This window comes from Miscanthus floridulus, chromosome 9, assembly GCF_019320115.1.
Source record: "Miscanthus floridulus cultivar M001 chromosome 9, ASM1932011v1, whole genome shotgun sequence".
NCBI classification, from domain to species: Eukaryota; Viridiplantae; Streptophyta; class Magnoliopsida; order Poales; family Poaceae; genus Miscanthus; species Miscanthus floridulus.
The window spans coordinates 142,822,178-142,894,266 of NC_089588.1; the positions used below are offsets into that span (position 1 = coordinate 142,822,178).

The following is a 72,089-nucleotide window of genomic DNA, read 5'->3' on the forward strand; positions in this document are numbered from 1 at the left end:
TATAGTTCATGAAACTATGAGTCATATGTGAATTTATGAACAATGTTTACTAATACTTTGTCACATGAAGAAGTGACCAAAATAAAAGTTGTAGATAGTGAGGAGTTCAACAACTTTTATGTTCATGACTTTTTTTTTGTTTTCTATATTGTTTTGACTACAATTGTTTATATATATATTTCTTCATATATAGAATAATACAAAATATTATATTTGTGCATATACACAATTGTTTTTATATTACTTTGTGTTTTTATGATATAAAAAATATAGAATTTATAATTTAAAAAATAGAAACTATTTGTAGGGGCAGTTGGATCAGGAACCGCCCCTAGAAATGTATTTCTAGGGGTGGCTGGATCAGGAACCGCCCCTAGAAATTGGAGGGAGTATTAATAGGACGGTGCACGGGAGTGATGTCGTCTGGGCGCTGTCTTCTTCCACCGACGACGCCGTCAGGTTGCCCGCGCGCCTAGGGTTTCCGCCGCCGCCCCCGTCGCCGGTCCCGCGCCCGCGCCCGCCCACACCCGGCCCCCGGCGTCCTGCACCCGGCCCCCGGCGCCCGCCCCTACGCCCCTAGGGTTTCCGCCACCGGCCACGCCGCCGGTCCCGCACCCGACCCCAGGCACCCGGCCCCTGGCCCCAGCGACGGAACTCAGAGACGGTGCTCCTGCCTTCCTTGGTCGCCCCTGCCAAAACCTTCCTCTGTCGGGGCTGCACGGGGTCAACAGCAGCTTGAGATCCAGTGACTGATCTCTTCGTTCCTCGGTGAGTAAACCCCAGTCGCTCTACGTTTCGTGCGGCGAGATCTCACCATCATTTCTCTATCGTGGCTGCTGGTTTCATTAATATTACTGTCTGCGTCTGTACAGTTAGTTTCGTGCTGTGTTTGTTTTGCTGCGGCCTGCCGATGCTGTGATCACTGTTCGATTATCCTCCTCTATGGCTCGCTGTGTCGATCCCAGTTGGCTCCCTGATGCCTTGAAAATCTCAGTTGACCCCGTAGGACTTGGTAATCCCAGTCGACGGGTCTTATATTCATATATGTTAATAACTAAAAAAAGAAACTATGCCTCTGGGTTTTGCAAACCAGACCTTTGGGAGTCACTTCTCTTAAGTTGATTTTTAGGAGAAATTGATTAAGTTAATCTTGTGGAAAATTTGGTAATTGAGTTGTGAGATGAAAGACATCAGAACCACGACAACTTGCTATTGTATTACTGCATGATTTTACTTAGGAACTTTGTATCCTTTATGCTGTCGGAGGCTCGTAGCTCCCAAGTTTTGCTTGCTGGACTTGTGGGTTTCAGTGTGAATAGCTGAAGCATTCTTTGACATTACATTACTGCTGAACAAAACTCTCAGCTTTTGGATTGTGGAATGCAAATGGAAAACAAATTGGATAAAATTACATCTGTTCTACCGTTAGATATTTCTTCCACCGTTAGCCTTACTGATTATTCGATAAAAAACTTCAACACTAGCTGCTTCAGATCAGAACTTGCTCTGCTAACTCATTATTTGTATGTCGCCGAGGATAACACCTCTTGTGCAGTTTAGAGTTCGGTTAAGTCGTGTTGAGAGTCGAGTTAAACTCTATGCTCCAATTGTAAGCTGGTATCACCAGCCTCGGATCTTGGGCTTTCGTTAAGCTTTAAATAACGCTGAGTGGCAGTGTCAAAAATTTAGGTATCGGGATATCAATTTGTCAACGGATTAGAAATTAAGAATGCAGTTTCTAGGATTTTTTTACATGGTGCTGGTGATGAACATGAAATTTCTAGCAGCAAGTACACATGTTATTTCTTATTTGCATTTTGTTCTATGTTTTGTGTTTGGTTTTGATTGGGCTCCATGGCACTTACACTGCATACTTTCAACTGTCTTGATGCTTACTACTTTTAGCACATGCCACTCTGTAACTGTCTTGATGCTTACTACTTTTAGCACATGCCAGTGGTTGTCACTGTCTTGATGCTTACTAGCAGTGGTTGTCACTGTCTTGATGCTTACTAGCAGTGGTCGTCAATATCAAATCCTTAGTACTACTGCTACTAATACTTAACTACTACTTAAGCTGTCCTTCCTACTAGTCTGTACTCTTACTCTTACTCTTACTACTACTTCACTACTCTTACTCGTACTACTCTCTAAACTACTACTACTGCTCTACTCCTACTCCAATACTAACTGCTGGTGCTACTCTATACTACTACTACTGCTGCTGCTACTCTATACTACTACTACTCTCTATACTACTACTACTGCTCTACTCCTACTCCTATACTAACTGCTGCTGCTTTTTTACTACTACTACTACTACTACTACTACTCTACTCTACTACTTTTACTACTACTCCTCTACTCTACTCTACTATCTCTACTACTCTCAACTTTTCTATACTATTACTACTACATAACTACTGCCACTACTCTATACTACTACTACTCTATACTACTTAACTGCTGCTGCTACTCTATACTACTACTTAACTAATACTTAAGTTGTCCTTGCTACTACTTTATACTCTTACTCTTACTACTACTTCACTACTCTTACACTACTACTCTTACTACTACTCCACTGCTCTTACTACTCCTACTCCTCCTCCTCTTACTACTCCTACTACTCGTCTTACTACTTGCTACTCCTAAGTGGCTGCTGTTGCTTTTTTGCCAAATCTCCCAGGACTCGCCTAGGACTTGTTGTCCTGTCTTTTGCCATTAGCTATTGCACTATGTTTGCTAAGTAGCTATTGGTTTTTTTTGCCAAATCTCCCCTCTCTTCTTCTTTGTTTTGCCGATGATGAAATTGTCCAAGTCCATACATGATGAGGACATCGCCATGCTGGACACACCGACGCCATGGTCTTTCCCAAGTTGCAATTCGTTTCCAACTCAGCTGCCACGTCACCCTCGGATTCAGCAGACACGTCGTCACTGTTTCGGTCATAACTTCCTCATACGACGTCGAAACGGGCCGTTCTTGGATGCGTTGGAAAGGGGACGACGACGCCGTCGTTTTGGATCTGGTCCCAGCTCCAGAAGGTCCGTGGATCATTCTGTGTGACCACGACAAGGTGCTGCGTCACCTGTTTGGGCCAACTTGGCCATGTATCGTGTCGGGCCTTAAGCCCAAGTTGTGGGCGCCCAACCCCTGGCCGTCCCCAACCCTAGGTCGAGTCTTAGACTATAAACACAGCCGCCGCCGCTGCTACACAATTGGGTTTTGTTTAGAGTTTAGTTTTCCATCGAGAAACTGAATCGTTCATTGTAACTGTGGTGACAAATCCTTTTACAGTGATCCAGGGCCCCCGTTCTTGATCTCCTCCACTATGTCGATTAGTCCTTTGGAACCGAGTTCTTGAACCCTCTATTGATATTCGCGTCATTCATATTTGCAATTTCAGATTGCGTGTTTTACCTTCTTGCTTGTGCTCTTCGATTCACTTGCAGGAAAAGCCTTCTTGGCGAGGTCAATCAAGTTGTGCTTGGTTGATAACCAACGGAGCGGTGGTGTAACGGTTGCAGGGTTCGAATCGTGTCTGATTTGAAGCCGGATCGCCAACGTCGAGATCTCCACAAATCGAACTTACCGGCTACCTCTCGGAAGATCGGGCCTGTACTTATCAATTGGTATCAGAGATTTCAGGTTTACCGCGAGGTATAATCTCGTTTGCCTTAGATTCATATTTGTTCATTACCTAGAGTCCACAAAAAGCCCAAAAATATTTCAATTTCCGCTGTCCTATCGCCCTTTGTGCCTTTGCAATTTCGTTTCAGATTCGTGTTGTTGAGTTTGTGTCCGTGGTCGAGTCTTGTTGCTGGTTTAGGATTGTGTTCGTGGTCGTAGTTCAATCGCCCGTTGCTGTGATTTTGTTTTCCGCCGCTATCCCATCCACCGTTCCCACACAACAAGTCGAAGCCACCACATTACTCGACTTGCCCCGCTAGCCGCCTTGTGTAACTTCTCGCCGCCGCGCAAACCCTAGATAGGTTGCCAGCCGCTCTTATTTTGCCTGCATCGCAGCCCTCCTTACATCATCAGGCGCATACCTACTGCTGTGATCGGTGTTAGAGTTTAGGGACGCTTTGCCCTAACTGCCGCCGCCGTGTTGTGCCTCCCGGAAAACATACCTTGAGATACCTTCGGTAAAACAGGCATAACTTTTCGCTCGTTTATCAGAAAAATCTGAAATTTTTTGAGCAACTTTTCGCCCTGTTTGGTTTCGTCAAAATTGCCAAAAAAATTCAGGAAAATAAAGAAAAAAAATTGTCAAAGTTTTTGCACGCTTTTCAGAGAACGTGCTGAATTTCTGTAGACCACATCCCACCTCAGTTGTAGGTGCCAATTTTTGTGGTTGCATCTTTTGTGATCCTTGTTCAGAGAAAAGTATAAAAAAATAGTAAGAAAAAAAAATTTTGTTTCCTACTAGTGCCTTTTGGAAAAATCCGGGGAAAAATTCAGGAAAAAGGCGAAATCCGGGCTATTTGCTTGTTCCGTGAGTTCTTTCGATCGTCCTTTGTTTTCACCTTGTTGCGCTACGTCTCGTCACGTCTTAGCCAGCACCTGTGATCCAGATTGAACAATCATTACTCTGCACTCGTTAATTGCTAATCCTTGCTGTCATATTGTGTGCCTACCCATAGCTCCACATATTCTTCTGTCAGCACAGGTTCATCTTGCAACTGTTACCCACGCTCGACAACAGATTGCTTCGCCACTTTGGTTTTGCTCCTGTTTGGCGTTGGTAAGAATACAGGCAAGACGGTGGTAAGCCGCTTGTGATTTTGCATTCCACTTTCACCACCATCACCACCACTTGTTTCCTTTTAGTTGATAGGGATAATACTTTGGTGTTGTCTTTTTCTATCTTCTAACCATGGCAGGAACTCCGACGGACTTCAATGAGTGCGTGTCCAAGGCGAGCTTGCAACGTTCATGACTGAACAACGCAATCTTATGACCGAGCTGACGCGCAACGTGAACAATCTGGTCACCCGCATTGAACAGATTGAGCAACGTCCTCCGCCTTATCGTGCTGATGATGAAGATGCGGATGCTTTTGGTGATGAAGATGCGTATGCTGACGGTGGTGCCCGTCGCCGCCTCAACTTCAATCGTCGCGGCATGGGAGGTAATAATCATGGTAATAATGATCCTTTTGCTAAAATTAAATTTAGTCTACCTCCTTTTGCTGGTAATGTTGATCCAGAGGCATATTTAGATTGGGAGCTTGCTGTTCAACAAAAATTTGATTCTCATAATGTTCCTCCTGAGCATAGAGTTAGACTTGCTACTAGTGAGTTTACTAATTTTGCTTTGTTCTGGTGGAGTGATCTTTGCAATGCTAATAATGCTGCTGCTGTGCCTCAAACTTGGAATGTTTTAAAGCAACGTATGAAATCTCGTTTTGTTCCTCCTTATTACCAACGTGATTTACGCTTGAAACTACAAACTTTAAAACAAGGTGATAAAGGAGTGGAAGCATACTATCAAGAATTGCTTATTGGCTTAGCACGTTGTGGTATAAATGAAGATGATGATGATGCTAGTGCTAGATTTTTTGGTGGTTTAAACCATGATATACAGAACATACTTGATTACAAAGAATGGCGCAATTTTTCCCAATTGTATCATCTTGCTATTAAGGCAGAACGAGAAGTACAGGGACGCAAACAACACCAGCCTTTCAGGTCTCACAATGGGAGGAATTTTCAGCAGCGTTCCGAGCCGGAGACGCCCAAGCTTCCTGTTGCACCACAGCCATCTACACCTCCATTTCCTTCCGGGGTAAGTAAATTGTCTAATGTGCAGTTTCCACAGCTGAAGAAAGGTGGAACTCCGGGTGCTTCTACTAGCTCCTCCTCGTCCAGCTCTAAAATCATTTGCCACCGATGCAAAGGCATGGGACATGTCATGAAGGAGTGCCCCAGTCGTCGCGCTTTCATTGCTACCGAGGATGGATATGTAAGTGCTAGTGATGTTGAAGATGATTTAGCCCTTGCTGCTAACATTGATGCAGATCCCACCGAGGACGATCAAGACAAGGAGACCATCACCATTGACTCCGTGGCTGCTGCCGCGGACTACCCTAGCCTTCTTGTGCAGCGTGTGTTGAGTACACGTGTGGGACATGAAGAAGAGATGAAGATCCAACGCCACAATTTGTTCCACATGTATCTCATTGTGCAGGGTTGTCGTGTTCTCACTATCATTGATAGCGGGAGTTGCAACAACTTGGTGAGTTCAGATTTGGTTGACAAGCTTGGGTTGACCACACGACAACATTCGTATCCATATAAACTTCAATGGTTCAATAATAGTGGTAAGACTAAGGTAACTAAATCAGCACGCATTAGCTTTTTCACAGGCTCTTATCATGATACTGCTGATTTTGATGTTGTCCCTATGCAAGCTTGTTCCATTTTGTTAGGTCGCCCATGGGAATTTGATAATGATGCTTTACACCATGGTAGAACTAATACATACACTATCATACATAAGGACAAGAAAATTACATTGCTGCCTTTGTCTCCTACGGATATTATTAAACATGCTAATGAGATCAAAAATAAACCTCCAACAAACATTGCTAAAAATAATGGGATTAAGTTAAAAGGAGGTGCTTTTCTTGCTACAACTCCTTCTGCTGCTGAGTTATGTGATAATCCTGATGCACCATGTTATACTATGTTTTGTCAACCTTTTATGTCTGGTGCATTGCCTGCTGTCACTAATCTTTTGCAGGAGTTCGCTGATGATGGGATGGAGTCGAGGACGACTCCAATTCTACAAGGAGGGGATGATGAGGACATCACCAAGATGGAGTCGAGGACGACTCCAATTCAAGAAGGGGAGGATGATGAGGACATCGCCATGCTGGACACACCGACGCCATGGTCTTTCCCAAGTTGCAATTCGTTTCCAACTCAGCTGCCACGTCACCCTCGGATTCAGCAGACACGTCGTCACTGTTTCGGTCATAACTTCCTCATACGACGTCGAAACGGGCCGTTCTTGGATGCGTTGGAAAGGGGACGACGACGCCGTCGTTTTGGATCTGGTCCCAGCTCCAGAAGGTCCGTGGATCATTCTGTGTGACCACGACAAGGTGCTGCGTCACCTGTTTGGGCCAACTTGGCCATGTATCGTGTCGGGCCTTAAGCCCAAGTTGTGGGCGCCCAACCCCTGGCCGTCCCCAACCCTAGGTCGAGTCTTAGACTATAAACACAGCCGCCGCCGCTGCTACACAATTGGGTTTTGTTTAGAGTTTAGTTTTCCATCGAGAAACTGAATCGTTCATTGTAACTGTGGTGACAAATCCTTTTACAGTGATCCAGGGCCCCCGTTCTTGATCTCCTCCACTGTGTCGATTAGTCCTTTGGAACCGAGTTCTTGAACCCTCTATTGATATTCGCGTCATTCATATTTGCAATTTCAGATTGCGTGTTTTACCTTCTTGCTTGTGCTCTTCGATTCGCTTGCAGGAAAAGCCTTCTTGGCGAGGTCAATCAAGTTGTGCTTGGTTGATAACCAACGGAGCGGTGGTGTAACGGTTGCAGGGTTCGAATCGTGTCTGATTTGAAGCCGGATCGCCAACGTTGAGATCTCCACAAATCGAACTTACCGGCTACCTCTCAGAAGATCGGGCCTGTACTTATCAATACATTATATGGAATATGAGCTGATGATCAAGAACTTGTGAGGAACTTGGCATCATTAGCAGCCGCCCCTACATTACCTTCTCCTCTCTTCTCTGTTATGATGCTTTGATGCTCCAAGTTCAAGATTAGATGATGATTGACATGTTTCTGAGGCCTCTACTACTGCTACTACTAGTTTTTTTGATATATTGTTGTTTTATAGGATTACTTTGGTTTATAGCCCTTTTTTATTTTTTATACCTTCTCGCGTACCTAAAGCACACTTTCTTGCATCTTTTAGAACAAAGCGTGAAATAATATCGCGGACAACAGACAGTGCAGCTCGATGCCCCGAGCATGATGAGCAGCCAACCCTTGAGGAGCAAGCACTAGAGGATTAGCTTACTCAGGAATAGTTCGATAACGAGGCAGAAAAGGATCTAGAAGTGATGCTTACTCAGGAGGAGTGTGACGAGGAGGAAGGCCCCGAAGGAGAGGCTGCTGAAGGCGAAGAAGAAGAGGATGATGAGTCAGAAGAGGGATATGAAAGTCCCGAGGATCCTTTCCCACCTGAAGCAAGAAGGAGGCCAACGGAGAAAGATTTGGACAAGGATTTTGACCCGAACGAGGAGGTAGGGAAGAAGCCTTAGCTTGTAAATTTTGCTAAAGCTTTGGCTGTGTTACCTCAGCTAACACTTTGACCTGTCCTATATACAGGTCCCTCCTAAAACTCAGAAAAGACGACGTCGACGTCCGTGACATCTCGCTGGAGAAGACGGAGTAGAGGAAAGGAGAGCAGAGGCAACAACCACAGAGACGGATCACGATGCCTCTGCTCCACAAACTCAAGACACAACCACGACTACCAAGCCTAAGAGGAAATGAGGGGATAGAAAAGGAAATCTATATCCAGATAAGGCTTGCTATGTGATAATAGAGGTCGGGCCAGCAGGGGAGATCCTTGAGCCAAAGGAATTAAGAGGACGATTTCGTAATGCGACCAGGGCCCTAGTAAGAGATAAATTGAACCCAGCAATCCCTAAATGGAAAGAGGTACCAGAGAACATAAAGAATGCACTATTTGATAGGCAGCTGAAGGTCAATTTTAGATTTCCAGAGGGTAAACACGAATTGGTAAAAAAATGCTATCAAGATGATGGGAGAGTCATTCCGACGTTGGAGGTCGGAGCTCAACATGAAGTATATCCAAAAGGGGTTAACTTTCTTCAACGAGTTCGGCAAAATAACTCCTAGTCAATGGGAGGAGCTTGTGGCTTAGAAGACTTCACCAGAGGCATTGGAGCTCAGTGCCCGTAACACCGAGCTGGCGAAGAGGAACAAACACCACCATCATCTAGGCCCTGGTGGCTACTATGCCAAGGAAGAGTAGTTTAGGAAGATGGATGAAGAGGCCACAACTGCTGGGAATATTGATGTGATGAACTTGAAGGTATGCTCAAGGAACTGGATATATGCGAGGAGTACAGAACCATCCGACAGTAATCTTAAGTTTGATAAGCCGGAGACCCAAGAGACGGTATCAAGGATACTGAAATATGCTAAAGACGAAGAGACGGGCTCATTCAATCCTTCGAGAGAGAGGGACGAGCTTAGCCTTGGCTTGGGAAACAAGGAGCACACAGGCCGCAACAGGGGGCTAGGGAAAAGGATGACCTGGAAGCAAAGATTCGAAGAGGACATGCACATGTATAAGAAACATGGCCGAGACTGGGAGACTAGTCTTGAGCTCCAAGTGAAGGCTCTAGTTGCGAAGGCACTGGAGGAGCAAGGACTGTCTATGGAGCCACGGATATTAGTGACGTCGCTGGGAGAAGGTTCCACTGCAGCCAAGGTTGTGGCTGGCCCGACCTCCGTTATCACATAGCATGCCTTATCTGGATATAGATTTCCTTTTCTATCCCCTCGTTTCCTCTTAGTCTTGGTAGTCGTGGTTGTGTCTTGAGTTTTTGGAGCAGAGGCATCGTGATCCATCTCTGTGGTTGTTGCCTCTGCTCTCCTTTCCTCTACTCCGTCGTGTCCAGCGAGATATCGCGGACATCGACGTCGTCTTTTCTAAGTTTTAGGAGGGACCTGTATATAGGACAGGTCAAAGTGTTAGCAGAGGTAACAAAGCCAAAGCTTTAGCAAAATTTACAAGCTAAGGCTTCTTCCCTACCTCCTCGTTCGGGTCAAAATCCTTGTCCAAATCTTCCTCCGTTGGCCTCCTTCTTGCTTCAGGTGGGAAAGGATCCTCGGGACTTTCATATCCCTCTTTTGACTCATCATCCTCTTCTTCTTCGCCTTCAGCAGCCTCTCCTTCGGGGCCTTCGTCCTCGTCACACTGCTCCTGTGTAAGCATCACTTGTAGATCCTTTTCTACCTCGTTATCGAACTGTTCCTGAGTAAGCTAGTCCTCTAGTGCTTGCTCCTCAAGGGTTGGCTGCTCGTCAGGCTCAGGGCATCGGGCTGCACTGTGTGGTGTCCGCGACATTATTTCGCGCTTTGTTCTAATAGATGCAAGAAAGTGTGCTTTAGGGACGCGAGAAGGTATAAGAAATCAAAAAGGTCTATAAACCAAAGTAGTCCTATAAAACAACAATATATAAAAAAACAAGTAGTAGCAGTAGTAGAGGCCTCAGAAACATGTCAATCATCATCTGATCTTGAACTTGGAGCATCAAGGCATCATAACAGAGAAGAGAGGAGAAAGTAATGTAGAGGCGGCTGCTAATGATGCCAAGTTCCTCACAAGTTCTTGATCATCAGCTCATATTCCATATAATGTATGGACTTGGACAATTTCATCATCGGCAAAACAAAGGAGAGGAGAGGAGACGGGAGATTTGGCAAAAAAAGCAACAGCTGCTTAGCAAACATAGAGAGGAAAATGTGTAAAAAAAAGCAGCAGCTGCTTCCCAAATATAGAGGATAGGAAAAATAACCAAAAAACAGTTGACCGCTGCCACATGGTTGGAAGACCCCTATAGATCAAAATCTGGTAACTTAGTAGAGGAGTAGAGTAGAGGAGGAGTAGAGAAGTGTAGCAGCCAGTAGTTAAGAGTAGCAGCCAGTAGCGAGGGGAGAGAGTAGAGTAGTAGCCAGCTAGTAGGAGTAGGAGTAGCTAGCAGTAGCAAGTAGAGTAGTAGTAGTTCAGTAGAGTAGAGTAGTAGTAGTAGTAGTTCAGTATAGTAGTAGTAGTATATACAAACAGTTGTATCCAAAATAATCAGCTATAAGCACCAGTTCATTAAGAATTACAAGATAAAAATAGTGTCATCCTGGGAAAACATAGGTATTTGGGAAAAATGAAGTGGAGTAAGTTCATTAAGAATTACAAGATATGTTTCAGCACACAAGTTTCTGTTTTGAGTTAAGACCACAACATAGTACCTTCTGAAAGTAATATCAGCACAAGGTAGATACTATATGTTGGAGTACCTTTATTTTTGGTCTGCTAGATAAGTCACTGCCAGTAGAGATAGACATACAGGTCTGTGGCTATAGCTAGATGTAGTGATGTCATAATGTCTCTAAGTTCTATCTATATAAAAATGGCTGGATGTAATTATGTCATAATGTCTCCAAGTTGTATCTATATAAAAATGACAGTGCAAAAAGAAGTCATTAAATAAGTAGGACTCCTAATATGTTTGTACATGGTTGCAGACCTAGTATATTCAATTCATACAAACTTACACATACTGACATACCTGTATATGGAGACTTCACAAGCCAAACCATATCACTAGTGATAGAACTGCATGGTCTATAGCTAGATTAATGCCATAAATGTCTTTATAAAGGGCTAAAAATATATAGTCCAAAAAACTATATACTTCTTTTTGAACAGAAAAAGATATGCTTAAAACTAAACTAAAACATTTGTATTTCATCTACAATTTATTTTTGCTAATGCTAGAGATACATGTATGGTCTGCTATAGCTAGATCGGCATCAATGCAAAAAAAGAAATGAGTCATATTTTATCTATAATTCATTACTGATGCTATAGATAGACATACATGGTCTGCTATAGCCAGACTGATATCAAGGTATCTTCAAGTGCTACAAAAAAGAAAGTGTAAAGAAAGGAATTTTATATATTAGTAGGACTTCTTAGAAAAAGATTCACAAACCAATCTACTACATCATGTGCTATATTTTCCATCTGTGTCAACATGACTAAAGGGGAACTGATAACTGGTGGAGCAGCCATCCTCTAATTCCTCGATGTTAAAGGGGATTCCCCAATAACCAGTTTTAGGGATTTGAGGAAAGGAGAGTTGTTGGAGATGTTCAACATGACTAAAACAGCATACAGGCAATGTCTTAGATCATCCACATGTCCTAAAAGACCTCAACAATCAATTAACTTCATCTATGCCAATGCTCATATACATATTAAGAGTTTAATTCTACTGATGAGCTGCTATCTCACACCCAACAATCCATGTGTGGTTAGATACAGTTATTTATTCTAAAGGACACAGTCCACCCTCTTTGCCACCAGAAGTTTTTTCACTTATGATGAAATTCAGGCATGTCAACATAACAGAAAAATAGCTAGGAGCACAGATAATTTAGGTAAGGCTTCAGTTGCTGACCATGGTTGAGGTTTTGCAGAGGCATCCTGTAGAGATCCTCCCTATAGGTTTCACAACTATGATAAACCTTTTTTATAGAATTTTTATCATGTGAACCAAATCACAAAGAAACTAGCATGGACAACCAATTAATCCTCCACAAGTCATCAAGAAAATAAAAAAGTAGCCATTTATCTACTAGCGCCACTGCTAGCTGTTTGCCACTTTGGTAACAAGTTTGATCCGACTAATGTCAAGACACGTGCTACTAGTTGATACTAATAAGGTGTCAAATATGGCCAGGCGCAGCTAATAAGGAGTTTGGGTCAATGCCACCGAATGCATATATTGGTTAAATTTTAGCTTTCCAACATAAATGAAAATTACCCAACAAAACAAAGACTAAACCCATCAAACTTTGCTATAGGAGATGATTAAGGACATTGAAGGGGGCCATCAGTGTACAAAATATACAGAAAATGGATCTACAGCACGTCATCACCGATGCTAGGTTAAACCAGCGATGGATTCAAGCCACAATGACCGTACAAAATCGCTGTGCCGGTGGCATAGATTGCTGTTCCCAAAATACACTAGTAATAACATTGTTAATGCATAAATGCTAGAATGACCACCAGAAATGAGAAGCTAAGAATCACTGCCATTGGGAAATGGAACCTAGCTACCAGAGTTTGTAGAGCAACCAGAGTTCGTAGAGCAACCAGAGATCGTACTTCATAGAGCAAGCAGAGTTCGTAGAGCAAGCAGAGATCTGACACTTACCGGTCCAAATGGACGATGTGCACTGGTGTGCGGGGGCGGGACGTCGGGGGTCGGCGTGCGGGGGCGGGCGCCAGGGGCCGGGCGCAGGACGTCGGGGGTCGGCGCGCGGGGGCTGGTGTGGGCGGGCGCAGGACCGACGGCGGAAACCCTAGGCGCGCGGGGGCAGGCGCCGGGGTCCGGGTGTGAGACGTCGAGCGCCGGGGGCTGGTGTAGGTGGGCGCGGGACCAACGGCGGAAACCCTAGGCACGCGGGGCAGCCTGACGACGTTGGAGGAAGAAGACAACGCCCAAACGATGACTCCCGTGCACTTCTTCCTATTTATACTCGGTATTATTTGTAGAGGCGGTTCCTGATCCAGCCACCCACAAATGCATTTTTAGGGATGGTTCCTGAACCAACCGCCCCTACAAATATTTTCTGTTTTTTTAATTATAAATTCTATATTTTTTATATCATAAAAACACATAGTAATATAAAAAAATTGTGTATATGCACAAATATAATATTTTGTATTATTATATATATGAAGAAATATATATATAAACAATTATAGTCAAAACAATATAGAAAACAAGAAAACAATAATTAAAAATTTAAATTTTAAAACTTCGACTACAATTTTATTACATTAAATGAAATAAAATGAAAATGTTATAAACATAAAAGTTGTATAACTCATCAACATGTACAATTTTTATTTCGGTCATCTTGTCATGTGACTTTGTTCGAACGATTCAAATTTTGAAATTCAAACAATTTCAACTTGAAACAATATTTTGAAAGAGTAAATGATTTCAGATGAAAAACTCATAAATATCAAAGTTGTAGAACTCATCAATATGTACAACTTTATTTTGATCATATTTTTATTTGACCAAATTTGAACAGTTAAAATTTTGAATTTCACTAGATGGCAACTTCAAACAAGATTTTGAAACCTTAAATGATTTCAACAATAAAAGTCGTGAACATAAAAGTTGTTGAAATCCTCACTATCTACAACTTTTATTTTGGTCACTTCTTCATGTGACAAAGTATTAGTAAACATTGTTCATAAATTCACATATGACTCATAGTTTCATGAACTATACGAGAAACATGTTTACTATCACTTTGTCAGATGAAGAAATGATCAAAATAAAAGTTATAGATTTTGATGAGTTATACAACTTTGGTATTCATCACTTTTTTAGCTGAAATCATTTAATGGTTGAAAATCTCGTTCGAACTTATCATTTTTTTAAATTTGAAAATTTGAAGTGCTCAAACTTTGTCAAATGAAAAGAATGACCAAATCAACACACTAACTTGATAGGGCAAGATTTTAGAAAATTTTAGGAAAAAAATCATCACATTTGGAGTTAGTATGAGGGAGAAAGACTAGTTACATAAATATATAGTCTCACACGCATGCATAAATGAAGTCTTACAAACACGCACTTACACAAACACTACACGTTCAACAACTAGCTAGCCCGTTGTAACGACTTTCCCCTTGACACCTTTTCGTTCCCATGGCATTATGTCTTTGGGGAGGTTCTTTACCACAACACTGATCTTTTTAGGAAAGTCTGTGAATAGCGACATCTCATCGTAGTTATTGTAAGCTTCAACATCGTCCACGCCATCAACTCCAATAATGTGCTGTTTTCCGGAGGCAAAACCACGTGCTTTGTCTTCTTCTTCGGGGGGAGGTTACTTTGTGGGTCAGACATATAGAAAACTTGTGCGACACGTGAAGCGAGCACCCAAGGGTCATCTTGGTAGCCTAGATTCTCGAGGTCCAGGACTCTCAATCCGATCTCATTCAGTTGGCGTTGTTTGATCCAACGACATCGAAACAGGGCCACCGTTATATCCCTTCCATAGTCAAATTCCCATATCTCTTCAATGATGCCAAAGTATTGGATCTGTCACCCCAATCCATCGATAGCCTCTATTCGAACGCCACTGTTTTGGTTCACATATTTACTATCCTTTGCGTGGGTATAGTATGTATACCCATTGATGTAATAAGCATTCCAAGATGTCACTTGTCTCGATGGCCCCTCCGCTAACCTACTGATGGTAATAGAGTCTATGGTTTCTCTAGGCGGTATGTTTTGGTCCTTCAACCATGTAGTTAGTCGTTGCTTGTGTTGTTTCATGACCCAATCATCCGAACGACTATTTCTCTCTGCCATAATGATAGCCAAGTGTTCATCAATGTACGGTTGCATCAGTTGTGTACTCTGCAAGACACTGTAATGCGCCCGACTCACCTCTTTGTAATCATGGTCGATGAACACTTTGCTACCACTAGTGCCCTTCCCAGCCAGCCTACCCTTGTGTCGAGAATCGGGTTTACCAATCCCTTTCTGTACTTTTAGGTACTCTTGACAGCACTCGACGACTTCTTCAGTACTGTAACCCTCTATCATGGAGCCCTCTAGGTATGCTCGATTATGCACGTATCGACTTAGAACCGACATGAACCGCTCGTAGGACCACATTTCATGCAAGTAGCAAGGGCCCAACGCCTGTATCTGATGAACCATGTGAATCATGAGATGTGGCATTATATCAAAAAAAGCAGGAGGTAAACACATCTCTAGTTGGTTTTGTGTCTCCACTACAAATTCATGTAGGTCACTCAGCTCTTGCTTGCCAATCGTCTTCTGTGAGATCTTTGAAAAGAAGTAGCATATGCGGGTGATGGCCATTTTCAAGAACTCTGGCTTTATAGCCCTGATTGCAATAGGTAGAAACAATGTCAGCATCACATGGTAATCATGAGCCTTGTAGTGTGTCATTAACAAGTCCTTCATCGACACTAGCTTCTTCACATTTGCTGAAAACCTAGTCGGGACTTTGATCCCCCTCAGGAAAGTGCATATAGCTCTCTTCTTGTCTGGTGTTAGGTTGAAGCACGCCGCAGGCAGAGTGTATTTTCCATTAGCCTCAGGTACCGGGTGAAGCTGTGGCATCACGTTTAGCTGCACCATGTCTTTCCGTGCTTTCAAACCATCCTTTGACTTGCCTGTGTCCATCAAGGTAGCAATGAGACTCTCAAAGACATTCTTCTGCACGTGCATAGCATCATTGGCATGGGGGACCTCCAAGTCTGGCCAATAAGGCAGATACTAAAAGAAGATCGATTGTTTCTTGAAAGGTACTCCTTCGACAGGAGGTGTGCTTCTATCTCAGTTCGTCCCGTCCGGATTCTTCTTTCCATAGATGACGCATATGTTTTCCCCCATTCTGTACACGTGTTCTCCGTTATGACGTCTCTCCAGAGGGGGTTCAATCTCTGGGGCCTTGTCATAAAATCTAAAGAATAATTTGCTGCGGTACTTATGACTTGTCTTTAAGAAGCGTCGGTTCCTTAGGTAAACTATCTTCTTGGGTGCATCCAGGTACACCCATGTAGTACCATCCAAGCAAACCAAGCATCCCATCTTCCCTTTGATCTGTCCAGACAAAGCAAACAACGCGGGGTAATCATTGGTAGTAACAAATATTATTTCTCTACATATGAAGTCCTCCTTTTGGAACGCATCGTACATCTGATCCCCATGCCTCCATAGCCTCTCCATTTCTTGCATCAAAGGCTCGAGGAACACATCTATATCAATGCGTGGTTGTTTAGGTACAGAAATAAGAATAGTGAGGAGAAGGTACTTTCTCTTCTGACACAACCATGTTGGGATGTTGTACATGGTCAAGATCACTGGCCATGTGCTATGGTCACTCATCCTCTCATTGAAGGGATTCATTCCATCGGTGCTCAAGCCAAACCGTGCATTCCTTAGGTCATCGCTGAATTCTTTGTGCTTCTCATCAAACCTTTGCCACTGACTACAATCAGCCGGGTGTGCAATCTTATCATCATCCACCTTGCGCTCATCATCCCACCATGTCATGAGTGCGGCTTCTTTAGGGTTTATGAAGATACGTCTCAAGCGGTCGGTCACTGGCAGGTACCACGTTACCAAGGCAGGAATTCTTCTGTGCTTTGCATCATTGCCTAATGGAGTGTCCTCTGGGGCTGAGATTCTTGTACCACATTTTTTGTACCCTTCTTATTCCTCTTTTCCCTATGGAGGCTTCGTCCCCACCGTAAAGGTCATTGTTCTTGTACCAGCTGGCCCCACACCGGGGACATTTATCCAGTGACTTGAACGTTTCGCCACGAAAAAGTATACAGTGGTTGGGGAATGCATGGATTTTCAACCCCCATTGTCAATGGACTTATGACCTTCTTCGCTTGGTATGTGTTGGTGGGAACTGAGTTTAGTTGTGGCAACACCCATGACAGGAGATGCAATAGATCATTGAAACTACAGTCTGACTAGCCGTACTTAGCCTTTAGGATGAGCAGCTCAAGCACAAAACATAGCAATGTCCAATATGTCGGACAACCCTTTTCAACACCATACACAGTCTCCTTCGATGCTTTTATCATCCTTTCCAAATTTTCTAGACCTTTCGGGCTATTTAGTAAAATCTCTGGTCCAAGGGCTGGAATCATGTCCTCCAAATCATCTTCATCCCTGACACGTGCTCCACAATCATTATTGGCACCACCTTCGTCGTTACCATCCCAACCAACAGCATCACCACCTTGTTCATTGCCAAACTCGAAATCTATTCATGCATCAAGCTCTGCTGAATATTGGGACAAGGATTGTATGGTTTCGTCATCGTATTCCTCCTCATCCTCATCGTTAACAATAACCGTTTCACCATGATGAATCCACACTGTGTAGTCCTCAACAAATCCTCGCATAATCAAATGTGATCTGATGATAGTCACATCTGTCCATGCCATACGGTTCTTGCAATCTTTACATGGGCAAATAATTGTATCCTTGTTCTCTTTCAATGTCGGTGCATGCTTCTTTGCGGCTTCAATAAATTTATCCACCTCTTCACGGAAACCTGCCTTGAACCTTAACGAACCATACATCCAAGAGTTCCTGTACTCCATCTTTTACAACAACAACAAAACAAACATTAAAGGACTACTTATTCAGATATATATAAAAATGAAACAAATTAATAATTACTTGAGAATAATTGTATATACTTCAGATATATATGAATATAAATCTAATATAATTACATGAAGCATACAAACACACCATGGTAAAGGAAAATTAATTAATGGCCCATTTATCCATAAATAATTAAAATACATATTTATTGATTACAATAAACAATTTCAAAGACAACAATTAGCAACAATTATACTTTACCCAATATCTTTCATACAAACCCTAGTCCAATTTCATCAAACATAAATTTACAAAAACGAAATTAATAAAAAAAACCAAACCCTAGATCTAGATCCACATGCACATAAAACATCCATAAAACTAACTAATTGTTCACTAAAATCAAGAAACATGGACCAAAAAAGGGTATAATCTTGTTCCCCTCCCTAATTTACCCTAGTACATTTAAAACTTGGGTCTAATTTGCTTCATAAGTAGCTCAAGCACCATAGAAGAGAGAGAAAGATAAAACTCTAATTACTCACTAACCAACCATTAAAACTTCAAAAAAAAAATATGGAATAGCATTTTCTTACCTTCTACAACCTCTCCACCAAAGGATTTGAGACCAAAACCTTCCCCCCTTAGTAGAGCAATTTTTGGAGGTGTCCAAGGCCTCCCCACCTTTCTTTCACGGGTTGGAGTGAGTGACCGAGGAGGAAGAAGGTGCTGCATTTGTTTTATATGGGGGGCATTTGTAGGGGCGACTGGTGATTGAGCCGCCCCTACAAATCGAAGCTATAAATACGGGGCCATTTGTAGGGGCGTCTCAATCACCAGCCGCCCCTACAAATAGCATTTTCAGGGGCGGCTGGTGATTGAGCCGCCCCTACAAATCAGACCCCATTTGTAGGGGCGGCTCGTAACACCAGCCGCCCCTGCTGTTCCATTTGTAGGGGCGGCTGGTGTCTGGGCACCCGAGCACGCGACTGTAGGGGCGGCTCCATCACCAGCCGCCCCTAAAAAAAATCGAACCGTTGCTAAAAAATCGTTTTTTACGTAGTGGTAGGCACAGGAAACTTGGGCCTCTTGCAACCCCCTCGAATTCCTAAGAAAGTTGATAAAACAATTATCAACCAACAAACTGTATTATGTTTTGATTTCGAAAACATGCACTAGCTCATCATATTGCATTTAGTTTTATTTGGACTGTTTTAGTATCCTTCTTCTAATTGAACTTTAAACTACTAGGCCAATGCTGAACCGTAGCACGGCTGAGCGTACACCATCAGATAGGATAGTACTTATTCCGTGGGTGTTTTCATATCTACTTTCCTTTAATTGGGCCCTACACAACCAATAAATACCACGTATCAGTACAACAGTACATTGCATTTGAAGTACCTACTAATATATCACAGAATTTTAGATGCTGTGCAAGCAGTGTCTACATATAACCAAACTAATAAATTGTGCAGCCTAGCCAGCGATGTAGAAGTAGAACAACGAGTAGGGGCCCATAACTTGTTTGTCTATGTTTACGGACAGATCAAATGTGACTCGAGCGAGAGCGCACTAATCTTTCTACGGGCTATCCTAGGAGAATTAATGGGCAAATGCCACGAACTCATTAATTTGAGATCAAACACTACGGAAAACAGGGGGGCATCCATGTTGGGGTATTTGGTGTAAGAAATAGACCTGCTCCCGGTGACGTCCTAGATCTGGCCCTTGGTGGCTAGCAGAGGCTTGTCGATCGGGTCAGACCCGTCATATACTGTTTGAGCTCCTCTTCATCTATTTCGCCTAGCTAGAGTGGCTCTACCTCCGGGCATGGGTTCTGCCTTCCCCACAGAAAATTTATTATTAATCCTTTCATAATCAATATTTTAATAATTGTCTCAACAGCAAAGATTAAGCAAATATAGCCCATTTGCTCGTGCCAGCACCACTCTGTCGTGTCACATGCACTGGCGCATCAAGGGCAGCCACGCTGGCATTCATCGTTGACCAGAGCTGGCGTGGCGGATGGTGGGGCCCAGCCCTGTCGTGCCATCGACTCTGGCGCGACAGGGCCATCTAGGGTTTCACGGCCTGGCCCTTTTTCTTCTCTCTTTTTCCCTCTCCCTTCTCTTCCTGACGCGCGCCGCCTATGAGAGTTGGGCGCCGCCGCTGGCAGTCCACCTGCCCATGCCACCGTAGCTCTGCCGGCGAGTTGAGTGGCTTCCTTCGGCGACCCTCCTTCTCTGTCTCCCTTCCTTCTCCAAGCGTACGGTGGCAGGGAGAGGCGGGCGCCGCAGCCGCCTCCTCCCCGGCTGCCTGTGGTGCCACCGCCGGCCGTCGCTTCGCCCGTCAGCGGGTAGTGGAGCGCCCTACTTTGTGGACCCTCCTATACCGCCAGGTTGAACTCCCTCTCCTTGATTTGTTGATTTCTTGGTTCATTACTTCCATGTCCAGGGTTAGGAAATTTGGGATATTGTGAATGGTTTTAGCGTTCGTTGTTAGTATTTGATGCGTACATTAGGTTTAGGATATACTCTGCCTGTCGATTCGATGTAAAGCACGTGTTGCATGGAGCTAGGTAGTTGATGCATTAACGATTTAGATAGGTTCGTTTGTTGCCTTTGTTGACATCACTGTGAAGTTAGTGATATGGTACTGTAGGAGTGAATGCACACAATTTCTTTTCGAAATGTGTAGTTCTTGTTGGTGTTGATGTGTTCGTTCGTATTTTGTAGATGGATCAGTTAGTGCGATTGTTTTATGGTGGTAAAGTTGAAGGAAATGGGGAGTTCGAAAGCATGCACGAACAAACTCAGTTCTTGAGTACACCTCCTAGCTTTGATGGTTTGGTTAGCCAATGCCAGGAGAAATTTGGGTGGCCTCTAAGATTGAGAGGTCGATTTGATTGTGGGAAGTAATGGGCACACTAATTTTTAATGGCTTTGTCATGTGATGAAGAATGGAAGAATTACAATAAAGTTGTAAAGACTAGTAGTGTTAGGTGCTTGGAAGTTGTTGTGGAGAAGGGGTGTAGCCCATTTGTCGTAGCTGTGGATGATAATGTGGATGTGGAGCCCGTAGAGAACCTTACCCAAGATGAAGCGTTACAGCCGGTTGTCGTTAGAGAACTTGATAGGTCATTTGAGTTCGATACCTTGAATGATGAGTTCGATGTAGAAACGTTTGCCGAGGACAATGGCAACGGAGATGGAACATATGATATTGATGATATACAGAGGATGACAAAGTTGATGTTACCTCAGCGGACGAAGATGACTTTACTTTAGGGCCAAGAACTTTTCTTGTAGGCATCGTCGGGCAAGGACCAAAAGAAAGTGTCATGATGCTCTTCATCCTCGTCCTCATCATTGTCATCATCGTCGTCCTCCTCCATGGGTGCTAGGATATGTCTATCGTTTGGTGGTGGATCGTCAACTATAGAAACCAAATAATGTCTCATTTGCATCAATGGTAAAAACATGCACAAGTCGAAACAATTCAAAACGAATTACTCACATAAACGACACCTCAATGGCCTAATGGCTAGTGTCTTAGTGGCCTCGTCCTCTTGCCTCCTCCTAATAAAGGACTCCTCCCTTGCATCCTCCTCCTCCTCCATGTGGTCGTACCTCTCCTTGTGTTGTTACCCGAAGGTCATCATCTCCATTTCATTAAAGTACCAAGAAAGACTTTTACCAGTATGCCGAGGAAAGTCATCATAAATCCTATTACGGGTCTTCCATGATGGCGTCGACACCTTATACTTCCTCCTCACCTCTACCTGCAACTGTTGTAGATGCCAATGCTTCCTGTCTTTTTAAAGAGGTGAACGTATCTTCAGCCTCTCTACTAAGGCTCCACGGCCGGGGAAGTCCTCCCAATTGCATGTCCTCCTCGCCAAAGCAAACACAAACGAATGAAACAAAACAAACTCATGGCTGTTGTTGCTTTAATAACTTCAACGATCCAGTCAACTCACCTAGAGCTCAGTCGTCCCTCCATAAGCTTTGTCGGAGTAGTACCCGTAGCCTAGCTCAGACGGAACAACTCCTTCATGAGCCTTGATGTGACAGTTGCACTTACGCTCCGGCATCTTTGTGCAAGGCCATGGCTTAATGTCTGCTTCAAACTCTACAAATTCATTCTCAGAAGGCCAGTGCGATTTGGGTCCATAATTGTACTCCTCAAAGTCACAAGATGGGAACCCTCTCTGCAAAAACTAAATGTTCCAAGTGTAATGTTGTATGTGCAAAACGCATAGAAGCTTTGAAACAGATTGATTGCATGACCATGGCAATCCACACCAGTAGAAGGGAGAGTAAATGCTCCACGTTGGCTGGGATAAGTAAGAATCGTTGACACTCCACAGTGGCATCTAGGAGGATTTGCTAGACAGTACAAACTGGCACCAATCTTCTCTTCCTTTGTCATTTCCAGAGGGTTCGGTGGCGGCAGAAGACAACAAACAAACTCAGGATATGGCCAGCTCTTCCAGGGGTTGTAAGGAAACAACCTAATCAGTGGATCGAACATTTCATGGCCATCGATCCACCTATAGAAGTTGCATCCCTTTAGATAGGCATCAAGTGTTGGGGGACGATGCTTAAGTTGACACACGTTGAAACCACGCCCAGCTGACTTCGAATGCCTTAACAGCTTCACAAAGGCCAGTAACCCACAGTCATACAATGGTGTTGGCAGTGCTGGTAGGAAAGGACCGAAGGCACCATGATCCTTTGGATAGTGCAAGTGCTGCTTTTATATTGAACCACCATTGAACCTGCCAAATTCATCAAGGACAACTGCTACAAAGGAATTCCACAATTTGTATTTACCTATCATCGTGCAAACACATCAATTGAAACCCTAGAAACAAATTTAATCCCTCTAAATCATAACCATACATACACACTAAAACCATGCATGCAGTGAATACAAACTAACTTCAAATAACAACCTAAAAACTAACATTACTTTCAACAGTCCAACACAGACATTTGTCCAAAACACAAGAAGTCAAACTCTAGAACAGTGCAACAAAAACCTGTCCAAACAGTACAACAGTCTACCAAGTAACAATGTAGTCAGAATATATTACACGTCATTAGCCAAACAAACTTTCAGTTAACCAAACAAAAGCCAGTATTGCACACACAATAGTCTAAACCATAGCAGTCTACAACCATCAACTCAACACATAAACATAATACAGTGAGGGAGTCATACCTCCTGCACGAGATCCTTGCAAAGCACAAGCAAAATTCAAACTTGATCAGAGAAACAAGGACAAGGGGAGGAAGAGAAGGGAGAGAAGGGAAAAGAACATGGCGTTCACGAGCTCCCAGCAAAGAGGGAGAGAGAAGAGAGAAGGAAGAAAGGAGCTAGGGAGTGCTGCCTGACGCGACACGCTGTCCCACTAGAGTCGATGGCGCGACAGGGCGGGCCCCACTGTCCTCCACGCCAGCTCTGGTCGACGATGAACACCAGCGTGGCTCTCCTTGTCGCCACCCGCACTGGCATGACCAAAGGCGCTATATCTTCTTAATCTTTTCTGGTGAGGTTATTAGTTAAATATCGATTAAAAAGATTAAAAACAAAAAAAATCCGGGGGAGGGGGGGGGGGGGGGGGGCGGGGGATCCCCCACCTGATTGATTAATTGATAGTGGCTCTCAATTAGCCATGTAAGTTTACAGAAAACACCTTTTTCTTTCGGTGTTGAGTGAGATTACATTGCATCACTTATTTCTGAACACCAGGTTGTAGCAATGATCCTATCATCTATTGGCAGCCTTGCGCCCCACATAGATAGGCCTCTGGTTTGCACGCAGTGGCCTGTGGAATGGCATCTGGAGTTTAAATGCGTTCGGTGCCTTGGCAGAAACAAGTCCTGGACGGTGCATATCATGTTTCATCATAAGCCACAGTACAGTAATGAACTCGCCGCCATTATCAGTGAGATTCCTGGCGTGGGAATCTCGGCTGCAGTGTTCCGCAGCATACACCAACATTTCTCCCCACACCTCTAACATTGTTTTCAAGGTTTCAGACGACTCCCTCTTCTCAAAAATTGCTTCCCAGATATGTCGTGCCTTGGAGCGAATGTTGCCAGCACGATAATTGCTCTCCTCTGTGTCGTCCAAGGTTATTACATGCTGTGAGAGAGAGAGAGAGAGAGAGAGAGAGAGAGAGAGAGAGAGAGAGAGAGAGAGAGAGGAGTTGATGAGGTAAAATAATTACTTAGTAGGGCCTGTATGATTTGAAACCACGCAATACCTATAAAGGGAAGGTATGACAAACATGCATGGCCTAAACTAAAAGAAACTAACCACATATTATATTTATATTTGAAATGTTGAATTCGATTCAAGTAGGTGCTATGCTAGGCTAGCTGGGACTGTTGTTAGTACTGGAGTGATGGTATATATGACGAAAACTGAAACTCATTTAAGATATGGTCTCTACTAATTTTCATTCAGGCATGCATGTACGTACTTCACTAATGAAATAAGTAGTCCTATATATATATATATATATATATATATATATATATATATATATATATATATATATATATATATATATATATATATGTTGCAGGTCAATTAATTGTATATATACAGGAGAGAGATCGTCTATACCATCAAACTGAAAATGACAAAAACCAGTGCAATGAGACAGGAATAAATAAAAGGAAACAAATTTGAGGCTACTTACCTCGTTCTCGTGCAGTGGATTGAAAAAATTCGAAACTAGCTCCTTCCTCTGTTTGATCCTGCACGCATTTGGACCATCCTGGTGGAACAATTCATTAAGCGTTTGAAATTGTTCCTTAAGCACATTGAAAGGATTCCAGCTTCTATGTGATGCCGCACTTGACTTGTACTCATCATCACCATGATGAAGGCTTCTCCATATTTTGTCCCAAACATGGCATAGATCGGCATGTGCTTTTTGGGGCCTAGGGTCAGGCAGCATTTCAGGTTTTGCTACCAAGAGGAACATCAAGTAGTTGGACAGCACCTCAATAGCCTGAATAAGCTTGCTCCGCTCTTCTTCTTCTTCTTCTTCTTGTTTGTCCTTGGCTAAATGGATACATTTCTCGGTTACAGTGCTCCAAGTGAGGATGCTCTCGTTGAAGTCCTTCCCGAAGTATAGTGGATCAGGATCAAGGGACTTGATTAATCTCTTTTTCTTCAGAATTGATGTGCCTCTTGGGTCACAGTTGAATGGTAATGGCACTACTTCATGCACCAACTCCTTGAAGTCGACGGTGGGCGTGAAAGTGCTCGTAAAGTGCAGCTTGTTCCACCAATCCTCCAGCCTCATCTTCTCCGCCAGCCTGCTTCCTAGCTTCTTTCTGTCACGGGTGCACAGGTGGAACAAGTTATACTGCCCAATAGAGCCCTGCCACAGTCGGCCGCTTGCTGGCTGCACAAGCCGGCCAAGAAAAGTGAGGGCATGGAGAAGCCACTCCCACCTCTGGCTGTGGTGCATGAGAGAACATGTCCAGGAGGACACAAGAGCCTTGCACAGTGATACGGCCTCCAGGAGCAACGCCCCCACCAACAGAACATAACTGACAATCACATCCCCTCTGTTGTACCGATTATTGTTGTTTCCTCTACTGCTGGTTCTAGTAAGGTGGAGGTGGAACAAGAGGAATGCGGTGACCGTGCCAAGCACCGAAACAATACGGATCCAGAAGCCATACCTTGTGTGCATCACCGCTGCCTTGGTGTACAGGGCGTCATACATCAGGGACAGCTCCATCTCAACCAGCTTGTATTGGCTCACCATGGGACCATAACAATTTTTGTCGCCATCACGGAACCTGACAGGGAAGTCAGTGAATGCAGCCTTGCAGATATGGAGAGAGCGGTGAGCTACAAGTAAGATGTCCTCGTCGCTCATATCATGTGTCAGTAATTGACAAGGGTCTTCACTCTCCTGATAGCTAAGGCTCCTACGGATGCTGCTGATGCTGCTGCATTTGAGTGCCCATGTCCTCTCACTATACTTAGCAAGGCCAACAACAAACATGGATATGGAGGCCAGGAGGAGGAGCAAGGTGCCGCCGCTGGCCATGGACTTGTACGTCACATAAGCAGCTCCTAGGACCTGCACAGTGAGGATCTGCAGGTGGCGCTTCCAAAGCCGGTTGCCTTCAAGCGCGTAGGCTGTGATGTTGTCTGGGCCACCAAGATGCAGCAGGAGGAACGGCGCCCAGAAGGATACCAGCTGGTGTTCGCTTGAACCCCCGCTGCTGGCTACAGATAGGTGGCCCAGAGCGTATATGGCTGTGGAGTCGGCCAGCAGGTACCCCAACCAGAGGCTCAGCCTTAGAAAGGCAGAGGAGCTACGCCGACGGATGGATCCGAAGGCAAGGAGGAATACTTGCATGCTGAAGCTCAAAAGAACCATGATTTCAAAGACAACAATTAGCAACAATTATACTTTACCCAATATCTTTCATACAAACCCTAGTCCAATTTCATCAAACATAAATTTACAAAAACGAAATTAATAAAAAAAACCAAACCCTAGATCTAGATCCACATGCACATAAAACATCCATAAAACTAACTAATTGTTCACTAAAATCAAGAAACATGGACCAAAAAAGGGTATAATCTTGTTCCCCTCCCTAATTTACCCTAGTACATTTAAAACTTGGGTCTAATTTGCTTCATAAGTAGCTCAAGCACCATAGAAGAGAGAGAAAGATAAAACTCTAATTACTCACTAACCAACTATTAAAACTTCAAAAAAAAATATGGAATAGCATTTTCTTACCTTCTACAACCTCTCCACCAAAGGATTTGAGACCAAAACCTTCCCCCCTTAGTAGAGCAATTTTTGGAGGTGTCCAAGGCCTCCCCACCTTTCTTTCACGGGTTGGAGTGAGTGACCGAGGAGGAAGAAGGTGCTGCATTTGTTTTATATGGGGGGCATTTGTAGGGGCGACTGGTGATTGAGCCGCCCCTACAAATCGAAGCTATAAATACGGGGCCATTTGTAGGGGCGTCTCAATCACCAGCCGCCCCTACAAATAGCATTTTCAGGGGCGGCTGGTGATTGAGCCGCCCCTACAAATCAGACCCCATTTGTAGGGGCGGCTCGTAACACCAGCCGCCCCTGCTGTTCCATTTGTAGGGGCGGCTGGTGTCTGGGCACCCGAGCACGCGACTGTAGGGGCGGCTCCATCACCAGCCGCCCCTAAAAAAAATCGAACCGTTGCTAAAAAATCGTTTTTTACGTAGTGGTAGGCACAGGAAACTTGGGCCTCTTGCAACCCCCTCGAATTCCTAAGAAAGTTGATAAAACAATTATCAACCAACAAACTGTATTATGTTTTGATTTCGAAAACATGCACTAGCTCATCATATTGCATTTAGTTTTATTTGGACTGTTTTAGTATCCTTCTTCTAATTGAACTTTAAACTACTAGGCCAATGCTGAACCGTAGCACGGCTGAGCGTACACCATCAGATAGGATAGTACTTATTCCGTGGGTGTTTTCATATCTACTTTCCTTTAATTGGGCCCTACACAACCAATAAATACCACGTATCAGTACAACAGTACATTGCATTTGAAGTACCTACTAATATATCACAGAATTTTAGATGCTGTGCAAGCAGTGTCTACATATAACCAAACTAATAAATTGTGCAGCCTAGCCAGCGATGTAGAAGTAGAACAACGAGTAGGGGCCCATAACTTGTTTGTCTATGTTTACGGACAGATCAAATGTGACTCGAGCGAGAGCGCACTAATCTTTCTACGGGCTATCCTAGGAGAATTAATGGGCAAATGCCACGAACTCATTAATTTGAGATCAAACACTACGGAAAACAGGGGGGCATCCATGTTGGGGTATTTGGTGTAAGAAATAGACCTGCTCCCGGTGACGTCCTAGATCTGGCCCTTGGTGGCTAGCAGAGGCTTGTCGATCGGGTCAGACCCGTCATATACTGTTTGAGCTCCTCTTCATCTATTTCGCCTAGCTAGAGTGGCTCTACCTCCGGGCATGGGTTCTGCCTTCCCCACAGAAAATTTATTATTAATCCTTTCATAATCAATATTTTAATAATTGTCTCAACAGCAAAGATTAAGCAAATATAGCCCATTTGCTCGTGCCAGCACCACTCTGTCGTGTCACATGCACTGGCGCATCAAGGGCAGCCACGCTGGCATTCATCGTTGACCAGAGCTGGCGTGGCGGATGGTGGGGCCCAGCCCTGTCATGCCATCGACTCTGGCGCGACAGGGCCATCTAGGGTTTCACGGCCTGGCCCTTTTTCTTCTCTCTTTTTCCCTCTCCCTTCTCTTCCCGACGCGCGCCGCCTATGAGAGTTGGGCGCCGCCACTGCCAGTCCGCCTGGCCATGCCACCGTAGCTCTGTCGGCGAGTTGAATGGCTTCCTTCGGTGACCCTCCTTCTCCATCTCCCTTCCTTCTCCAGGCGTACGGTGACAGGGAGAGGCAGGCGCTGCAGCCGCCTCCTCCCCGGCTGCCCGTGGTGCCACCGCCGGCCGTCGCTTCGCCCGTCGGCGGGTAGTGGAGCGCCCTACTCTGTGGACCCTCCTATACCGCCAGGTTGAACTCCCTCTCCTTGATTTGTTGATTTCTTGGCTCATTACTTCCATGTCCAGGATTAGGAAATTTGGGATATTGTGAATGTTTTTAGCGTTCGTTGTTAGTATTTGATGCGTACATTAGGTTTAGGATATACTCTGCCCGTCGATTCGATGTAAAGCACGTGTTGCATGGAGCTAGGTAGTTGATGCATGAACGATTTAGATAGGTTCGTTTTTTGCCTTTGTTGACATCACCGTGAAGTTTGTGATATGGTACTGTAGGAGTGAATGCACACAATTTCTTTTCGAAATGTGTAGTTCTTGTTGGTGTTGATGTGTTCGTTCGTATTTTGTAGATGGATCAGTTAGTGCGATTGTTTTATGGTGGTAAAGTTAAAGGAAATGGGGAGTTCGAAAGCATGCACGAACAAACTCAGTTCTTGAGTACACCTCCTAGCTTTGATGGTTTGGTTAGACAATGCCAGGAGAAATTTGGGTGGCCACTAAGATTGAGAGGTCGATTTGATTGTGGGAAGTAACGGGCACACTATTTTTTAATGGCTTTGTCATGTGATGAAGAATGGAAGAATTACAATGAAGTTGTAAAGACTAGTAGTGTTAGGTGCTTAGAAGTTGTTGTGGAGAAGGGGTGTAGCCCATTTGTCGTAGCTGTGGATGTGGAGCCCGTAGAGAACCTTACCCAAGACGAAGCGTTACAACCGGTTGTCGTTAGAGAACTTGATAGGTCATTTGAGCTCGATACCTTGAATGATGAGTTCGATGTAGAAATGTTTGTCGAGGACAATGGCAACGGAGATGGAACATATGATATTGATGATATACAGAGGATGACGAAGTTGATGTTACCTCAGCGGACGAAGATGACTTTACTTCAAGGCCAAGTACTTTTCTAGTAGGCATCATCGGGCAAGGACCAAAAGAAAGTGTCATGGTGCTCTTCATCCTCGTCCTCATCATTGTCATCATCGTTGTCCTCCTCCATGGGTGCTAGGATATGTCTATCATTTGGTGGTGGATCGTTAACTATAGAAACCAAACAATGTCTCATTTGCATCAATGGTAAAAACATGCACAAGTCTAAGCAATTCAAAACGAATTACTCACATAAACGACACCTTAATGGCCTAATGGCTAGTGTCTTAGTGGCCTCCTCCTCTTGCCTCCTCCTAATAAAGTCCTCCTCCCTTGCATTCTCCTCCTCCATATGGTCGTACCTCTCCTTGATTTGTTACCCAAAGGGCATCATCTCCATTTCATCAAAGTACCGAGAAAGACTTTTACCAGTACGCCGAGGAAAGTCATCATAAATCCTATTATGGGTCTTCCATGATGGTGTCGACACCTTATACTTCCTCCTCACCTCTACCTGCAACTGTTGTAGATGCCAATGCTTCCTGTCTTTTTCAAGAGGTGAACATATCTTCAGCCTCTCTACTAAGGCTCCACGGCTAGGGCGTGCCGCCTGGCGCAACAGCGCTGTCCCACTGGAGTCGATGGCGCGATAGGGCGGGCCCCACTGTTCGCCATGCTAACTCTGGTCAACGATGAACGCCAATGTGGCTCTCCTTGTTGCCACCCGCGCTGGCATGACTAAAGGCGCTATATCTGCTTAATCTTTTCTAGTGAGGTTATTATTTAAATATTGATTAAAAAGATTAAAAACAAAAAAAATCGGGGGGGGGGGGAGGAGAATCCCCCACCTGATTGATTAATTGATAGTGGCTCTCAATTCACTACTAGAGAACAGACTTTAGAACGATGTCCCAATTTGACATTAGCCTCGGCATTTTTTGCCCCCGGGACTAAAGGACCCTTTAGTCCCGGTTGGTAATACCAACCGGGACTAAAGGTCGCTGCCCAACGGTCCTCCGCGGGGCAGGGATCTTTAGTCCCGGCTGGTATTACCAACCGGGACTAAAGCTTTTAGTCCCGGTTTGGGTGATGCCCCGGGAATAAAGATTAATCTTTAGTCCCGGTTTGGACCCCTAACTGGGACTAATTATCCCGGCCTATAATTCAGCTCATTTCTTCCTCCCCGAGCCCGAGCCATTGCATTCAAACTCACTGCCTCTGTTCTTCAGCTTGCTGTTGTTCTTGCTCTCTCCCCCTCCATTGGTGTTGCTCTTCGATTTTGGAGGTAAGAAACTTAATCCTCTTATGTTTTGTCAGTAGCTTATCTCATTTTGCGATGTAGATGCATGTGTAACTTTATATGTTGGACTTTATTATGATTTTATATGTCATTTTTAGCTCAAAATCACATGATGATTTGCATATATGTTTGGATAAACAAAAGTTAAATTAGTTCATCAAAATCACACCTCGCTCGTCCTCGCTGGAGCACGCGCCATCCTCGTCCCCGGTGGCTTACGTGATCTTAGAATTAATTTTTCCATGAAATGAAAAACTTAGAAAATTGTTAGAAAATTGTAGAAAATCCGTACTAGTTGAACTTGCGGACCGTGTTCATCTCGGCGAGCATGTTCTCTGCCGAGCGGTAACGGACGTCAAGGAGGAGCTTTGATTCTACGAGGGAGAGCGGCAACGGTCGTGGAAGACCGTGTTCCCTTTCTCGTAGAATCGGAGCTCTTCCTTGGCCAAGTACGGTGCCGTCCGGTGGAGAAATGCTCGCGAGATGATCACGTAAGCAAGGTCAACTAGTACGGATGGTTATTTATTGAAACATGTGAAATCCATACTAGTTTAGGTTAAATATGTCATTTTAGAAAATATGGAATTTACACTAGTTTGCAAAAATAAGTATAGAAAGTAGATGACAACTGGTACTGGATCCTCGGCCTCTCGTTCGGTTGCGAAACGACTGAGGCCAGAACTCCCTCTCATTATCTGCGGCAAGTGTAAGCAGAAGATTGTCATGGAGTACTGAGTCAAGAGACAGGGACCCAACAAGGGTCGTGTTTTCTACAAGTGCCTGGATCGCGATGTGAGTTTCTTACGCATTTTTATTTATGGCTAATTGACCTGCTTTTCTTGAATATTTTTGACTAAATATTTTTTGGCTTTAATTTCAGTGGGAGGGCAATGGATGCGATGGTTGGTACTGGGAGGAAGATTATGCTACATACATGCAGAATTTGGGTGCGCTTGAGGTAGCGGCTGCTGCTGATGAGTCAGTGAGCCAGCAGGAGAAGCTTATTGATATTCAACAGAAGAATGATTTGTCTGTTTTAGTTGCGTACGATCACGAAATAATTATGTTACTGAAGTGCATTGTAGTTTTAGTTTGTTTAGTGATAGTTGGGATTGCTTACGTTGTAGCCAGGCTTAGTTAATTAATCAACCGTGTGTGTGTCATTTATGTTGTGTAATAAAATACTTAATTATGTTTAAGGTTTTCATAATTTGTCGTGTAATACAGATTATGTCATGCCATTGGATGTACAATGCCGATCGCCGCTCCCAAGACTTTATTGAGGGCTTGCACTATTTCTTAGGTGTGGCCGAGGCAAATAAGCGGGATGGTTTCATGTGCTGTCCATGTGCCCTATGTAAGAATTTAAAGGAATATTCAAGCTCAATGAGTATTCATTCACATTTGCTTAAGTCAGGTTTCATGTCAAACTATATATGTTGGACTAAGCATGGAGAAAGCGGGGTAATGATGGAAGAAGGTGAAGGAGAAGATTTAGACATTGATGACATTATTGCTCAGTATGGTGCCTTTGATGATACTACAATGGGGGGAGATGAAGAAGTGGTAGCGGTAGAAGATGATCTCGGTGATGCTCTTGGCGATGCCATTCGTGATGCACAACAAGAATTGGAAAGTGAAAAAGAGAAAGTTAAGTTCGAGCGCATGCTTGAGGATCATAGGAAGTTGTTATACCCGACGGCCGAAGAGGGGCAAAAAAAGCTGGGTACAACACTGGAATTGCTACAGTGGAAGGCAAAGAATGGTATATCCGACAAGGCATTTGGGAATTTATTGAACCTCATAAAGAAGATGCTTCTGAAGCCAACTGAATTGCCCACCACTACGTACGAAGCAAAAAAGGTTGTCTGCCCATTGGGATTAAAAATCCAGAAGATACATGCATGTCCTAATGACTGCATCCTCTACCATGGCAATGAATATGAGAATTTGGATGAATGCCCGGTATGTAAAGCATCGCGGTATAAGATCAGGTGCGATGATCCTAGTGACGTCGAGGGTGAACAACGTCCTAGAAAGAAAATCCCTGCCAAGGTTATGTGGTATGCTCCTATAATACCATGCTTAAAACATTTGTTCCGAAATAAAGACCATGCAAAGTTGTTGCGGTGGCATAAAGAAGACCGTAAGGTAGACAATATGCTGAGACACCCAGCTGATGGGTCCCAGTGGAGAGCGATAGACAGGGAATTTCCAGAGTTTGCAAATGAGGCTAGAAACTTAAGGTTCGCCTTAAGTACAGATGGTATGAATCCTTTTGGGGAGCAGAGCACTAGTCATAGCACTTGGCCAGTTACTCTATGTATCTACAACCTTCCTCCATGGTTATGCATGAAGCGGAAGTTCATTATGATGCCGATCCTTATCCAAGGTCCGAGGCAACCTGGCAACGACATTGATGTCTATCTGAAGCCATTAGTTGAAGAACTTCTAGTTTTATGGAACAAACCAGGTGTACGTGTCTGGGATGAGTACAAACAAGAACACTTTGACCTACGAGCAATGTTGTTCGTAACAATCAATGATTGGCCTGCTTTAAGTAATCTTTCAGGTCAGACAAACAAAGGATATAATGCATGCACACATTGTTTTGATGACCTTGACAGTATATATTTGAAAAGATGTCGAAAGGTCGTGTACCTTGGCCATCGTCGATTCCTTCCTTTGAATCACCAAGTAAGAAAGAAAGGTAAGCCAGACCACCGGAAGAAGCCTCATAACCGAACCAGGGAAGATGTACTCGCAATTGTAGATCTTGCTGAGATGATCAAACTTGGTATTCAGAGTTTTTTCATTTGAGGTCATTTAGTGTCTCATTTGAGCAAGTTTGACCAAGTCAAATTTGGTCAAATGAAAAAACAACACTTTGACTCTAGTATTATAAACTCTAAATGACTTCAAATTGAAAAGTTTTGAATACCAAGTTTGTTAAACTCAAAAAGATCTACAATTTTTGTTTTGGTCAACTTTCCATTTGAGAAAGTTTGGATGGTTCAAATTTGTGATTTTTAAATTTCAACGCCTACAAACTAGTTTTCGGGACCCTAGATTGTCTCAAATTGAAAAGTTTTGAATACCAAGTTTGTTAAGCTCATCAATATCTACAATCCTTATATAGGCCATTTTTTCATTTGAGAAAGCTTGAACAAAATGTAGTTCAAATTTCACAAGTGTGTGACATAGTTTTAGAAAGTCTATATGAGATTCAAGAAGTTGTGACTAGTGTTTGATAAAAATTTCTCAAATGGGAAAATGAGCTATGTATCAATTGTAGATCTTGCTGAGATGATCAAACTTGGTATTCAGAGTTTTTTCATCTGAGGTCATTTAGTGTCTCATTTGAGCAAGTTTGACCAAGTCAAATTTGGTCAAATGAAAAAACAACACTTTGACTCTAGTATTATGAACTCTAAATGACTTCAAATTGAAAAGTTTTGAATACCAAGTTTGTTAAACTCAAAAAGATCTATAATTGTTGTTTTGGTCAACTTTCCATTTGAGAAAGTTTGGACGGTTCAAATTTATGATTTTTAAATTTCAACGCCTACAAACTAGTTTTCAGGACCCTAGATTGTCTCAAATTGAAAAGTTTTGAATACCAAGTTTGTTAAGCTCATCAATATCTACAATCCATATATAGGCCATTTTTTCATTGGAGAAAGCTGTAAAACAAAAAATACTATATTTTCTTTATTTTTATAGGTTCAACAAAAATTTTCTGTCAATTTTGGTCAGAAACCGAGACAAAATTGAAACATTGACGTTACAATAATGTGATAATAAATTTCCTATCGAATAATATTAGTTTTATTAATTTTAAGTTACAAATATATTTTTGCATTAACAAAATACTTAGTATCAGTAACATTTATATTCTATATTCATAAAAGAAATTAAAAACTTTAGGTTACAAAATTTTCCTATTTACAATAAATAATTAGTTAATCAATAGTATTTTTTAAAATAAATATTGCAAAGTATTGAAGTTGCTATGGAATTAATTGATTAACCTAGTATTAAACAAAATCAAAATCCCAGGCCTTTTCAATTACGCTGGCGGGTTACCAAAATTTTCAGGCCTTCAGTCCCGGCCCAGACCAAGAACCGGGACTAAAGGGTTGGCGGCAATTTCAGTGCCCGCCCAAAAACACCTTTAGTCCCGGCTGGTAACACCAGCCGAGACTAAAGGACATTTAGTCCCGGCTGGTAAGACCAACCGGCACTAAAGGTCCAACCCTTTAGTCCCGGTTGGTCTTACCAGCCGGGACTAAATGTCCTTTAGTCCCGGCTGGTGTTACCAGCCGGAACTAAAGGGTCCCGGCCTATATATATCGAACGCCTATTCTGTTCATCTTCGATCTCGCCTCCGTCGCTCAGCCCCGCCCGGCCGTGCCATCCGCCGTCATCGAGCTCGTCTGTGCCGCGCCGCCGTCGTCTACCCCCGCCCGGTCGCGCCATTCTCCCGGCCCGCAACGCCGCATCCCGTCTCCGCCGCCGCACCCGACCACACCCTCCGTCGCCGACGCTTCCCGCGCGCCCACCGTACGGCCTCCGTCGAGTACTCTGCTTGATCTGCTGCATGCTCTCGATCGGCCATGCTTTTTAGATTTTTTTTACAAAGTCTCGGCTGTATGTTAGATTAAAATGTATTAAATTTTAATTAGTAGTTTATTATTGTTAGTTTTTTAGTTATTTCTTAGGTATTTTTTGATATATTAGATTAAATGTATTAAAATTTAATTAGTATTTTATATAGATGGTTTTTTTAGACATATGTTAGATTAAAATGTATTATCTATTACTAGTTTATCTAATTTCATGTTAGATTTATTTAATTGGATTTAGTAATTATATATTCTATATATCTCTCTATATATATTATATCTAGAGAGAGATTCTATATGTATACATATGTACTTAATTATTTCTATATGTATATATACATGTACTTATTTTCATGTGTTGAGAGAGAGAGAAAATTATATCTAGAGAGACATTCTATGTGTATCACATGCATATCTAGAGATATAGACATATGCACTTATTTCTATGTGTTGAGAGAGAGAGAAAATATATTGTATCATTATATGTGTATATATATACATGTACTTATTTCCATGTTTTTGGATCGAAAGTGTTTTTGATTCGATTCCAAAGCCTATACCTTATTATTGTTTATCCTTATGAAATATTATGTGTTATTATATTTAATTGGATTTAGTAATTCTATATGTGTTATCACATGTACTTATGTTATGTACCATAGTAATTCTATCTATGTGTTATCTTGAAGATACAAATGGCTGCTCCGGATGATAACTTGAGTGATGACATAATGGCGGATATTATCAACGCCGGCACCAATGTGGATGTAGATGACATGAGTCAGTACATTGCTGATTATGAGGATATCCTGAATATGCCGGTGGTTGAAGATCAATAAATTATCGCGCAAGAAAATACTGGCGAGGTATATTCGATTATCTATCATCTCTTATAGATGCATGCGTACGTATATTTGTTGTTAATCGTTGTGTTTCTACTCATGTAGCCGGTCTCTGGATCTACATCAACCACCGACAAAAGTAGGAAAGTTCGAGGGCCAAAAAAGCCATTAGAGGGCCGTTTCATAATATCAGAATTCGACACCGACACCGGCAAACCATTGGGACCACATGCTCAGACATATGCCAATCAATGTGGGTTCATTGTAAGGGATAGGATCCCAGTTAGTGCTCGTGAATGGAAGCAGAAGATATCCGCTCCTAATGTTAGTTTTGTATCTGATCGTGACAAGAACCTAGCTTGGAGAGATATCACTCAGCATTTCACATTACAAGCAGATGATGCTTTGAAGGAGCTAGTGAGGGATTGGACAATGAAGAAGATGGCAACATTGTTCCAGAGTTGGAAGAAGACATTGTATAAAAAGTTTATCTTGAAGAATGCTACGCCGAATTTCAATGCTAAGGCGTTTGTCAAGTTGGAGTCCCATTGGGATGCCTTCGTAGAATACAAGACATCTCAAGACAGTGAGGAACGTGTGATGAGGAATCGGCAGAATGCCCGACAGAAGCAATACCATCATCGCATGGGATTAGGTGGTTATAGGAGTGCTATTCCCAAGTGGCAGAACCTAGAAGCAGAGATTACTACCAAGGGAATCATACCTGAAACAATAGAGAAGAACTGGCCTCAACGCGCGAAGAATTGGTTCTACGCTCATGGGGGAAGCCTAGACCCAGACACTGGCAAGCTAATTTTCGGCCAAAAAATTGAGAGAGCAACACAGAGACTAGCTCGTGCTAGGGAAGAAGCTAATAGTGGTGTTTTCAAGCCCAATAGTGAGAAGGATGAATTGACATATGCTCTAGAGAATCCCGAACATGGTGGTCAAACAAGAGGCTATGGGGCGGTTCCGTGGCTACACGCATTCCCAGCAGACAAGGATACCTACAGAAGCCGCCAGAGAAAGAAGGATGAGGAGGCAGAACAAATCCGTGCATTGGAGCAATTTGTTGATGAGTCACGACAAGCATTGCTTGAATCACGTGAACGAGAAAAATCTCTTGAGGCAAGAATGTAGGAGGAGATCAAGAGGCAAGTGCAGCTAGCAATGAGTCAAATGCAATCGCAATCAACGCTAGGAGTCACCATTAGCCCCATTGGTCAGATGAAAAGCAATTGTGCTTCTACGGAGCTGCCAGTTATTCAAGACGACGCTGGGTTGCGCTTCCCTGTTGATGACATTACCGAGCCTCTAACAACATGTGAGCTGCACATTCCAGATGGTAATAATGCATCAATCATGGTGGCTGTCGGGGTTGTATCTCCAATAGACCGAACGAAGACACCAAGAATCCATGGGTCAGTTATTCAACCTGGATATGCTAGCGTCTCGGTCGATAGAGTGCTCAAAGGTTACAGCAATGTTCCTCTTGACATTGAAGGCGGTGATGGGGAGAAGACACTAGGAGAAGCAAAGAAGACATTTATTCAATGGCGCAAACGCTTCATCATCATTCCTGGGGCGCCACCGCTTCCCTACCTCGCCCTAGGTACGAATGAAAGTGAATGAAATATTATTTTCCATTAATTTTCTATTGTCTTCAAAAATAATTGAGACACAACTTGTTTTTGTAGCAGGGTCTCCCCCCAGCCTAGCCTAATCATTCATTCCCCATCTCATCACAGCGTCGCGGGGGGCGAGACGACTTCATCCCCACGGCGATCGCCAACTCCTACACCGGCCCCATCGCCTCCACAACGATCTCCAACTCCTACACCGGCCCCACCGCCTCCACAACGATCTCCAACGCCTCCACGCCGATCTCCACCAACACTGGCCACATCGCCTCCACGCCGGTCTCCAACACCGCCCCCACCCCCTCCATAGCGATGCACTACAAAGACGTCTAAGGTCCCGGCGGCAAAGAAGACCCCGAGAAAAAGAGTTATTTCTCAAGAAATACTTCCTGAAAAGACTGATGAGCAAATAGCAGCTGAAGAAGACAAAAAAGTGAAAGATTTTTTTATAGATACCAAAAACAAGAGTCAAGCGAAGCTTAAGGAGAAGCCGTACTTTTACCTACCACGAGAGGTGCTGAGGCAGAAGGTCGATGCTCACAAGAAAAAGATGATTGAACTTCGTAAGCCTTCGCCACTATCAGACTATGACCGCTCACTCGTGAAGTCACATGATGCAGGTAAGAAAAGAAAAAGAGCATCAGGGAAGGATGTCCCACAGCTCGGACAACAGAAGCAACCAATGCAAAATCTTGTTGTTGCTAATGAATATGGTTCCAACATAGAAGTCTATCGACCAGACAACTCTGGAGAAGTGTCGGTTCAAGCCCTTAATGTTTTTTTAAAGATACTGGTTTAACCTTGGATCAATTGACGGACAAAGCTCCAATCCAGAACCTGGAAGTTGATACCTGGAAGACTTATAAATATGGCAAAAGTCTATACAACCCTACGGCTCTGAATGAATTGGGTACGCAAATGTACTTGCTCAACAAGTGGTACATGCAGGCGTGTGGTAGGGGTGAGCAGTGGATCTTTGTCAGATTTAGAGACCATCATTACTTCCGTGGCGATGACATCTTACATATTAGTTTCGAAGAATTGCATCAACTATTCCACTTGGACGCTCTGGACAAATCAATCATTAGCTCCTTTTGTTTGTAAGTGATTCTTACTTTTATTTAATAAACTCACTTCCATGCGTACATGTATATAATTATCCTCACATGTAACTTATATTTATATACAGATTCTAGATGTTAGAGCTCCAAAGAATACAAGACACCAGTGTTGGCTTCATTGATCCTTATATCGTATTCAAAACCGGTATTATTGTCAAGGAGCGGTGGGTATCTGAAGCACAGGAGAATATCATGATGTTCTTCGTGAAGCAGCACGACAAGACAACAATACTTTTCCCGTACAGCTTTGAGTAAGTGTTAATAATAATGTAGTCTACACATTTTATGTAATATCAATACAACTTATATGCATGTACGTGTGTGTATAAACCAATACAGGTTTCACTGGATACTCATTGTCATTGAGTTAAACTCAAGTCGGTTAGTAATCTTTGACTCGTTGAGAAAAGAGCGGGCACTATACCAAGATATGATAGACATTATCCAGGGGTAATTTCGATCTCTCGCGCACAACTATTATTGAATAGACTTTGCCATAATTTATTAACGATCGTACATTATTGGTCGCATAGGGTTTGGAAAGAGTTTATTCGGCAACATCGCAAGGATTGCAAGGCACCACTTAATGTAGTTGAAATACCAGTAAGTTGTACTATATACACTTCCCCACGTGTTTAATTACTATATCGTACTTCAATTTACGTGTGAGATGATGAGAATAATCTTCTTCTCGTACAGTGGTGTTTGCGGCAGGAACCAGGTAATAACTTGTGTGGATACTACGTTTGTGAATTTATCACTGCGCACATAAGAAGAACTCCTAAAGATGTCCTCAGAGTACGTATATATCAATTTTTTTATTTATTTTTAAAAGAATATATATATATATATATGTATTAATACTTTTCCTTTTATTTCAAATGCAAGACTGAATGGTTGAAACGAAGGGTCATGCAAAAAGACCATCTGAAAGCAGTTCAGGAGTCAATAGCAGGATATCTTCTAGAAAAAGTGCTAAATCCCAACGGCGAGTTCTACTTTGATCCTAAGGAATAAATGATGTAAATTAAATGTTTATTGATATCGTTATTTTCGAGAACAAGATTATGAAAGTGTTGTATATATACATATATATATATATATATATATATATATATATATATATATATATATATATATATATATATCTATAATATATATAGGTTCATACTTTATTCGAATATAATAATGCTCGAGATGAGAATTAGATGTAATTATATGCGTGCGTGTATTTATATTAGCAGCGTAGAATGCGTACATAAAAAACATATTATATATTAAACAAATACGTGTAACTGAACTGAAAACAAATTAAAAAAAAGAAAAAGAAAAGGAACCTTTAGTCCCGGTTGGGGTTACCAACCGGGACTAAAGGGTGCGGCCACGTTTGCTCGGCTGGAGGGCCTTTAGTCTCGGTTGGTAACACCAACCGGGACTAAAGGTCCCTCTTTAGTCCCGGCTCGATGACCCGGGACTAAAGGTGGCACCTTTAGTCCCGGGATCGTTGTCCTGGCGCGGTAACCGGGACTAAAGGCCGTTACCGCCCGGGACAACAAGTCCATTCTGTAGTAGTGATTAGACATGTAAGTTTACAGAAAACACCATTTTCTTTCGGTGTTGAGTGAGATTACATTGCATCACTTATTTCAGAACCCCAGGTTGTAGCAATGATCCTATCATCTATTGGCAGCCTTGCGCCCCACATAGATAGGCCTCTGGTTTGCACGCAGCCAATGATGCACTTAGCGCCTATGTGGAAATGGCACCGGGAGTTTAAATACGTTAGGTGCCTTGGCAGAAACAAGTCCTGGACGGCACATATCATGTTTGATCATAAGCCACAGTATAGTAATGAACTCGCCGCCATTATCAGTGAGATTCCTGGCGTGGGAATCTCGGCTGCAGTGTTCCGCAGCATACACCAACATTTCTCCCCACACCGCTAACATTGTTTCCAAGGTTTCAGACGACTCCCTCTTCTCAAAAATTGCTTCCCAGATATGTCGTGCCTTGGAGCGAATGTTGCCAGCACGATAATTGGTCTCCTCTGTGTCCAAGGTAATTACATGCTGTGAAAGAGGAAGAGAGAGAGAGAGAGGAGTTGATGAAGTAAAATAATTACTTAGTAGGGCCTGTATGATTTGAAACCACCACTACCGGAGGCCGGCCAGTTGCCGAGTGTCAGGTGGTTTGCCGAGTGTTCTTTTTCGGGCACTCGGCAAACACGTCTTTGCCGAGTGTTTTTTTTGACACTCGGCAAAGAGGCTCTTTGCCGAGTGTTTTTTTTAACACTCGGCAAAGAGTCTCTTTGCCGAGTGTTTTTTTTGACACTCGGTAAATAGCTTCTTTGCCGAGTGTTTTTTTTTGACACTCGGCAAAGAGCTTCTTTGCCGAGTGTTATTTTTTTTGACACTCGGCAAAGAAAATTTCAAAGCACATTTTGAAGCAGTAAATTAATTCAAATGAAAAAGTTTTCAACTACAAAGTTGTATAACTCATCAAGATGTACAATGTTTGTTTTGGTCTTTTCTTCATACGACAAAGTGAAAATAAATTTGTTCACAAATCTAACATATCTCTATTGTAGTTTATGAAACTACAAGAGAGATATATAAGATTTGTGAACAATGTTAGAACGACCATGTCGGATGAACAGATGACAAAACAACCAAAATAAACTTTGTAGATCTCGAAAAGTTATGAAACTTTGTAATTGGCAACTTTTTGATTTGAAAACATCTTGTCATGCAAAACTACGTTTGAATTTCAAAATTTTAAAATTCAAACTTTTCAAACGACCTCGGATGAAAAAACAACCAAAATAAACTCTGTAGATCTTGAAAAGTTATGAAATATTGTAGTTGACAACTTTTTGATTTGAAAACATCTTGTCATGCAAAACTGTGTTTGAATTTCAAAATTTTAAAATTCAAATTTGTAAACGACCTAGGATGGAAAAACTTCCTAAACTAAAAGTGTAGATCTCGAAAAGTTATGAAACTTTGTAGTTTACAACTTTTTGATTTGAAAACATCTTGTCATGCAAAACTGTGTTTGAATTTCAAAATTTTAAAATTCAAATTTTATAAACGACCTCGGATGGAAAAACTTCCTAAACTAAAAGTGTAGATCTCGAAAAGTTATGAAACTTTGTAGTTTACAACTTTTTTATTTGAATTCGTTTAGTGCCTCAAACATGCAATTTATACTCGGTTTAGTATAATATATTAGGAAATAAAACGGAATCCAAACACAAGTGAGAGTGTGGTGTAGTGGTAGAGTAGGTACGTGCTAAGCGAGAGGTCTTGGGTTCAAATCGCGTCGGTCGTGTAGCCATGAAATTCACGCGAAAAATGTCGTAGATGGGTAGGCGCTGGCCGGTGGGGGCCTCCATCGATAAAAAAAATTCCTTTTTTTTTGGTAAAAATTCCTATTTTTTTCGGTTTCAACTTTGCCGAGTGTCGGGCACTCGGCAAAGGCTTTGCCGAGTGCCCGATAAAAAACACTCGGCAAAGTTGGCTTTGCCGTCACATTTTTTGGCGAGTGCTGTTCGCCGAGTGTTACACTCGGCGAACCATTTGCCGAGTGTTTTAGGTGGTTTGCCGAGTGTTTTGGACACTCGGCAAATTCAAGCAATCCGGTAGTGCAGGCAATACCTATAAAGTGAAGGTATGACAAACATGCATGGCCTAAACTAAAAGAAACTAACCACATATTATATTTATATTTGAAATGTTGAATTCGATTCAAGTAGGTGCTATGCTAGGCTAGCTGGTACTGTTGTTACTGGAGTGATGGTATATATGACAAAAACTGAAACTCATTTAAGATATGGTCTCTACTAATTTTCAGGCATGCATGTACGTACTTCACTAATGAAATAAGTAGTCCTATATATATATATATATATATATATATAGATATATATGTTGCAGGTCAATTAATTGTATATATACTGGAGAGAGATCGTCTATACCATCAAACTGAAAATGACAAAAACCAGTGCAATGAGACAGGAATAAATAAAAGGAAGCAAATTTGAGGCTACTTACCTCGTTCTCGTGCAGTGGATTGAAAATATTCCAAAGTAGCTCCTTCCTCTGTTTGATTCTGGACGCATTTGGACCATCCTGGTGGAACAATTCATTAAGCCGTTGAAATTGTTCCTTAAGCACATTGAAAGGATTCCAGCTTCTATGTGATGCCTCACTTGACTTGTACTCATCATCACCATGATGAAGGCTTCTCCATATGTTGTCCCAAACATGGCATAGATCGGCATGTGCCTTTTGGAGCCTAGGGTCAAGCAGCGTTTCAGGTTTTACTACCAAGAGGAACATCAAGTAGTTGGATAGCACCTCAATAGCCTGAATAAGCTTGCGCTGCTCTTCTTCTTCTTCTTCTTCTTCTTCTTCTTCTTGTTCATCTTCTTCGTCTTCGTCTTCGTCTTCGTCTTCTTCATCTTCTTCTTGTTCATCTTCTTCGTCTTCTTCTTGTTCATCTTCTTCTTCGCCTTCTTCATCTTCTTCTTCTTCTTCTTCTTCTTCTTCTTCTTCTTCTTCTTGTTTGTCCTTGGCTAAATGGATACATTTCTCGGTTACAATGCTCCAAATGAGGATGCTCTCGTTGAAGTCCTTCCCGAAGTGTAGTGGATCAAGATCAAGGGACTTGATTAATCCCTTTTCCTTCAGAATTGATGTGCCTCTTGGGTCACAGTTGAATGGTAATGGCACTGCTTGATGCACCAACTCCTTGAAGTCGACGGTGGGCGTGAAAGTGCTCGTAAAGTGCAGCTTGTTCCACCAATCCTCCAGCCTCATCTTCTCCGCCAGCCTGCTTCCTAGCTTCTTTCTGTCACGGGTGCACAGGTGGATCAAGTTATACTGCCCAATAGAGCCCTGCCACAGTCGGCTGCTTGCTGGCTGCACACGCCGGCCAAGAAAAGTGAGGGCATGGAGAAGCCACTCCCACCTCTGGCTGTGGTGCATGAGAGAACATGTCCAGGAGGACACAAGAGCCTTGCACAGTGATACGGCCTCCAGGAGCAACGCCCCCACCAACAGAACATAACTGACAATCACATCCCCTCTGTTGTACCCATTATTGTTTCTTCTACTGCTGGTTCTAGTAAGGTGGAGGTGGAACAAGAGGAATGCGGTGGCCGTGCCAAGCTCCGAAACAATACGGATCCAGAAGCCATACCTTGTGTGCATCACCGCTGCCTTGGTGTACAGGGCGTCATACATCAGGGACAGCTCCATCTCAACCAGCTTGTATTGGCTCACCACACAGACTCTTGTGGGACCGTAACAATTTTTGTCACCATCACGGAACCTGACAGGGACGTCAGTGAATGCAGCCTTGCAGATATGGAGAGAGCGGTGAGCTACAAGTAAGATGTCCTCGTCGCTCATATCATGTGTCAGTAATTGATGTTGTATAGTCCAGCCAACACCGATCCTTAGCCGTCTGAGTCGGAGTCTGTAACTAGTCCATGCATTCAGTTTATTTAGCTTGTAGCTATGTTTAGCCAGCATCTAGGAGCTGCGCGCGGCAATGGCGGGTCGTGGGATGGCACGAACTGTAGTGCGCTGTGTGCCGCGCGTTTAGGGGAGGGAGATCACCTCCCACTTATGCATGTAATCGCTATTTATTCAGTGCATGTATACAAGAAAAAGCAGTCAGTTTGACAGCACCAAATATCGTGTGTTACACACATTGTTTCCGAGTGCGTCTTCCAAGGTTCGCCGGCGTGATAGTTCACCGGCGATCCCAACAATTGGTATCAGAGCCCAGGAAGGATGTCCGCCCCCGCTTCCGGCGGCCGGTCGCCATCGCCCCCTCCGCGCCGTCGAGTTTCTTAGTCGCCAGACCCGCGCCGTGGGCGTCGAGGTCGCGGCGAGGTCATCATCGAGCGCGTCGTCAAGGAGGCCAATGGCGCCGTGCAGTACCCCATGCTCACGCGCTCCAACTACCAGGAGTAGGCGCTCCTCATGAAGGTCAATCTGCAGGCGGCGAGCTTGTGGCACGCCGTCGAGCCGGAGGAAGGAGAGGAGGTGCTCATCGAGTACCGCAAGGATCGCCTCGCCATGGCCGCCATCCTGCGATCTGTGCCCTCTGAAATGCTAGGTTCCCTAGCCCGCAGGAGGACGGCGCGATCGGCGTGGGCAGCGGTGAGGACCGTCCGTGTTGGTGTGCTTCGAGTGCAGGAGGCCAACACCCAGCACCTGCTCCGACAGTTCGGTGAAATCAGCTTCAACGAGGGTGAGTCCGTGGACGCTCCGTGTCATGTCTCTCGCCAACAGCATTCGCACCTTGGGCCACGACATCACCGACGCCCAGATCGTGAAGAAGATGCTCCAGGTGGTTCCTGATCACCTTGAGCAGATTGCTTACTCCATCGAGACACTCCTCGACGTCAATGAGCTCTCGGTGGAGGAAGTAGTCGGTCGACTGCGTGCCATCGAGCAGCACAAGAAGAAGCCGGCCTCCACGAGCGCGTCATCCAATGTTGACAAGCAAGGTCGTCTGCTCCTCACTGAGGAGGAGTGGATGGCGCGGCTCAAGCTGCGTGAATCCGGCGATGGCTCCGGCAGCGGCAAGCGCGGCAAGATGCGCCGTGGCCGCGGTGGCGGTTCCGGCGGTGGACGCGACGGCAAGGGGCAGGACGGTTCAGGGAAGCCTCAGGAGAGGAACCCTGACAAGTGCGCCAATTGCGGCATCAAGGGCCACTACGCCAAGGACTGCCGCAAACCTAAGCGGGAGCAGAAGGCACACGTAGCGGAAGGTGAGGAGCAGCAGGCGCTGATGATGGCCACGGCAACCGCTACTTCGACCATCGCCGCGCCGTCAGCTTTCTCGGCTCAATCGTTTACTTGTGTCAAGATCCATGAAGCGGAGGTCTTCGCCGAGCTTGGGCCCCGCATCGACAAGGATGCCTGGCGGTGGGTGCTCGACACCGGGGTGACCAACCATATGACTGGCTCGCGCTCGGCGTTCGCGCATCTCGACACCAACGTGACCGGAACGGTTCGTTTCGGCGACGATTCAGTGGTGGAGATCGAGGGACGCGGCACCATCATCTTTGTCCTCAGGAATGGTGAGCACCGTACCCTTGCCGGAGTGTACTACATTCCCCGTCTCGTGGCGAACATTGTGAGCCTCGAACAGATGGAGGAGGCCGGGTACCGCATCGAGCTCTACGACGGCGCGCTGAGGATCTACGATGAGGCACGGCAGCTGCTCACCAAGGTGCCGCGCGGCGGCACCCGCCTGTACATCCTCGAGCTGGTGATCGGGCAACCTGTGTGCCTCGCGGCGCGCAGCTCGGAAGCAGCCTGGCGGTGGCATGAGCGGTTCGGCCACATCAGCTTCAAGTCGCTCCGCTCCCTGGCCAGCAAGTAGATGGTCCGTGGACTGCCGCACCTAGATCACATTGATCAGGTGTGTGACAGTTGTCTCGCTGGCAAGCAGCGGAGGAGCCCTTTCCCTAGTGAGGCGAAGCAGCGCGTAGGCCATGCTCTGGACCTCGTCCATGGCGACCTGTGCAGGACTAGTATCTCCACCAACTCCAAGCAGTAACAGATATTTCCTCTTGCTCGTTGATGACATGAGTCGCTATATGTGGCTCCATCTCCTGTCAAGCAAGGATCAGGCGGCAACGGCTGTCAAGAACTTCCAAGCCGCCGTGGAAGTGGAGTCGGGGAGAAAGCTCAAGGTGTTCCGGATCGATCGCGGGGGGGAGTTCACCTCCGTCGAGTTCAGTGAACACTGCGCATGCCGTGGCGTTCAACGGCAACTCACTGCCCCGTACTCGCCTCAACAGAACGGGGTGGTGGAGCGCCAGAACCATACGATCGTCGGCATGGCGCGCTCCATCCTGAAGGCAAAGGGGCTCCCAAGCTTCTTCTGGGGCGAGGCCGTGCACACCGCAGTGCACATCCTCAACCGGGCTCCTACGCGGGCGCTCAATGGCAAGACCCCGTTCGAGGCCTGGTTTGGGGAGCGTCCGGCAGTTCAGTACCTACGTACATTTGGCTGCGTCGCGCATGTCAAGATGACAAGGCCGGGGCTGTAGAAGCTGGATGACCGGAGCACACCCACGATCTTCGTCGGCTACGAGAGCGGATCCAAGGCGTACAGATGCTACGACCCCGCGACCAAGCGCGTGGTGATCTCGCGCGACATCGTCTTCGATGAGGCGGCGCGTTGGGACTAGACGACAAGCCCAGATGTGCACCTTGGCGACGACGAGCCTTTCACCGTCGAGTACATCACCGAGACGGTGCCTGGCGCAGCTCCATCGACATCATCGATTCCAGCTGCGTCACCGTCGCCTGGACCAGCAGCAGCCACGCCTCAGGGCTCACCTGCTCCTGCGTCACCAACACACTTCGCCACACCACCGGCCGATGAGCACGACATGCTGGACGCGGACCATGACGACGAGGCTCCTCTAAGGTTCCGCGCCATCGACACCATCATCGGGCCATCATCTCCGCCTAGCATAGCTGCCAGAGTGCTGAGTGAGGAGTTGATGTTCACCACCACCGACGAGCCCACCTCTTTTGGAGAAGCCGAGCGCGCGGCGTGCTGGCGCCAAGCGATGCGTGACGAGCTGCGCTCCATCGAGGAGAACGCCACCTGGGAGCTCGCCTCCTTACCTGCTGGGCACCGTGCTATCGGGCTCAAGTGGGTCTTCAAGGTAAAACGTGATGAACTTGGCAACATCATCCGCCACAAGGCTCGCTTGGTGGCGAAGGGCTATGTCCAGCGCGCCGGGGTGGATTTCGACGAGGTCTTTGTCCCGGTAGCGCGGATGGAGTCGATCTGTACATTGCTTGCTCTTGCAGCTCATGAAGGATGGAAAGTTCATCATATGGACGTGAAGAGCGCCTTCCTTAACGGCGACCTGAGAGAGGAGGTGTACGTCTCACATCCGCCGGGCTTCATCATCGGCAACGACGACGGCAAGGTGATGCGCCTCCGGAAGGCATTGTACGGTCTACGTCAGGCACCGAGGGCCTGGAATTCCAAGCTCGACGCTTCAATGATCTTGCTTGGTTTCCAGAGGAGCAGCTCGGAGCACGGCATCTACACTCGCTCAAATGGTGCATCGCGGCTGGTGATCGGTATCTACGTCGACGATCTCATAATCACCGGTGCCAGCAGCGACGCGATCAACGAGTTCAAGCAAGACATGATGCGGCTCTTCTCCATGAGTGACCTTGGGCTGCTCTCATACTACTTGGGCATTGAGGTGACACAAACCAAGGCTGGGATCACCCTTTGTCAATCTGCCTATGCAGGGAAGCTTCTGGAACGCAGCGGGTTGGGTGCTTGCAATCCAAACTCGCTGCCAATGGAGCCCCGTCTGAAGCTGAGCAGAAAAAGCACCACTCCCACAGTGGATGCCACGGCGTACCGGCGCATCATAGGTGGGCTGAGATACCTTGTTCACACACGGCCTGATCTGGCCTATGCTGTGGGCTATCTGAGCCAGTTCATGGAGACGCCGCATGAAGAACACCTGGTGGCGGTGAAGCGAGTCCTCCGCTATGTGGCGGGGACACGCCATCAAGGTCTCTACTACACATGTAGGGAAGAAGGACGAGCACGGTTGAGAGGCTTCAGCGACGCTGACATGGCCGGGGACATCGACACCCGGAAGAGCACCACCGGCATCATCTTCTTCCTCGGCGGGAACATCATCACCTGGCAATCGTCGAAACAAAAGGTAGTGGCTCTATCCTCATGCGAGGCTGAGTACATTGCTGCGGCGACGGCGGCTTGTCAGGGTGTTTGGCTTGCCCGGCTTGTCAAGGACATGACCGGTGTCGAGCCTGGAGCACCGGAGCTTAAAGTGGACAATCAATCTGCTATAGCTCTCGGCAAGAATCCCGTGCATCATGATCGGAGTAAGCACATTGACACAAGATTCCATTACATCCGTGAATGCATCGACGAGAACAGGATTGTCCTGGGGCATGTTTCAACAGAAGAACAACTGGCGGACATCCTAACCAAAGCGCTAGGGCGAGTGCGGTTCTTGGAACTGCGTGAACTAATCGGCGTCGTGACGATCGGTGGAGAGGGCATGAACTAAGGGGGAGAAATGTTGTATAGTCCAGCCAACACTGATCCTTAGCAGTCTGAGTCGGAGTCTATAACTAGTCCATGCATTCAGTTTTTTTAGCTTGTAGCTATGTTTAGCCAGCATCTAGGAGCTGCGCGCGGCAATGGCGGGTCGTGGGATGGCACGAACTGTAGTGCGCTGTGTGTCACGCGTTTAGGGGAGATCACCTCCCACTTATGCATGTAATCGCTATTTATTCAGTGCATGTATACAAGAAAAAGCAGTCCGTTTGACAGCACCAAACATCGTGTGTTCCATCGAGTGTTTCCGAGTGCGTCTTCCAAGGTTCGCCGGCGTGATAGTTCACCGGCGATCCCAACAATTGACAAGGGTCTTCACTCTCCTGATAGCTAAGGTTCCTACGGATACTGCTGATGCTGCTGCATTTGAGTGCCCATGTCCTCTCACTATACTTAGCAAGGCCAACAACAAACAAGGATATGGAGGCCAGGAGGAGGAGCAAGGTGCCGCCGCTGGCCATGGACTTGTACGTCACATAAGCAGCTCCTAGGACCTGCACAATGAGGATCTGTAGGTGGCGCTTCCAAAGCCGGTTGTCTTCAAGCGCGTAGGCTGTGATGTTGTCTGGGCCACCAAGGTGCAGCAGGAGGAACGGCGCCCAGAAGGATACCAGCTGGTGCTGGCTTGAACCCCCGCTGCTGGCTACAGATAGGTGGCCCAGAGCGTATATGGCTGTGGAGTCGGCCAGCAGGTACCCCAACCAGAGGCTCAGCCTTAGAAAGGCTGAGGAGCTACGCCGACGGATGGATCCGAAGGCAAGGAGGAATACTTGCATGCTGAAGCTCAAAAGAACCATGATTTGTATCCCTGATTTATTCCACAGGTGCACTAGCACTTGCCCTCCAGATATATGATCATCCATTATTGTTCCCATATATCCACTAGCTCCGTCCGAGTCGATCCGTCTGCAGTCGTAACAGCGCGTCAGCATGCATCACAGTATTCTAAATTAAGATGGATCCAGCTATATGTATGTGCTCCATCTGTGCACACATGATATATACATATGCAAGTATGCCTTACCCTTGGACAGGCAAAAACACGCCAAACCGATTGTGTGGACGCGCTCAGGAGGAATGACGAATGAGTTGGGAGAAACTGATAGCTTCAGTAGTGGGGGCTGCCTCTACTTAAGTACTGCCAGCTGACGCTCGATGCGCAATCAAATTGATTATATATGCTGCCACACCACCCTTTCAATCATTAACTTCTCACGTTGTTCACATTGTATTACAATATTAGCTTCTGAGCTGATACTGGGAGACAAGAAAAATGAGATCTCACCAGGTCATTACCCTTGTGCATCTTGCTTCACTCCACCGTGCACCCATATGGATCTCACAAATGACTCGCTATTCTTTATAGTACGTGGTACTCTCCAGTCCGATTAAATTAACACAAGCTTGCTTCATTCTTACGTGCCGTGTTGCTGATGTGAACCTAACGCTACTCCAGATCCGTAGATAACTATTGGGTCTGTTGACGCCGATTTGGATCACACACCGGTAGGACCTAGATCGCTCAGAGGCTGCACACAGTCTAGATACATAGCAAAGGAAGGTCCCAACAGCGAGGCCGACCAGCAGGTCTCGACGAGGCCAATTAGATGCTCGTTCTTAGCCCGAAAAACATACGAACGCCTCCCATCGGGTAGACTCACAGCGGTGGTGTCTTTATTTGACTCTGGTGCATAGACCAAGATGGTGATTAGTGCTGAGTTAATCCTTCTCGTTTTCTCCTTCATTCGGTTAATGTTGTTTTGTGCTTAGCGCCTTTAACGCTCTACACCTCCCTCACATGCATGCAAATCATCGACTTCCTTGCATGCGAACCGCTTGGGCGCGCATACCACTTGCATGCGGATTCAATTCCGTGGAGTACATGCAGCGTCCATGTTCATTTGCCAAGAGCCGACACATAAAAAACCCGGAGGGAGTACTATCATTTGCCAAGAGCCAAAGACTAGCTCAAGTCAAGAAAACTAATGCAGACATGATCTGGCATCAGCAACCATGTGCGGAGAGGGTCAGAGGGGCTTAATAGTGGTGTCAGACAGTGCATGAACTAATTAACTACGATATGAATTGTGTGAAGCTAGCACAATAATCCAAAGCGATCTAGATGTAATTTAAGTGTGGTCATAAAATAAATAAGGCGCTGTTCATTTTTACTTACATTTGGCCTAGCTTCGCACAAGTCAAGAAAACAATTGGAGAAATGATTTTGCATTGAGATGGCCATGTTCGGAGAGTGTGTCAAGAGATCAAGTCAACGATGTTTAGCTGATTGGCACAACTTAGGGTAAAACATGGGAGTGGTGCAGTACGTGACTGTCAAGGTCAATTGGAGGTTTTGGTTTGTTATTCTGAACTAGTGTTTCTTGTGAACTAACTGCAGGCATTTAGTTTTTTTATAAGGCAGCAAGATGGAGAAGCATGTCTTCCTGTATTGTGGATGTACGTGGTCGCACACGAACACGTCATGGTGTTTGTCTCCGACGATGAGCACGATAAGGACACATCACCGACGAGGTCTCTTAGACACGAAACCCCACACGCCCAGGAGGCAACAAGTATTGTCATCGACAAAGAACGAGAAGCGATAGTATATTGGAAGACATGATAGAATATGACAAGTCTTATCAACATATTTGAATATTGCACCATAAAACCAGTAACAATGGATTCATATATAAGATACTTTTCTAAGATGCCATATTCAAATTACGATCGAAAAATAAGCTGCATCTATTCCAAGACGTGCTGGTGTCGAAGGACTAAGGACAGAATCTAACATGTGAAATTTTTTAATGAAGACTTGCTGGTCCTTGATGAAAGACTTAGATGTCTCCTAAATTAAATTCATTTAATTTGCTGCTTCCCAAAGGAGCCCTCATGCATGCACGTGAATCCCATGTGGAGCAAGACAAACCGGGCGCCTCAGATCTGATAATATATATTGTCTTATAATTACTAAACAGAGGCCATCAAGAAGCCTCCACGTTAATTATCACAAGATGTACTAGAAAAAATTAAATTAAAAATAGAGGCCCTCAAGGAGCCTCCAAGTTAATTGTCTCAAGACATGCTAGGAAAAATTAAATATTAAAAACTCTCACAATAATCAGAAACATTTGGTATTTTAATTTTGTAGACTCTAATCATTATCTCCTAGTCATAGCATTTGTTAGTTTTCTATTTTATTGCCACGTGACACTTAAAGGTTCAATGCAAGTTAATGCTAGGAGTACAGTTTAATTAAGCGGCTACATTACTCCACGTGGCTGCAGTCATGGGTTGACGTAGTACGGTGTGACGACATCCAGCTAGTTGACTTTATGATCAATGTATGTAGTAGCTGTACTACACCATGTGAAAGATTGCAGAGATTCTCAAGGTGGCATGACACCACATGCCGATCTCGATTAATTATCTCCTTAGCACGCCAAACCAACTAGTACTCCCTCTCGGTGCTTACGCATTTTGAATCCATATGAACAATTATGCATATAATGATGGTACATATATGTACAAACAAGTACACCCTACAAATACAGACACCATACTCACTACTGGAAACGGGATCTTTGCCGAGTGCAAACTGCTTTGCCGAGTGTCAAAAATCGGGCACTCGGCAAAGACCTTCTTTGCCGAGTGGCGCACTCGGCAAAGAATTGCACTCGGCAAAAAAGGCTCTCGGCAAAGGACTTCTTTGCCGAGTGCCAGGCTCCTGGCAAAAGCACGGCACTCGGCATAGGATGCCCCGTGTAACGGTGTTCGGCCACGTCCTTCTTTGCCGAGTGCCTGCTGTTAGGCACTCGGCAAAGAAGATTTTTTAAAAAAAAAAATTCTTTGCCGAGTGTCCCAGATCTGGCACTCGGCAAAGATTTTTTTTTTGGAAAATACTTTGCCGAGTGCTCCCAATCTGGCACTTGGCAAAGGGTTTTTTTTTAAAAAAGTTTCTTTGCCGAGTGTCCTAGATCTGGCACTCGGCAAAGATTTTTTTTTTGGAAAATACTTTGCCGAGTGCCCCTGACACGGTGCTCGGCAAAGTTTTTTTTTCGAAATGTCTTTGCCGAGTGCCCCTGTGAAGGCACTCGGCAAAGAGGAATTTTTTTTTAAAAAAAATTCAAAACCCTCTTTGCCGAGTGCCTTATTCTTGGCACTCGACAAAGACCCCCTTTGCCGAGTGCCATGCCCTGGCACTCGGCAAAGTTTTTTTTTTTGCCTCCAAATTTTTTGTGCAGCCCTTTTAAGGTAACAGGAACTCCTAGTTAGAATTTGGGGATTTTTTTGTGGCTTTTTGATATATTTAGTTACTTTATTTCGTTTACTTGAATTTTTTCGAAAAATATAAATTTGAACTGCACGTGGTACGAATAATCGAATTTAATGATTCAAAAAATGATAGTCATGTTACTGAGTGTAGTGTGAGACCGTATCCAGGAACGGACCTGAAATTTCGAACATCTTGTTCACGAAATATGACCGCGAACTTGCGTTCGAAGTGTTTTTAAATTCTATAAAAAGCAAACGAAGTCCGAAAATCAAGAAACTTGTTGAGATGTCGTGATATCGTATGCGGAGGCTATGATAAAAATTTGAGAAGATTTCGTGCATGTTGTCACGTACGATGCTTACAAACCAGGACATCTCTACACGTGACGACTTAATATCAGATATCACATGGTAAGCCCGCGCCTCCGCTCCCGGCCATGCCCGCCCGCCAAGGCCGGCCCGCCCCCGCGCCGCGCGCCGCCCTCCCCTCCCCGTGCGCCGCCCGCGTGCCCGCGCCACCGCGACACCAGGCCACCCGCGCGCCCGCGCCCGGCCGCAGCCCCTCCCCGCGCCAGCGCCTGCCCCCGCTGACTTCCATGGTAAGTAATTGATTCAGTGTGTACATATGCCTGCAAGTACTATGTGAAATGAATTCTTAGTTGATTTAGTCTGTGAAATGAATTCGATTGGTAGAGATGCCTGCAAGTAGCCCCAAATCTTGTTCATGGTTCATCTTGGCAGAGCTTCAGGTTTTCAGCATTTGATTTAGTCTGTGAAATTGCAATTGTTTTATAGTGCTATTCTTGCCTGTGTGCAGATTTCTGGGCATGATTTTGTTTCTGGCCATGATGGAGTCACATGAGCTTTTTTATCTGTATCTAATATGTGATATCTGTGATCTGAACATACACTTTATATTGTATTTGGAGACACCTAAACAAAGCAATGAATAAATTTTATATTGTATATGTTTTTGCTCTATTTTTCCATGAACTCGAGGCCAGGATGCTAAATGTGGAAGCATCAAAGGAAAAATTATGTAGCATCTGAAGGGCGGGCCTGGTGCAAGCGGTAGAGTCTTACCGTCTGTGACTGGAAGGTCCCAGGTTCGAGTTGCAGTATTCATGTGAATCTTGGACAGCTGAGCTCCATAGTGCGTTGCTGCACATTTATCTCTGAACAAATCATAAACCTAATTTTGTGTGAAAGATAAGACAGGCTGAAATACATGGATAAAGACATTTGAATAGCTATAAGAAAACTGGGTCATAAAAACCTATCTTAGGGACTACGTAAATATTAGCTGTCATTATTCTTTCTGTGCAGAACTACATGAGGTATGCCTGCTACAATCTGCATCCTAAAGCTCAATGTGGAACACAATGACGGAAGTAAATATGCATTATCCTTAAGGCGCAGAAGCCTCCGATGGAGCCATATGGTATAAGGATCAATACATATTTAGAGCTTGTTATGAACTTATGATATGATTCACACCCTCCAATTCATAGATACTGTTTGCTGAAAAAACTGAACTTTCTCACAAGGTTCTAGTTTGTTTCACACAACAAATCCCAAATTTTAGATTGTGGCTGTCATGATAGGATATGAATCAAATGTGATAACTTTCCTCTTTAAAAAGCTGTCACAAAGTAATACTGATCCATGTGTTTATACTGTTTAAGGTGGTAGCTGCCCTTAGCTTATTGGTTGCTCCTCAGTTCAATAGAAGCTATCCAGCTATAGTGTAGAAGCGAGTAAATGCTATGAGAATTGGTCACTACTAGAGAACAGACTTTAGAACGATGTCCCAATTTGGCATTAGCCTCGGCATTTTTTGCCCCCGGGACTAAAGGACCCTTTAGTCCCGGTTGGTAATACCAACCGGGACTAAAGGTCCCTGTCCAACGGTCGTCCGCGGGGCAGGGATCTTTAGTCCCAGTTTGGGTGATGCCCGGGAATAAAGATTAATCTTTAGTCCCGGTTTGGCCCCCTAACCGGGACTAATTATCCCGGCCTATAATCCAGCTCGTTTCTTTCTCCCCGAGCCCGAGTCATTCCATTCAAACTCGCTGCCTCTGTTCTTCAGCTTGCTGTTGTTCTTGCTCTCTCCCCCTCCATTGGTGTTGCTCTTCGATTTTGGAGGTAACAAACTTAATCCTCTTATGTTTTATCAGTAGCTTATCTCATTTTGCGATGTAGATGCATGTGTAACTTTATATGTTGGACTTTATTATGATTTTATATGTCATTTTTAGCTCAAAATCACATGATGATTTGCATATATGTTTGGATAAACAAAAGTTAAATTAGTTCATCAAAATCACGCCTCGCTCGTCCTCGCTGGAGCACGCGCCATCCTCGTCCCCGGTGGCTTACGTGATCTTAGAATTAAATTTTCCATTAAATGAAAAACTTAGAAAATAGTTAGAAAATTGTAGAAAATCTGTACTAGTTAAACTTGCGGACCGTGTTCATCTCGGCGAGTATGTTCTCTGCCGAGCGGTAACGGACGTCAAGGAGGAGCTTTGATTCTACGAGGGAGAGCGGCAACGGTCGTGGAAGACCGTGTTCCCTTTCTCGTAGAATCGGAGCTCTTCCTTGGCCAAGTACGGTGCCGTCCGGTGGAGAAATGCTCGCCGAGATGATCACGTAAGCAAGGTCAACTAGTACGGATGGTTATTTATTGAAACATGTTTTTGAGCTATAATTTGATGGATATTTGATAACTTCAGACCTACAAATGTCATCTACAAATGTTACTATCCTCGGCAACCTAAACGCCCGCGAGCTCGCCGATATCGAGCAGGTCACTTAGAATTATTTTTTCCATGAAATGAACTACTTATAAATCATGCCTTTTATTTTTTAGAATTTAATTTTCCATGAAATGAAAAACTTAGTAAATAGTTAGAAAATTATAGAAAATTCGTACTAGTTGAACTTGCGGACCGTGTTCAGCTCGGCCAACATGTTCTCTGTCGAGCGGTAACGGACGTCAAGGAGGAGCTTTGATTCTACGAGGGAGAGCGGCAACGGTCGTGGAAGACCGTGTTCCCTTTCTCGTAGAATCGGAGCTCTTCCTTGGCCAAGTACGGTGCCGTCCGGTGGAGAAATGCTGGCCGAGATGATCACGTAAGCAAGGTCAACTAGTACGGATGGTTATTTATTGAAACATGTGAAATCCATACTAGTTTTGTTTAAATATATCATTTTAGAAAATATGAAATTTACACTAGTTTGCAAAAATAAGTATAGAAAGTAGATGACAACTGGTACCGGATCCTCGGCCTCTCGTTCGGTTGTGAAACGACTGAGGCCAGAAATCCCTCTCATTATCTGCGGCAAGTGTAAGCAAAAGATTGTGATGGAGTACCGAGTCAAGAGACAGGGACCCAACAAGGGTCGTGTTTTCTACAAGTGCCCGGATCGCGATGTGAGTTTCTTACGCATTTTATAATTATGGCTAATTGATCAGCTTTTCTTGAATATTTTTGACTAAATATTTTTTGGCTTTAATTTTAGTGGGAGGGCAATGGATGCGATGGTTGGTACTGGGAGGAAGATTATGCTACATACGTGCAGAATTTGGGTGCGCTTGAGGTAGCGGCTGCTGATGATGAGCCAGCGGGAGAAGCTTATTGATATTCAACAGAAGAATGATTTGGCTGTTTTAGTTGCGTACGATCATGAAATAATTATGTTACTGAAGTGCATTGTAGTTTTAGTTTGTTTAGTGATAGTTGGGATTGCTTACGTTGTAGCCAGGCTTAGTTAATTAATCAACCGTGTGTGTGTCATCTATGTTGTGTAATAAAATACTTAATTATGTTCAAGGTTTTCATAATTTGTCGTGTAATGCAGATTATGTCACGCCATTGGATGTATAATGCCGATCGCCGCTCCCAAGACTTTATTGAGGGCGTGCACTATTTCTTAGGTGTGGCCGAGGCAAATAAGCGGGATGGTTTCATGTGTTGTCCATGTGCCATATGTAAGAATTTAAAGGAATATTCAAGCTCAATGAGTCTTCATTCACATTTGCTTAAGTCAGGTTTCATGTCAAACTATATATGTTGGACTAAGCATGGAGAAAGCGGGGTCATGATGGAAGAAGGTGAAGGAGAAGATTTAGACATTGATGACATTATTGCTCAGTATGCTGCCTTTGATGATACTACAATGGGGAGAGATGAAGAAGAGGTAGCGGCAGAAGATGATCTCGGTGATGCTCTTGGCGATGCCATTCGTGATGCACAACAAGAATGCGAAAGTGAAAAAGAGAAAGTTAAGTTCGAGCGCATGCTTGAGGATCATAGGAAGTTGCTATACCCGACGGCCGAAGAGGGGCAAAAAAAATGGGTACAACACTGGAATTGCTACAGTGGAAGGCAAATAATGGTATATCCGACAAGGCATTTAGGAATTTATTGAACCTCATAAAGAAGATGCTTCCGAAGCCAAATGAATTGCCCACCACTACGTACGAAGCAAAAAAGGTTGTCTGCCCTTTGGGATTAAAAATCTAGAAGATACATGCATGTCCTAATGACTGCATCCTCTACCATGACAATGAATACGAGAATTTGGATGAATGCCCGGTATGTAAAGCAGCGCGGTATAAGATCAGGCGCGATGATCCTGGTGACGTCAAGGGTGAACAACGTCCTAGAAAGAAAATCCCTGCCAAGGTTATGTGGTATGCTCCTACAATACCACGCTTAAAACGTTTGTTCAGAAATAAAGACCATGCAAAGTTGTTGCGGTGGCATAAAGAAGACCGTAAGGTAGACAATATGCTGAGACACCCCATCTGATGGGTCCCAGTGGAGAGAGATAGACAGGGAATTTCCAGAGTTTGCAAATGAGGCTAGAAACTTAAGGTTCGCCTTAAGTACAGATGGTATGAATCCTTTTGGGGAGCAGAGCACTAGTCATAGCACTTGGCCAGTTACTCTATGTATCTACAACCTTCCTCCATGGTTATGCATGAAGCGGAAGTTCATTATGATGCCGATCCTCGTCCAAGGTCCGAGGCAACCTGGCAACGACATTGATGTCTATCTGAAGCCATTAGTTGAAGAACTTCTAGTTTTATGGAACAAACCAGGTGTACGTGTCTAAGATGAGTACAAACAAGAACACTTTGACCTACGAGCAATGTTGTTCGTAACAATCAATGATTGGCCTGCTTTAAGTAATCTTTTAGGTCAGACAAACAAAGGATATAATGCATGCACACATTGTTTTGATGACCTAGACAGGAGCACTCACTAGCTACCTATTTAAGTTGAGTGCCTTCTTAGTGAGTGTACCATGTGGTACTAATCCCACTCCCCATTAACTGCTAGACTAACTATGGGCCAAGCCCAATTAATCCAACAACCCCACAAAATTTCAAAGGCACACAATGAATGCTATCAGTTCCTGACTTGTTTGATATACTAGTGTTTCGATTGAGACAGTTAAGTTGAATATCCACCTAGAAAAAGGGGCTACACTTATCCACAACTGAACAATGGACCATGCCATGAATTGATAGGTTTGTGTGAGTAAGCTTTACCTGATTCCTTAACTAGTACTAGGCTGCCCAAACCCTCTGTTTAGAGCATATAAGTCAAACTCCATGCCTTTTCATGAGTATCTATAGACCTCCCAAATCTCACATACTGTTCCTTTTAAGATTCCCTGTAGGCCGACATCTTTGCTTGAATAAGCCACTTGGGTCACAATCAGGTATAGACCAACCTACCATACAGTAAAGAAGAGAAGTGCATTAGTATAGAGATGAACCATGTAACGGTCTCTTCTCCTAGTCTACCAACAGCTTGTTTCACCATCCTACTTCACGGGATCTCTGACACGTAGGATAGGCTACCACTAAGGTAGACTTCATGTGGATCTCAATGCCATCTCACTCGATGCACTCTCTATCACATTGCGTGATAGTCCCTTTGTGAATTGATCTGCCAGATTTTTAGACGTATGGATATAGTCTAATGCTATTACTCCAGAGTATATGAATTTTCTAATAGATTTCAACCACTGCTTTACATGCCTAGTTGTCTTCATGTTATCCTTAGAACTATTCACTTTGACTATCACTATTTGATCGTCACAGTTCATAGAAAGTGCAGGTATAGGTTTCTCAACCATCAGCAAATCCATAAGGAGTTCACAAAGCCTTTCAGACTCAACAGTTGTGGTATCTAGTGCTACTAGTTCTGCTTCTATTGTTGACCTCGTTAAGATGGTATGCTTGCAAGACTTTTAGGAAACAATGCCACCTCCAAGTGTGAAATTATATCCACTTGTGGCTTTCAACTCATCAGCACCTGATATTCAATTTGAATCACTAGAGCCCTCGAGTACTTTAGGGTACCCAACATAGTGAATCCCATAGCATGCAGTTGCCTTCAGATAGCGCATCACTCTCTCAAGAGCACGCCAGTGATCACCTTTCGAGTCTGAAACAAATCAGCTTAGCTTGCTCACAGTAAACGAGTTGTCAGGCCTTGTAGCGCTAGCTAAATACATCAACGAGCCTATGGTTTGGGAGTATCTCAATTGATCTCTCATTATCCTTGGGTTTTTCCTTAGGATTATACTTGGATCATAAGGAGTGAAAACAGGCTTGCGGTCACTATAACCAGAGAGACTTAAAACCTTCTCCATGTAGTGGTATTGTCTTATAACAGCATAGGTGTGGAATTTGGGCACACACTTAGTTGGTTATTTTAAATTACCTTACATAATATTAGGCGTGGATAATTTAGATTCAAATTTTGAGGTTAATTTCAATTATCTTTCATAAAGGAAGATGTGGGTAATTTAAAAATAAGGTTAGATGGTTAATTTATGTATTTTTATGATGACAGAGGCAGTAATTTTAAATAAAATTTAATAGATTCAATGGCTAGGATTGATGATGATCATTAAGTATTAAACTAAAGGTCGGATGTTTCTGGTTATTTTAAGAATTTCAAAATGTAGGATTCACGTGCAAGCATTGATGATGATCATTAATTTTAAAGGAAGATGTAGGATTCACGTGCAAGCATGAGCGCTCAGTCGTCGCGGCCTAATTAAACGAGCTTCATTTACATGACCTCCGAGTCTAGCGGCAAGAAACTAAACAAGAGATTCTAGTGTTGTGTTGTGTGCAGAGAGGAATGGTGCCCCTACCTAGGATACTGGCATCAACTAGCAAACATCTTCTACAAAAGGTAACAATTACACTAACGGTATTCTCTTATAATGGCAGAGGTGGGGAATTTGGGCACACACTTAGGGAATTTGGGAGCACAGTTAGGCGGTTATTTTAAATTACCTTACATAATACTAGGTGTGGGTAATTTAGATTCAAATTTAGGGGTTAATTAAAATTATCTTTCATAAAGCAAGATGTGCGTAATTCAAAAATAAATTCAGATGGTTATTTTATGTGCTTTTTATGACGACGGAGGTGGGTAATATTTAATAAATTATAATAGATTCAATGGCTATAATTGATGATGATGATCTTTAGAGTATTAAATTAAAGGTCAGATGTTTCTGGTTATCTTAAGAATTTCCAAAATTCATTTTTTTCCTCAAGCAGGGTTTGGATCCAGCTGGCATTAGTTGAAGCGAAGCTTATAAGAAAGTGAAGTGACAACGTGGTTAATTTATTCTTAGATCCGAGGCATCCGGGGAATCCGTTGATTCATCACGTAGGACTCACGTGCAAGCACGAGCGCTCCGTCACCGCCGCCTAATTAAACGAGCGTCATTTACATGACCTCCGAGTCTCTCAGCAAGTCTTCATTAAAAATATTTGCACGTATTGGAATTAATGGATCCTTGGTCCACTCCTACTGGATTGGCCTTCAATACCAGCACATTTTGGAACTGGAGCAGTTTATTTTTGGACTGGCCATTGATACCAGCGCCTAGGTTTGGCCGGTGCATAGTCAGCAAGCGAACAGTAATAGTATATACCCATGAGGGCTCCATAATTGGTGCCGGCTAATTAATGGAAAAAATCATCTTTTGTTCACAGTGACAGGGCCTCACCGAGAAGGCTAATCCCTGCCGTAGAACACAAGCAAGAACAAGACAAAACGAAACTCAAGTAAAGTGACAATTGCTGCTGATTGATTAAGCACTACTATAGAAAGTCCATCAATGCCGATTCTAAACCCGCTTCACCGCCTTAGGGATCAAAATTGAACGGCTTTGATAGTTGAGGTGACAAAGTTAGACAAAGGCAAGAGTTGAGGGGACAAAAATAGACTTAATCAAGTACTTCAGTTTTTCAGATAATTTAATTTTTTCTATACATTTAGATTTTTGTTTATTGATAAATTTTTATAATCGATTTTTTTTCTGAATACGAACCCGTATTTATTGAAAATATAATCTATATGTTTGAAGTTCTCATATTTTCAATTTCAATTTTTTTGAATTGTTCGATCGAACTCGGATAAAGAAATTAACCAAACCAAACTTGTGGATCTCGAGATCTACAACTTTGTAGTTGATGACTAATTCATTTGAAATCATTAACGTTTCCAACATTTTATTTGAAGTTCTCATATTTTGTAATGCCAAATTTTTGAACTGTTCGAAGGTAGTTAGAAAAAAGGAAAATTTTAATCGGTCTATATTTAGCTTATTGTCCAACGACAGACTAAACTTTAGTGTGTTGATCCAAACGGGCCCTAAGCCAAATTTCTGCAGATGCAAAGGAGGATCTTTTTTTTTGGAGGATTTTATTTTTTATCATACGTTTAGTAGCCTTCCTGGGTATTATTTTTCATGGAGACATAGGGAGAAATTGCTTGGCAAACATTGATAACATTGTGGCAAGGTTTAAAAACAGGTCATTGGAAACACTGTGGATATACAATGTAACATTATAGATACTCATGTGGGCGTAGTTTGTGGCCAGCCGGAAAGCATATCAGATTATGAATCAATAAAATGCAACGCGCGCGTGCTTGGGGTACTTATTACAGCAAATAAAGATACAGGACATATAAAATGTCGTGGAACAAGGGAAATAATGAACTTAGAAGCAAATAATAAAGCAAAGTAAGGGCCAGCAACGTAACATACATAGTAGCTAGTCGTAGCTGGGCATGCATGCATGCATGTTATTATATTGGGTAAATAAAATAAAGATAAAGAGAGAAACTGGTGCGTGCAGCTGGCTGGCTGGCTGGATGGAATGGTGTCATGCGTGCGTCCCCGGCCCGGATCATGCATCGTCACATGCATGCATTGCTGTGATCATCATCAGATCAGATAGATTCATCATCAGGGTTTGCGATTCTTGTGAGCTTTGCGGGCCTCAGCTAAGTACTTGTCCATACGAGGCGTGCGGAAGAGGTCGACCGGGACGGCACCACCTCTTGATGTGAAGCGCTGGCGTTCATGCGAGGAGATGCAGGCCAGCAGGTAGGCGCGGCCGAGCTTGTGGTAGACGTCGTACGTCCCCAGAAATTCCTCGATATTATCCAGCTCGTTGACGAGAGCGTCGACGGCTTCATCTTGGTCGTCTTGGACGGGACTCAAGGAGTTCTTAGCGTTCTCCGCCTCTTCTATGGCGGCCCCCATGTTCTTATTGTCGGCCAAATACATCACCTTGTACAAGTGGTCCGCCTGGGCGCGACGGACCAACTCCCGGGTCACGTTCGGATCCGTGGCAGCCTGGCATGCAGCAGGATTCCGGACGCGGTTCATTTTGATATCATGCTTGGGTCCCGGGATCCTGGCCTTCTTGGGTGGACTGATGATCATGCAAGCATGCATTACAATGAATGAAATGAAATATATATATATATATATATATATTTATATATATTAAAGGGAAACAAACTAATAAAAGCACACATATATACAGACATATACGTACGTACCTATACTCATATTCGACGTGCATGACGGTCATGCCTTTCTGCTCTTGCTCTACCTTGGGGAGTTCCAGGTCCACCAGGATCCTTCTGTTCTCCTGGCGGGCAAGATCACCAAAACTGATTCTGATGTATCCGGCTTCTTTGGAACCCTCTCTTTTGTAACTGCCAGCATCCGCACCCAGTATCTTGTACCCTGCATCTTTGTTGGGCCTCAATGTTACCTTGAGACCCAACATGGAGATGGAGCGGTAAATAGCCAGTTGGCCGGCGAAGGCAGTCATCAGTTTGTTTTGATCCTCCTTCTCCCGGACATGATGGTATGTGCCTGCATGGCTCTTGGATGCGATGCCGTAGAGCAACTGCCACCGATCGAGGTGCATTGTTAATGATCTCCATTACTACCATATTACATTACATTAGTTTTTACAATAAGTACTACAGCACAACCATTTATATCTATCTATTTATTATATTTCATTCATCCAAAAGTGCACCACCCTAAAACAACTTGTCTACTTAGAAATAATAATAGTAATAATAAAAATCATAATCATAATCATAATAATGCATGCATAATAAAGCATTATAAATACCTTCTCGTCGCTGTCTTCACCAAAACCAAACGTGACCACGGAGTGGTCGGCGACAGCACCATCGAGGTTGCTTGCCTTGCCCACGTTCTCGTGCCCATCTGACATGAGGAAGATACACGAAGCATTATGTAGGTTCCCCCTACGTCCCTTGTCGAGGTACTCGAGGCCAGCCTTGAGGCCGGCCTCGATATTGGTGTTGCCATCAGCTTTCAGCTTTCTCACAAACTCTACCGCCTTTTGCCTTTCAGATTTATTCAGAGATAACGCAGTGAACCGCTTCTCTTTATCAGCAGGAGCTGGAGCTGTAGAATTGAATGGGATGATGGCGAGGCCGTCACGGTCGCCCAGCTTATGGACTATGAACTCGGTCATGGCACGCTTCATGTCCTCGAGCTTATTCCCTCGCATGCTTCCGCTGGTGTCCAGCACAAACACGATGTCCAGCCTCGCCGTGTCGCCCTTGCCGGTCAGAGGTCCGGAGACCTTCACCATCAGTTTCTCTGTGTGGTGGCACAACGACGCATCTTTGTTATGGTACACCTTCACCAGTTGGTCTCCTGGTTGCAAATAAATTAATCAGTTCCATCCTCCGGATACGACCGGCGACAATATATCAATACCTAAAATATATATAATATTAAAGAGAGCCAGAATTTCAACCCATTCGTTTCGTCCACCTCCCTTCCCCCTAACTATATATCTCCGTGAATGTGGAAAAACTGTCTCTACCTCTGCTCGTCTATCTACAACTCTTCTATATTTTATGTTTGATCAGACAATATTACTCGAGTCAAAGATGAGCTGGTCGGGTGAAAAAGTGTTGCATACGTGATTTAAAAAGGGAATAGGAGACTCGTTACCTGCCAATGAGGTGATTTGTTCGTTTATGCATGCACGTAATTGGATAGGTGCGTGCTTATGTGATTGGCCAGTTTTGAGTAGGCGAGAGCAACGTCGGTAAGGAAAATAATACGGCCAAGATTAGGATTCCTATTCAGCTTATTTGGAATCAGATAGATCTATTTGGATTTGGATTCGTAGCTATACAAAACCTATATCATACAAATCGGGAGAGCTATAGACAGGCCAAGAGAGACAGTTTCCACATTCACAGAGTTAGTTACGGGGAGGGCCGGACGAAAAAAATAGGTGGAGAAAATTTTTGCCTATTTAATATTAGGTATAGATTTACGGTTGTTTATCTATTTTACATCATGTTCCTAGCTTCTTTCTGTCACGGGTGCACAGGTGGATCAAGTTATACTGCCCAATAGAGCCCTGCCACAGTCGGCTGCTTGCTGGCTGCACACGCCGGCCAAGAAAAGTGAGGGCATGGAGAAGCCACTCCCACCTCTGGCTGTGGTGCATGAGAGAACATGTCCAGGAGGACACAAGAGCCTTGCACAGTGATACGGCCTCCAGGAGCAACGCCCCCACCAACAGAACATAACTGACAATCACATCCCCTCTGTTGTACCCATTATTGTTTCTTCTACTGCTGGTTCTAGTAAGGTGGAGGTGGAACAAGAGGAATGCGGTGGCCGTGCCAAGCTCCGAAACAATACGGATCCAGAAGCCATACCTTGTGTGCATCACCGCTGCCTTGGTGTACAGGGCGTCATACATCAGGGACAGCTCCATCTCAACCAGCTTGTATTGGCTCACCACACAGACTCTTGTGGGACCGTAACAATTTTTGTCACCATCACGGAACCTGACAGGGAAGTCAGTGAATGCAGCCTTGCAGATATGGAGAGAGCGGTGAGCTACAAGTAAGATGTCCTCGTCGCTCATATCATGTGTCAGTAATTGATGTTGTATAGTCCAGCCCCAACACCGATCCTTAGCAGTCTGAGTCGGAGTCTGTAACTAGTCCATGCATTCAGTTTATTTAGCTTGTAGCTATGTTTAGCCAGCATCTAGGAGCTGCGCGCGGCAATGGCGGGTCGTGGGATGGCACGAACTGTAGTGCGCTGTGTGCCGCGCGTTTAGGGGAGATCACCTCCCACTTATGCATGTAATCGCTATTTATTCAGTGCATGTATACAAGAAAAAGCAATCAGTTTGACAGCACCAAACATCGTGTGTTCCATCGAGTGTTTCCGAGTGCGTCTTCCAAGGTTCGCCGGCGTGATAGTTCACCGGCGATCCCAACAATTGGTATCAGAGCCCAGGAAGGATGTCCGCCCCCGCTTCCGGCGGCCGGTCGCCATCGCCCCCTCCGCGCCGTCGAGTTTCTTAGTCGCCAGACCCGCGCCGTGGGCGTCGAGGTCGCGGCGAGGTCATCATCGAGCGCGTCGTCAAGGAGGCCAACGGCGCCGTGCAGTACCCCATGCTCACGCGCTCCAACTATCAGGAGTGGGCGCTCCTCATGAAGGTCAATCTGCAGGCGGCGGGCTTGTGGCACGCCGTCGAGCCGGAGGAAGGAGAGGAGGTGCTCATCGAGTACCGTGAGGATCGCCTCGCCATGGCCGCCATCCTGCGATCTGTGCCCTCTGAAATGCTGGGTTCCCTAGCCCGCAGGAGGACGGCGCGATCGGCGTGGGCAGCGGTGAGGACCATCCGTGTCGGTGTGCTTCGAGTGCGGGAGGCCAACACCCAGCACCTGCTCCGACAGTTCGGTGAAATCAGCTTCAACGAGGGTGAGTCCGTGGACGCTCCGTGTCATGTCTCTCGCCAACAGCATTCGCACCTTGGGCCACGACATCACCGACGCCCAGATCGTGAAGAAGATGCTCCAGGTGGTTCCTGATCACCTTGAGCAGATTGCTTACTCCATCGAGACACTCCTCGACGTCAATGAGCTCTCCATGGAGGAAGTAGTCGGTCGACTGCGCGCCATCGAGCAGCACAAGAAGAAGCCGGCCTCCACGGGCGCGTCATCCAATGTTGACAAGCAAGGTCGTCTGCTCCTCACTGAGGAGGAGTGGATGGCGCGGCTCAAGCTGCGTGAATCCGGCGATGGCTCCGGCAGCGGCAAGCGCGGCAAGATGCGCCGTGGCCGCGGTGGCGGTTCCGGCTGTGGACGCGACGGCAAGGGGCAGGATGGTTCAGGGAAGCCTCAGGAGAGGAACCCTGACAAGTGCGCCAATTGCGGCATCAAGGGCCACTACGCCAAGGACTGCCGCAAACCTAAGCAGGAGCAGAAGGCACACGTAGCGGAAGGTCAGGAGCAGCAGGCGCTAATGATGGCCACGGCAACCGCTACTTCGACCATCGCCGCGCCGTCAGCTTTCTCGGCTCAATCGTTTACTTGTGTCAAGATCCATGAAGCGGAGGTCTTCGCCGAGCTTGGGCCCCACATCGACAAGGATGCCCGGCGGTGGGTGCTCGACACCGGGGTGACCAACCATATGACTGGCTCGCGCTCGGTGTTCGTGCATCTCGACACCAACGTGACCGGAATGGTTCGTTTCGGCGACGATTCAGTGGTGGAGATCGAGGGACGCGGCACCATCATCTTCGTCCTCAGGAATGGTGAGCACCGTACCCTTGCCGGAGTGTACTACATTCCCCGTCTCGTGGCGAACATTGTGAGCCTCGAACAGATGGAGGAGGCCGGGTACCGCATCGAGCTCTACGACGGCGCGCTGAGGATCTACGACGAGGCATGGCAGCTGCTCACCAAGGTGCCGCGCGGCGGCACCCGCCTGTACATCCTCGAGCTGGTGATCGGGCAACCTATGTGCCTCGCGGCGCGCAGCTCGGAAGCAGCCTGGCGGTGGCATGAGCGGTTCGGCCACATCAGCTTCAAGTCGCTCCGCTCCCTCGCCAGCAAGCAGATGGTTCGTGGACTGCCGCACCTAGATCACATTGATCAGGTGTGTGACAGTTGTCTCGCCGGCAAGCAGCGGAGGAGCCCTTTCCCTAGTGAGGCGAAGCAGCGCGTAGGCCATGCTCTGGACCTCGTCCATGGCAACCTGTGCGGACCAGTATCTCCACCAACTCCAAGCAGTAACAGATATTTCCTCTTGCTCGTTGATGACATGAGTCGCTATATGTGGCTCCATCTCCTGTCAAGCAAGGATCAGGCAGCAACGGCTGTCAAGAACTTCCAAGCCGCCGTGGAAGTGGAGTCGGGGAGAAAGCTCAAGGTGTTCCGGACCGATCGCGGGGGGAGTTCACCTCCGTCGAGTTCAGTGAACACTGCGCACGCCGTGGCGTTCAACGGCAACTCACTGCCCCGTACTCGCCTCAACAGAACGGGGTGGTGGAGCGCCGGAACCAGACGATCGTCGGCATGGCGCGCTCCATCCTGAAGGCAAAGGGGCTCCCAAGCTTCTTCTGGGGCGAGGCCGTGCACACCGCAGTGCACATCCTCAACCGGGCTCCTACGCGGGCGCTTGATGGCAAGACCCCGTTCGAGGCCTGGTTTGGGGAGCATCCGATAGTTCAGTACCTACGTACATTTGGCTGCGTCGCGCATGTCAAGATGACAAGGCCGGGGCTGTAGAAGCTGGATGACCCGAGCACACCCACGATCTTCGTCGGCTACGAGAGCGGATCCAAGGCGTACAGATGCTACGACCCCGCGACCAAGCGCGTGGTGATCTCGCGCGACGTCGTCTTCGATGAGGCGGCGCGTTGGGACTGGACGACAAGCCCAGATGTGCACCTTGGCGACGACGAGCCTTTCACCGTCGAGTACATCACCGAGACGGTGCCTGGCGCAGCTCCATCGACATCACCGATTCCAGCTGCGTCACCGTCGCCTGGACCAGCAGCAGCCACGCCTTAGGGCTCACCTGCTCCTGTGTCACCAACACACTTCGCCACACCACCGACCGATGAGCACGACATGCTGGACGCGGACCATGACGACGAGGCTCCTCTAAGGTTCCGCGCCATCGACACCATCATCGGGCCATCATCTCCGCCTAGCCTAGCTGCCAGAGTGCTGAGTGAGGAGTTGATGTTCACCACCGCCGACGAGCCCACCTCTTTTGGAGAAGCCGAGCGCACGGCGTGCTGGCGCCAAGCGATGCGTGACGAGCTGCGCTCCATCGAGGAGAACGCCACCTGGGAGCTCGCCTCCTTACCTGCTGGGCACCATGCTATCGGGCTCAAGTGGGTCTTCAAGGTAAAACGTGATGAACTTGGCAACATCATCCGCCACAAGGCTCGCTTGGTGGCGAAGGGCTATGTCCAGCGCGCCGGGGTGGATTTCGACGAGGTCTTCGTCCCGGTAGCGCGGATGGAGTCGATCTGTACATTGCTTGCTCTTGCAGCTCATGAAGGATGGAAAGTTCATCATATGGACGTGAAGAGCGCCTACCTTAACGGCGACCTGAGAGAGGAGGTGTACGTCTCACATCCGCCGGGCTTCATCATCGGCAACGACGACGGCAAGGTGATGCGCCTCCGGAAGGCATTGTACGGTCTACGTCAGGCACCGAGGGCCTGGAATTCCAAGCTCGACGCTTCAATGATCTCGCTTGGTTTCCAGAGGAGCAGCTCGGAGCACGGCATCTACACTCGCTCAAATGGTGCATCGCGGCTGGTGATAGGTATCTACGTCGGCGATCTCATAATCACCGGTGCCAGCAGCGACGCGATCAACGAGTTCAAGCAAGACATGATGCGGCTCTTCTCCATGAGTGACCTTGGGCTGCTCTCATACTACTTGGGCATTGAGGTGACACAAACCAAGGCTGGGATCACCCTTTGTCAATCTGCCTATGCAGGGAAGCTTCTGGAACGCAGCGGGTTGGGTGCTTGCAATCCAAACTCGCTGCCAATGGAGCCCCGTCTGAAGCTGAGCAGAACAAGCACCACTCACACAGTGGATGCCACGGCGTACCGGCGCATCATAGGTGGGCTGAGATACCTTGTTCACACACGGCCTGATCTGGCCTATGCTGTGGGCTATCTGAGCCGGTTCATGGAGACGCCGCATGAAGAACACCTGGTGGCGGTGAAGCGAGTCCTCCGCTATGTGGCGGGGACACGCCATCAAGGTCTCTACTACACATGTAGGGAAGAAGGAGTTGCACGGTTGAGAGGCTTCAGCGACGCTGACATGGCCGGGGACATCGACACCCGAAAGAGCACCACCGGCATCATCTTCTTCCTCGGCGGGAACATCATCACCTGGCAATCGTCGAAACAAAAGGTAGTGGCTCTATCCTCATGCGAGGCTAAGTACATTGCTGCGGCGACGGCGGCTTGTCAGGGTGTTTGGCTTGCCCGGCTTGTCAAGGACATGCATGACCGGTGTCGAGCCTGGAGCACCGGAGCTTAAAGTGGACAATCAATCTGCTATAGCTCTCGGCAAGAATCCCGTGCATCATGATCGGAGTAAGCACATTGACACAAGATTCCATTACATCCGTGAATGCATCGACGAGAACAGGATTGTCCTGGGGCATGTTTCAACAGAAGAACAACTGGCGGACATCCTAACCAAAGCGCTAGGGCGAGTGCGGTTCTTGGAACTGCGTGAACTAATCGGCGTCGTGACGATCGGTGGAGAGGGCATGAACTAAGGGGGAGAAATGTTGTATAGTCCAGCCAACACTGATCCTTAGCAGTCTGAGTCGGAGTCTATAACTAGTCCATGCATTCAGTTTTTTTAGCTTGTAGCTATGTTTAGCCAGCATCTAGGAGCTGCGCGCGGCAATGGCGGGTCGTGGGATGGCACGAACTGTAGTGCGCTGTGTGTTGCGCGTTTAGGGGAGATCACCTCCCTCTTATGCATGTAATCGCTATTTATTCAGTGCATGTATACAAGAAAAAGCAGTCCGTTTGACAGCACCAAACATCGTGTGTTCCATCGAGTGTTTCCGAGTGCGTCTTCCAAGGTTCGCCGGCGTGATAGTTCACCGGTGATCCCAACAATTGACAAGGGTCTTCACTCTCCTGATAGCTAAGGTTCCTACGGATACTGCTGATGCTGCTGCATTTGAGTGCCCATGTCCTCTCACTATACTTAGCAAGGCCAACAACAAACAAGGATATGGAGGCCAGGAGGAGGAGCAAGGTGCCGCCGCTGGCCATGGACTTGTACGTCACATAAGCAGCTCCTAGGACCTGCACAATGAGGATCTGTAGGTGGCGCTTCCAAAGCCGGTTGTCTTCAAGCGCGTAGGCTGTGATGTTGTCTGGGCCACCAAGGTGCAGCAGGAGGAACGGCGCCCAGAAGGATACCAGCTGGTGCTGGCTTGAACCCCCGCTGCTGGCTACAGATAGGTGGCCCAGAGCGTATATGGCTGTGGAGTCGGCCAGCAGGTACCCCAACCAGAGGCTCAGCCTTAGAAAGGCTGAGGAGCTACGCCGACGGATGGATCCGAAGGCAAGGAGGAATACTTGCATGCTGAAGCTCAAAAGAACCATGATTTGTATCCCTGATTTATTCCACAGGTGCACTAGCACTTGCCCTCCAGATATATGATCATCCATTATTGTTCCCATATATCCACTAGCTCCGTCCGAGTCGATCCGTCTGCAGTCGTAACAGCGCGTCAGCATGCATCACAGTATTCTAAATTAAGATGGATCCAGCTATATGTATGTGCTCCATCTGTGCACACATGATATATACATATGCAAGTATGCCTTACCCTTGGACAGGCAAAAACACGCCAAACCGATTGTGTGGACGCGCTCAGGAGGAATGACGAATGAGTTGGGAGAAACTGATAGCTTCAGTAGTGGGGGCTGCCTCTACTTAAGTACTGCCAGCTGACGCTCGATGCGCAATCAAATTGATTATATATGCTGCCACACCACCCTTTCAATCATTAACTTCTCACGTTGTTCACATTGTATTACAATATTAGCTTCTGAGCTGATACTGGGAGACAAGAAAAATGAGATCTCACCAGGTCATTACCCTTGTGCATCTTGCTTCACTCCACCGTGCACCCATATGGATCTCACAAATGACTCGCTATTCTTTATAGTACGTGGTACTCTCCAGTCCGATTAAATTAACACAAGCTTGCTTCATTCTTAGAGGCCGTGTTGCTGATGTGAACCAAACGCTACTCCAGATCCGTGGATAACTATTGGGTCTGTTGACGCCGATTTGGATCACACACCAGTAGGACCTAGATCGCTCAGAGGCCGCACACAGTCTAGATACATAGCAGACGAAGGTCCCAACAGCGAGGCAGACCAGCAGGTCTCGACGAGGCCAATTAGAGGCTCGTTTTTAGCCCGAAAAACATATACGAACGCCTTCCATTGGGT

The 72,089-nt window shown here is 45.2% G+C and overlaps 4 protein-coding genes across 4 annotated transcripts; all 4 read right to left on the reverse strand.

The window, feature by feature from the left end:
• Positions 1–23,768: 23,768 nt before the first annotated feature.
• LOC136481156 (uncharacterized) lies at positions 23,769–26,433 on the reverse strand (the record flags this gene model as incomplete). The annotated part of the gene is made up of 3 exons (XM_066478514.1): positions 23,769–24,121; positions 24,633–24,639; positions 24,709–26,433. Coding segments are annotated over 3 exons (2,085 nt in total), but the record flags the coding sequence as incomplete, so codon positions are not given.
• Positions 26,434–40,716: 14,283 nt separating this feature from the next.
• On the reverse strand, positions 40,717–49,992 carry LOC136481157 (uncharacterized). Its single transcript, XM_066478515.1, has 4 exons — positions 49,437–49,992; positions 43,563–44,408; positions 43,027–43,409; positions 40,717–41,043 (listed from the first exon to the last, which is right to left on the reverse strand). The coding sequence occupies exons 1-4, from the start codon at positions 49,990–49,992 to the stop codon at positions 40,717–40,719; spliced, it is 2,112 nt and encodes a 703-aa protein (XP_066334612.1).
• A 12,715-nt stretch (positions 49,993–62,707) lies between these two features.
• On the reverse strand, positions 62,708–64,563 carry LOC136481158 (uncharacterized). Its single transcript, XM_066478516.1, has 4 exons — positions 64,560–64,563; positions 63,900–64,456; positions 63,310–63,665; positions 62,708–63,179 (listed from the first exon to the last, which is right to left on the reverse strand). The coding sequence occupies exons 1-4, from the start codon at positions 64,561–64,563 to the stop codon at positions 62,708–62,710; spliced, it is 1,389 nt and encodes a 462-aa protein (XP_066334613.1).
• Positions 64,564–65,111: 548 nt separating this feature from the next.
• On the reverse strand, positions 65,112–71,297 carry LOC136481159 (uncharacterized). Its single transcript, XM_066478517.1, has 2 exons — positions 70,742–71,297; positions 65,112–65,713 (listed from the first exon to the last, which is right to left on the reverse strand). The coding sequence occupies exons 1-2, from the start codon at positions 71,295–71,297 to the stop codon at positions 65,112–65,114; spliced, it is 1,158 nt and encodes a 385-aa protein (XP_066334614.1).
• Positions 71,298–72,089: the final 792 nt, after the last annotated feature.

Excerpts from the sequence above, each read along its gene's own strand:
- LOC136481159 (XM_066478517.1), bottom strand. The coding sequence starts at position 71,297 with ATGGATGATCATATATCTGGAGGGCAAGTGCTAGTGCACCTGTGGAAT. Across the intron at positions 65,714-70,741 it reads TCAGGAGAGTGAAGACCCTT|ATCAATTACTGACACATGAT; the intron begins GTCAATTGTTGG and ends GGACTATACAAC.
- LOC136481157 (XM_066478515.1), bottom strand. The coding sequence starts at position 49,992 with ATGGATGATCATATATCTGGAGGGCAAGTGCTAGTGCACCTGTGGAAT. Across the intron at positions 44,409-49,436 it reads TCAGGAGAGTGAAGACCCTT|ATCAATTACTGACACATGAT; the intron begins GTCAATTGTTGG and ends GGACTATACAAC. Across the intron at positions 41,044-43,026 it reads ATCCACTGCACGAGAACGAG|CATGTAATTACCTTGGACAC; the intron begins GTAAGTAGCCTC and ends CCTCTTTCACAG.
- LOC136481158 (XM_066478516.1), bottom strand. Across the intron at positions 63,666-63,899 it reads GTGAAGACAGCGACGAGAAG|TTGCTCTACGGCATCGCATC; the intron begins GTATTTATAATG and ends GATCGGTGGCAG. Across the intron at positions 63,180-63,309 it reads CACGTCGAATATGAGTATAG|TCCACCCAAGAAGGCCAGGA; the intron begins GTACGTACGTAT and ends CATGATCATCAG.